This window comes from Mauremys mutica, chromosome 1 (assembly GCF_020497125.1).
Source record: "Mauremys mutica isolate MM-2020 ecotype Southern chromosome 1, ASM2049712v1, whole genome shotgun sequence".
NCBI classification, from domain to species: Eukaryota; Metazoa; Chordata; order Testudines; family Geoemydidae; genus Mauremys; species Mauremys mutica.
The window spans coordinates 149,014,314-149,085,763 of record NC_059072.1 but is presented as its reverse complement, the minus strand read 5'-3'; the positions used below and the strand labels follow the sequence as shown (position 1 = coordinate 149,085,763).

At 50.1% G+C, this 71,450-nt stretch overlaps 1 protein-coding gene and 2 gene segments (V, D, J or C); 1 reads left to right on the top strand and 2 right to left on the bottom strand.

The window, feature by feature from the left end:
* The first annotated feature begins 1,148 nt into the window (after nt 1-1,148).
* Nucleotides 1,149-2,081, top strand: LOC123349636 (taste receptor type 2 member 7-like). The gene has a single exon (XM_044987880.1). It carries the CDS (start codon nt 1,149-1,151, stop codon nt 2,079-2,081), a length of 933 nt encoding a protein of 310 aa, XP_044843815.1.
* A 40,717-nt stretch (nt 2,082-42,798) lies between these two features.
* LOC123356331 lies at nt 42,799-43,533 on the bottom strand. The segment is given in 2 exon segments: nt 42,799-43,157; nt 43,481-43,533. Coding segments are annotated over 2 exon segments (390 nt in total).
* Nucleotides 43,534-52,100: 8,567 nt separating this feature from the next.
* On the bottom strand, nt 52,101-52,947 carry LOC123356326. The segment is given in 2 exon segments: nt 52,101-52,564; nt 52,888-52,947. Coding segments are annotated over 2 exon segments (405 nt in total).
* Nucleotides 52,948-71,450: the final 18,503 nt, after the last annotated feature.

Genomic DNA, 71,450 nt, shown 5'->3' with positions numbered 1-71,450 from the left:
TCAGAGGTGAAAGGTCGCCCAGGAGGCCAGTGGCACAGCTAGGACTAGAATCCACTGCACTATCCACTAGATCACAGTATATCAATTTATGTGCTATAAGAGCAGGCATAACAACATTTTTAAAAATGTTTTTCCTTTAAATTACTGGCAGTTTCTCAACCATAAATACATTTTAACAGGCTGTTTTGGAACAAGTATTTCTGCACTTGAGTTTTTGGGGCTAAATCCCTGAAGACCCTGGTGAGGGCATATATACAGCTTTGTTGGACTTTTGCTACCTCAGAAGATGTTCATTTTGATCTTGGCATCTTGGACAGAGAGCTGATCCATAGGCGGCCTCAAGCCATTGAAGACCCACCAAGAAATTCTGGCAACCTGTAGGGGATGCCAAGCACAGGAAAGTCCTGCTGTACCGCACAGAACAGAATGAGATGCTCAAGAGGTTAGTGGGCCCTGTCACAGTTAGAATTGTCATACACTGCCACCACGACATCAGTGCCACTTCAGTCCGTCCGATTCTCATGCTACCAACTCTCACTGCCTTCCATAGGAGTTACTCTTACCACGGTGGGAAGAAGCAGCAGGGTCTGTGGGTTGCATTACATTTTTCAAGCATAGTTCCTAATAGAACTTATCTGGAGTGCAGTGCATTGAGGCCCCTAAGCAGGAATACACACACACACACAAAATACTAAAACAGGCAAGTTCTTATCATAAAAAGTGAAAGGGGGATGCTTGAGCTGCTTGTGGCCCTAAGCAGTTGCTTTGTCTTACTTATGCCTAGCCCCAGCTCTGCCAGTGAGATAATCTAGAAGTCAAACAATTAAAATAAACAAGTGGGAGAGAGGGAGAGGGAAGAGAAAGAAATTAAAGGAATGAAGAAGGAAATTAAGATTTTCACAGAAAAGGCACAGCACGCTGGAAAGAAATGGATACATATGGACATTAGATGAGGTCATCAGTAACAGAATCCTTTTGGAGATTTGCATCCCTATGAATGCAGTTCCTACCCTTAGAAAAAGCTTAAACCAACAGTGTCATTACCAGATGCATCCCAGCAGACCAGCACAAGAGTCACAATTTCCCTTTTTGCAGTTTCTCCAAGAACAGAAGAATCAGCGCAGGCTTGGAAAACAACAGTTAGAAAGATGCTTACTCCAGTTGTTCTCATTTCTATGATACTTTTGGGAGTTGAGTCCCTTGTTGCAAGCCTGGGAAATGGATTTATTATAGTTGTGATTTTCATTGATTGGATCAAAAGCAGAAAGGTGGCCTCCTGTGAGCTCATTCTGACCTCCCTGAGTATCTCCAGGTTTCTCCTACAATGGATTGTAATGCTGAGCAACTTCATCTATATCGTTTTTCCAAGGACTTCTGCACTAGGATGCAAACATAAAACATTCGGAATCCTGTGGAATTATCTAAACATGGTCAGTCTCTGGTGTGCCACCTGGCTTAGCGTCTTCTACTCTGTAAAGATTGCCAACTTCACCCAACCCTTCTTTCTGTGGTTGAAGATAAGAATTGCTTGGCTGGTGCCAAGGCTGCTCCTGGGGTCCCTGATGGTTTCCTTGGTCAATACCATCCCATTAGTCTGGAGTGATGTTGGGTTTGATCTATGCAACTCAAGTAAAAGCCCAGAAGGAAACACAACCTTGAATGATGCTAAGAATATCCCATATCTCTTCTTTATGCCTATGGAAATCATTGTATCCGCCATCCCTTTCATCATATTCTTGTTTTCATCCATCCTATTGCTCATCTCTCAATGGAAACACATCAAGAAAATGAAAAACAATGTTATTGGTTTGAAAGATCTCAGTGTGACGGCCCATACTAATGCCATGAAATCTCTGCTCTCCTTCTTTATCTTTTTCATTATATATTTTGTGACTATAATAATCATCATAACAGACACAATCAAATTTCAAAACCCTGCACGTTTACCTTCTGAAGTTCTACTTTCTGCATATCCTTCTGGACACCCCATTGTTTTGGTTCTGTCCAATCCAAAACTGAAACAGTTGTCAGTGAAGATTCTGCATCAAATCAAATGCCAAATAAGAGAAGGGATTTACTAAAGCCTATTACAACACCCCAAAAGAGGGCCCTTCCACTCTCATCCAGCATAGGAAGGGAATCAAATCCATATTCTGCATTTCGCATTAGATTTTTTTCTCCATGCTATTCCTCAGATCGATTATTTGCTGAACTGCAGCTTCACTCCCAGCCCTGCATGGAAAAGGCTCCCACCTTTGATAGGGTCTCCATCTCTCCTCCCACAGATCCTTACTTAATAACCACTCATTCCATGAACTATTCCTATGTTACCCTACTGCAGCCCCCTTATCTGAATTCTTGTCCTGTATTTCAGTTTGGAAGTGTTCAATTATGATCTCTGTGTCTTATTCTTTCTTTGGCACAAACCAAATATATATAGGCAATGCTATTTAAATTGCTACTAATAAGAGTCATAATTAATACTTTTCTATTAGGATCTTACTTATGGATGCCCTCATTAAACATTTGTGAAATGCTGATGACTGAAATCAAGTGCAATTGCTTGTGTAAGTATAAAATTGAATCATAGACCCTAGATCGGGGATACAGCGGCATTGTAGGGGTTTGGTCACCTGCTCCTGCTCTGAGGGGGTTAAGACAGCCCTGGGAGAGGGCTGTTGCAGGAGAAAATAGCTACAAGGCTGATTGGGGATGCAGCCGCAGCTGGACCATGCCCCAATCAAGCCTCAGCTGGCCCTATATAAAAGGCTAGGGAAGCCAGGAGCTGACACAGTCTCTCTCTGGCTGCAGCAGAAGGGGGACCTGAGCAGAGTATCTGAGTGGAGCAGGGCTGGGGAAAGGCAGAGGAGCTGGGGAGCTCCAACCTAGAAAGGTTCCAACATCATCATCTGGTCTGACCTCTGGCACATTGCAGGCCACAGAATGTCACCCACCCACTCCTGTAATTGATCCATAATCTCTGTCTGAGTTATTGAAATGCTTAAATCATGATTTAAAGACTTCAGGTTACAGAGAATCTATTATTTACTCAGGGCCATCCTTAGCCATAGGCAGAACAGGCAGCTGCCTAGGGCACCACTAGGTCTGGGGGCCCGAACAGACAGGAAGCAGTGGAGCATGTAAGAGCAGAGCTGCTGGGTCCTAGAGAGAGCCGAATGCAGCACAGTCTGAGGAGGGGATTGGCTGCGGGGATCTCTGGGAAGGGGTGGGGGAAGGAACAAACCTGTGAGTGTGACTTTCCCCTGGAGTGAGGTGAGGCAGGCTCGGTGGCTTTGGCACCAGTATTCTTTGTTGTCCCCCATAATGTCCATTCTTCTCCCCACCGCCCCCTTTCTCCCTCCCCCCCACGGAGCACCCCTTGTTCCCCCCTCCTCTCCATCAGATCTGGGTTGGGTGAGGTGCTGGTGGGTGGGGGTGGGGAAGCTGGCTGGCTGCCTGCTGAGAAATGAAAGTGAAAGTGTTGGTGTCACTGGGCGTAGCTACCAGGTAACTCGGGGGGGGGTGGAAGGCCACGAGTGTCGATGAAGCCCCCCTGCTCTGGGTCTAAGTGAGCCACAGTAACTCCATCTTGTGAACTTTAACCAACCTGCATGCTAACAGCCTAAAAGCAAAATCTGTGAGAGTCAGCTTTTTAGCAGACAGCTGCAGCCCCGCTTAAACTAGCAAAATTAGTGAGGAGGCGGGGGAGGAAAGGGGGAGAAGGCTTCATGTGCCTAAGGCCTGGTCTACACTAGGACTTTAATTCAAATTTAGCAGCGTTAATTCGAAATAACCGCTCAACCGTCCACACCAGGAAGCCATTTAATTCGAACTAGAGGGCTCTTTAGTTCGAATTTGGTACTCCACCCCGGCAGGTGGAGTAACGCTAAATTCGACATGGCTAGCTCGAATTAGGCTAGGTGTGGATGCAAATCGAACTTAGTAGCTCCGGGAGCTATCCCACAGTGCACCACTCTGTTGACGCTCTGGACAGCAGTCCGAGCTTGGATTCTCTGACCAGCCACACAGGAAATGACCCGGGAAAATTTGAATTCCTTTTCCTGTCTGGGCACTTTGAATCTGACGTCCTGGCTGGACATCGGGGCGAGCTCCGCAGCACCTGCAACGATGCAGAGCTCTCCAGCAGAGGAGTCCGGCCAATCCAAGAATAGAAAGAGGTCCCCAGCATGGACAGACCGGGAAGTCCTGGATCTGATCACTGTGTGGGGCGAGGAGTCTGTGCTCTCGGAGCTGCGCTCCAACAAGCGGAATGCAAAGCCCTTCGAGAAGGTCTCTAAAGCAATGATAGAGAAAGGATACAGCCGGGATGCGATGCAGTGCCGCGTGAAAGTCAAGGACCTGAGGCAAGGTTACCAAAAAGTCAGAGCGGCAAACAGACGCTCCGGAGCACAGCCCCAGACATGCCGCTTCTACGAGGCACTGCATGCCATTCTCGGTGGGTCTGCCACCACTGCCCCACCAGTGACCGTGGACTCTGAGGATGGCATAGTGTACCTGGACAGTTCCTCGGCGATGTTCGCCGATGGGGAAGATGAGGAAGGGTTTGTGGAGGACGGCGCAGGCGACAGCGAACACAATACCGCTTGCCCTGACAGCCAGGATCTCTTCATCACCCTCACAGAGATCCCCTACCAACCCTCCCCGCCCGTTAACCCGGACTCAGAATCAGGGGAAGGATCAGGCGGTAAGTGCTATAAACATGGAAACTTTTATTTTTTAAAAAACGGGTATAGAAAAAATAGAAATACTATATACAAAATTTTACATGTCAAACTATATAAATAGTAGGTCCACACATATAGGGATTGAACAATAAACCTCTTGGGACAGTTCAACAAACCTCTCAGAGAGCAGCTCGAAAAGCCTCCGCAGGAGGTTCCTGGGGAGAGGTGCCTTATTCGGTGCTCCATGGACGCACACTCTTCCGCGCCAGGAGATCCTAATGTAGAGAGGAATCATCGCCTCCACCAGCATTGCTGCATATGGTCCTGGTCTGTGCAGGGCTTCCAGTAGCATCCGCTCTCTCTGACTGCGAGTGACCTGCCTCAGGGTGATGTCGGTCTGGACAGGCTGCATCTAAGTCGGGCAATTAGTGTATTGTTACTATTGTTAACGGTTTACAATTAGGTTGCATAACAACGACCCTCGCTTAACAGCCACGTGCTGGAGGCCACAGAGAACAAGCAGACATTGATCTTTCCCGTGCACTGGCGGGAGGGGCTGGAAAAGGCTCAGCCTTTCTGCTTTCCAGATTGCCTTTAGCAGGAGAGCACAGCTATCCACTACCTGATAAGCATGATCTACTTTAAGGCTTACCAGGACTGTCTGCAAGACGGATTATGCTGTATCTCCCCGCTTGTCCGCTCTCCTGTGCAATGGCGCCGCCAATGAGAGCGTATTCCAAAATCTCGAACTTTTCCTGAGATCTCGTGAGACTTGGTGCCCTGTATGGTCTTGTTCAGAGAAACTGACTAGACTGTGTTCACTGTTCGCAAACATGTATCTGTTCAAGGAACTCATTTACTGTTTCCCATCACACAGCTTCTGCTCTTTCCCGGACTGCCCCGGCATCCCCCTCGCAGAGGCTGGCTCAGATTAGGCGGCGAAAGAAAAAGACTCGGGAAGAGATGTTCGCGGAACTGATGGCCTGCTCCAGAGCCGAGGCGGCAGAGCAGAGACAGTGGAGGGAGAGCCTATGTCAACAGCATCGCACACACATCGAACGGGAGGATAGGTGGCGGCAGGAAGACCATCAGGCGACTCAAACGCTGCTTGGGCTAATGAGGGAGCAAACGGACACGCTCCGGCGCCTTGTTGATGTGCTGCAGGACCGCAGGCAGGAGGACAGAGCCCCCCTGCACTGTATCTGCAACCACCCTCCAACGTCAAGAAGTCCTGTCCCCCACTCACCGAAAATTACAAGACGGAGGGGCGGTAGGGGCCGTGAGAACTGTCACTGCACCACAGCTGAGCGCTAATGTTCCACACACCGCTGACGCTATAACTGTTTAGAAGCGCTTCCCTTATAGGATCACCCAGTCCCAAATCCAAGTTTCATCACCCCACTATGTAGTAGATTAATAAAATCTGTTTGCTGTTGTTCACTCTTTCCGTCATGTCTTTCGTGTCAGAAGACTGTGTATGTAGGGGGGTGGGGGCAGGGGATTTATAATTGCACGGGTTAGCCTACATTAGCAGGGTACAGACTATCGGGGGCAGGATCAACTGCAGGTCACGCACAGACTGCATTCAGTAGTCACCAGGGTCCCTCTGTGTGGTGTATGCTGCCCCGGGTCATTCTGTGATGTGTACGCTTGTCCACGGTCCTAGCGCCTGCCACCCCCTAATGTTAAGGCATGCTGCCCTTACCATGCACTTCCACCGTAGGCGCGATCCTCTCCGCTGCCCTGAGCCCCAACAAGAGCCCTCATCCACGGACAGATACTCACCCTTCCCCCACACCCCTCACCCCTTCCTACGCCCAAACCCACAGCCCAGAGCCTGCATCCAAATCCCTATGCAAAGACGGCACCACTCGCCCCTTCCTGCAAACCCACCCCTACATGCACAACCACTTGAAACCGTCCCCCACCCCAGAGACCTATGTAGGAGCAGGAGGCTGTCCGTCCTGTATTGTACAAGCGGTCTGTACATCAGTGCACACCGTACCCAGCACAGTATGCGTCCATGTTTTAAACCCTGAACAGAAATGCAAAGTAAAGGAAAGATTCATTAAAAATAAGTGTTCCATTTAATTTGTTTAAAAACGTGTTTTGGAAGTGGGGGAAACTTGGAGAACGGGGTATGTAACCGCAGATCTCACTCAACACATAGAGACACAGGCCCAGGATCAGCTTCTCTTAAAATCAAGTGTAGAATCATCGGTTACCCTGCTCTCCGAGGAAACTTGCTTTCAAAGCCTCCCGGATACACAGCGCTTCCCGCTGGGATAGTTTTTCGGCACGGGTGTCTGGCTGAGCGTAAACAGCAGCCAGGTCTTTTGCCTCAACCTCCCATCCGGCCAAAAAGGTCTCGCCCTTGCTCTCACAGACATTGTGGAACACACAGCAAGCAGCAATAACTACGGGGATATTCTTTTCGCTGATGTCCGAGCGAGTCAGTAAGCTCCGCCATCTCCCCTTGAGACGTCCGAAAGCACACTCCACCACCATTCTGCACTTGCTCAGCCGGTAGTTGAAGAGTTCCTTCTCACTGTCCAAGGCGCCTGTATAGGGCTTCATGAGCCAGGGCATTAGCGGGTAGGCTGGGTCCCCGAGGATCACTGTAGGCATCTGCACATCCCCAACCGTTATTTTGTGGTCCGGGAAGAAAGTTCGTGCCTGGAGGTGTCTAAACAGACCAGAGTTCCTGAACACATGCGCGTCATGAACCTTGCCCGCCCACCCGACGAAGATGTTGGTAAAACGTCCCCTATGGTCCACCAGTGCTTGCAGCACCATTGAAAAGTAGCCCTTTCGGTTAATGTACTCGCTGGCCTGGTGGGCTGGTGCCAGGATAGGGATGTGAGTCCCATCTATAGCCCCACCGCAGTTTGGGAATCCCATCGCGGCGAAGCCATCTATGATGTCCTGGACGTTTCCGAGAGTCACTACCTTTGAGAGCAGTTGCTCAACGATTGCGTGGGCTACTTGCATCACAGCAACCCCCACGGTAGATTTGCCCACGCCAAAGTGGTTCGCTACTGACCGGTAGCTGTCTGGCGTTGCAAGTTTCCAGAGGGCTATGGCCACTCGCTTCTGCACACTCAGGGCTGCTCGCATCCGTGTGTCCTGGCGCTTCAGGGCAGGGGCCAGCAAGTCACAGAGTTCAAGGAAAGTGCCCTTACGCATCCTGAAGTTTCGCAGCCACTGTGATTCATCCCAGACCTGCAGCACTATGCGGTCCCACCAGTCCGTGCTGGTTTCCCGGGCCCAGAATCGCCGTTCCACACCATGAACTTGACGCATTGCCACCATGATCTCCACGGCGCGGCGTACCCTGCTTTGTGAGAGGTCTGCGCCACTCTGTGAATTCCTGTCCTCACCGCGCTGCCGGAGCCTCCTCGCCCGATTTCTCAGCAGCTGACTGTGGAAGAGGTGGACGATAAGGTGCGAGGAGTTGACAACGGCCATAAGTGCAGCGATGATCGCAGCGGGCTCCATGCTCGCAGTGCTGTGGCGTACGCGCTGTAACTGACAAGAGAAGGGCATGAACAGATTTCCCGCCGGCGCTTTCAGGGAGAGAGGGCGGGAGTGACGGTTCAATAATGACAGTTACCCAAAACCACCCTCGGCACATTTTTCCCCCCAGCAGGCATTGGGGGCTCTACCCAGCATTCCAATGGGCAGCGGGGAGTGCGGGAACTGTGGGATAGCTTCCCACAGTGCACCGCTTCCAAAGTCGACGCTGGCCCCGTGAATGTGGACTCAGAAATTCGAATTAGTGTATTTAGTATGGATACACAAATTCGACTTCATAAGGTCGAATCCACAAATTCGAACTAAGTTGATTCGAAATAGTCTTGTAGTGTAGACAAGGCCTAAGTTAACAAGGCCAACAGATAAAGATGCGAATGAGAACTTTTCTAACAAGCTATAATGTAATGCCTAATGTAGCTGCAGTTAACAAGGGAGGGGTAGAGGGGGATTGAAACAAAGGCTTTTACAAACAGCTTGACATATAAAAAGGGAAAACTGCTTGTTTTTGTTGCGCTGGATTTGAGATACTGTGTCTCCTAGTGCCTGCTTTGAGATCTCAAATAAACTTGGTTTTTGCTTCTCCACCCTGGTGTGTCAATCAGTGCTACGCACACCGGGCAACAAACCCCTGCTGCCACCTCGGGCCCTTTGGGCCGGCAACAGTTTTGGCGTCCCTGGGTGGGCTCGAGGCAAAATTTAGCCTTGCCCGGATCCCTCCTGGAGGCCGACGGATTGCGACAACGACCGACGCCCAGCGCGCACCGGTGACTTCATCGGGGGCCTCGGCGGAGACGTGGTTTGGTCGACCCCGGAGGGCACAACGGTGCAACGCACAGATAGTGGAGAAGCAGCTGCGGGCGACGGTGAGGAACCGGTCCTGTGGATAAGGTAGGAACGGTCCAGTGGTGTGGACTTTTTGCCTGTTAGGACCTGGGGACGCCCAGTGTCTTCATATTCTTAGAGTATGGGACAGGGACAGAGTACAGCCGGCAGAACACAGTGTACACCCCTAGAATGCATTCTAGCCCATTGGGATGTGTTTTCATCAGATTCAATGCTTAGAAGTAAACTAAAAAGGTTCTGTACAGTTGACTGGCCTCAATATCAGCTAGAGGACCAGGAAAGGTGGCCACCAGAAGGATCACTTAATTACAACACGATCCTTCAATTACTTTTGTTTTGTCAGCGAACTGGTAAATGGAATGAACATCTCTATGCATATATGTTTATGATGTTAAGAAATAGGACTGACATTTTACATAAGTGCCATTTGACTTTGACAGACTCGGTAGTGACTACTGCTAATCCCCAGAACCCTCCCACGGCTGTAATGGCAGAATCGGTGTCCCCTTCGGCTCCAACACCCCCACAGGTTCCAGGGAATGCCCCCTCGGTGGGATTGTATCCGTTGATTACTGAGAATGTGGTAGCCCGTCCTGGAACACAGGAGCGTGCAGCTCAGATTGTGCCAGTGTACTCTCATGTTCCTTTTAAACCTGTACACCTAGCTGCCTTTAAGGCAGAAGCAGGGGAATTCTCAACGAATCCAGGTCGGTTCATTTCAATCTTTGAAGGGTGTCTAGCTAGCCACAAGCCTGACTGGGATGATTGCAACATACTTATGAGAACTTTATTGTCTGAAGTGGAACGGAGTCAAGTTATAGCTGAAGCTAGAGAGGAGGCACAAAGAAGGTATAATGAGGATAGAGAAGGAAAACCCTTGCCAGAAGCTGCTGTCCCCACAGTGGACCCCGGGTGGAATCCGAATGAGGAGGGGGGTTTGAAGATGCTTAACTCCTATAAGGAATTGCTTATGTATGGCCTCAGGCACTCGGCTGTCCGACATAACAACTGGGCAAAGCCGTATGAGCTAATCCAGGAATCAAAAGAGAGTCCGGTGGCTTTTCTACAGCGCATTCGGGACTCCATCCGGCAAAGTACTAGCGCAGACCCAGACGATCAGACAACTGAGGCAATCATAAAAGGTATTTTTACTAGCCGTGCGGCCCCTGATATTAAAAGGAAATTGCAGAAAAAGGAGGATTTAATGGGAATGTCTATGGCTCAGATTTTGGAGACTGCCAACAGGGCTTATGCCCTTAGAGAGGGAGAGAAGGAAAAAAGGCAAGTGAAGATGATGTTAGCGGTGGTGCAGGCCGGCGGCAGAGGAAAGTCACAGAAAGGTGAAAGGGGCTGGGGAATGAGAGGCCGTGGACGTGGGCGCCCCGGTCCCCAGGAAAGGCGTTTGGGTCGCAACCAGTGTGCCATATGCCGGAAGGAGGGACATTGGAAAAATGAGTGCCCTGAAAGGGAAGATACCCCCATGATGGCAGCAGAGGATCAAGATTAGGGGTGTCAGGGGAGACGGACCATCCTGCCCCCGGAACCCCGAGTAAAAATGAGGGTGGGAAATTCAGAAATAGACTTTTTAGTAGACTCTGGAGCAGCACGAACTGCCGTAAATCAACCCCTTCAGCTGCCAGTAGCAGACTCCCTTACAGTGATTGGTGCCATGGGGAAGGGAACCAGGTGCCCAGTATATGCCCCAGCGGAATGTGCCTTGGGAAACACAACTGTATCTCACAAGCTGGTTTACCTCCCTGACTGTCCAACACCCCTATTAGGACGGGACCTGCTTTGTCGTTTGGGTGCCACTCTGCATTTCACTCAAGATGACATAACTCTTACCTTACCCCCTGAGAATGCCTGGATAATGGCCCTTGCAGTTGAACCCTCAGCCATGCAAGCCCCAGAGTGGAGCCAGTGGGAGGACCAGGTGTATCCCCTTGCTTGGGCATCAGGGGTCCCCAGAAAGGCAACCCATCACACCCCTGTTAAGGTTCAACTCCTCCCAGGAAAAAGCCCTGTGCGGATCAAACAGTATCCAATTAAAAGGGAGGCCAGAGAGGGACTGCAAAAGACTATAGATCGATTCCTAGAGCATGGGGTACTACGAGAATGCCAATCAGCTTGGAACACCCCCATCCTGCCCGTGCAAAAGCCCGATGGGACGTATCGGCTGGTACAGGACTTGAGGGCAGTCAATGAGCGGGTTAAGACTCTGCACCCCCTTGTTCCAAATCCGTATACACTGTTAGCTTCTATAGGGGGGCAGTATACCCATTTTTCAGTCCTAGATTTAAAGGATGCTTTCTTCACAATTCCGGTTGATGCCCAATCTCAGGAGATTTTCTCCTTCGAGTGGGAAGACATAAAAAGGGTTAAAAAGCAGCTCTGCTGGACTGTGTTGGCACAGGGATTTAAAAACTCCCCTACGCTTTTCGGCCAGGCGCTGGCCAAAGACCTGGAGGAGTGGAATACTCCGGATGGGATCCTCCTCCTGCAGTATGTTGACGACCTGTTAATAGCGGCGGTGGGAGTAACCCCTTGCCTCCAAGCCACTGTGAGCCTCCTGAACTTTGTTGGGCTCCGAGGATACCGGGTGGCTCGGAACAAGGCTCAAATTGCCCTCTCAGAAGTACAGTACTTAGGGTTTCACATAAGGCAAGGAGAACGGCAGCTCTCTAACGAAAGAAAGGAGGCTATTTGCCAGATTCCTATCCCAAGCAACCGGAAAAGGCTCAGGGCATTCCTGGGCATGGCAGGCTTTTGCAGAATGTGGATCCCAGAGTTTGGACTGTGGGCAAAACCTCTGTATGAATGTGTTAAGGGCGCGGATCATGACCCTTTTCACTGGTCCCCAGAAGCGGACAGGGCATTTAAAATCTTAAAGAGGAAGTTAATGGAGGCTCCAGCCCTGGGTTTACCAGATCTCTCTAAGCCGTTCCAACTGTATGTACATGAGAGAAAAGGGGTAGCCCTGGGAATGCTTACTCAGCTGTTAGGTGCTTGGAAACGTCCTGTAGCCTACTTTTCCAAACAACTGGATCAAGTTGCCAAGGGATGGCCGGCATGCTTGCGGGCGGTCGCAGCCACGGCCCTGGTACTTGGGGAAGCTGAAAAACTGACACTGGGAGGAGCTGTGCACGTGTACACTCCCCACATGGTCCAAACCCTGCTGGACACTAAGAGTGGTCTCTGGCTCACCCAGGCTCGGGTGGCTCGGTACCAGGCAAAATTGTTAGAGAACTCTGAAGTTACTTTGCAAACCTGTCCCACCCTTAACCCAGCTACCCTGCTACCAGAAACAGAAAAGCAGGAACATGACTGTCTGGATGTCATAGATTCCCAATACTCCAGCCGCCCAGATTTAAAAGATCAACCGCTCTCAAATGCAGACTGTGAGTGGTATACTGATGGGAGCAGTGCTGTCATAGATGGGCAAAGGAGGGCGGGCTATGCTGTTGTGACCCTCTACGATACAGTGGAAGCAGAGAGTTTACCTGCTGGAACATCTGCCCAGCTTGCTGAACTAGTGGCCTTAACCCGTGCACTTGAACTGGCAAAAGACAAACGGGTTAATATTTTTACTGACTCAAAATATGCTTTTGGGGTATTGCATGCTCACGCTGGTCTCTGGAAACAAAGGGGAATGTTAACTGCTCAGGGTTCTCCGGTCAAGCATGGGTCTCAAATTCTCCGGCTTTTAGAAGCAGTACAGCTCCCCTCAGCAGTAGCAGTGATACATTGCAAAGCTCACCAGAAGGAGGATCAGGATGTAACCAAGGGCAACGCTAGAGCAGACAGGGAAGCCAAGCGTGCTGCTACCCTGGAGTCACCGACAGGGGAGAATACCCAAATCCATGCCCTCATTCCATCAGTAGGTGAGCTTGCAGCCCCTAAGTACTCCTCTGAGGACAAAAACCTGGCTGACAGGCTTGGTCTCCAGGAAAAGGAGGGATGGTTTTACTCCACAGAGGGAAAAGTCCTCTTGCCCAAGGGCTTAATCCGACCAGTGCTGCAAAAACTGCATCAAACCACCCACGCAGGCAGAGATGCTCTTACTCAGCTCATGAGCAAGTATTTTCTAACCTCTGGACTTAGACCCCTAGCATCCCAGGTACAGGCTGAATGCATACTCTGCCAAAAGAACAACCCTCGACCAGGAGTGCCAGTGCTGCCAGCTACCTTGGAACCTACCCCAGGCCCAGGTTTGGTGTGGCAAATAGACTTTACTGAGTTTTCTAGAACTCAAGGGTACAGGTATCTCCTCGTCATGGTGGATCGATTCAGTGGATGGCCCGAAGCCTTCCCATGTCGTAACAACACTGCCAAAACAGTGGCTCTTAAGTTTGTCAAGGAGATCATTCCCCGCTTTGGGCTCCCCCAGTGGATGGAATCCGACAATGGAACACACTTCACATCTCAAATTATTCAAAGGATTTCAGATGTCTTGCAAATCTCCTGGAAGCTCCACACACCATGGCGACCACAGGCCAGTGTGGTAGTGGAACGTTCTAATCAGACACTTAAGCAACACCTTTCTAAAATTTGCCAGGAAGCCTGTCTTAAGTGGCCTGATGCTTTGCCCCTTGTGTTACTCCGCATTCGTGCTCTCCCCAAGGGCAGGTTAGGGCTTAGTCCCTTCGAGATTATGTTTGGAAGGGCATGGCCTCTGGATGGTACACCGGTTCTGTTAGGGGAGTGGGAGGTAGGCTGCGGGTTTTTGTCTCAGTACATGTGCTCTCTGTCTGCTGTTCTTTCTTCTCTTCACAGGTATACCAAAGATTCACAGCCTCCTCTACTGGATACCCCGGTCCACTCCTTGCAGCCAGGCGATTCTGTACTCGTTCGGACCTGGAAGGACGAGCCGCTCCAAGAGAAGTGGAAGGGACCCCACACTGTCCTGCTTGTTTCCCACACGGCGGCAAAGGTCGAAGGACACAAGAACTGGATTCATCACTCTCGACTGAAAGCAGTGCCTGCTCCTGAACAGTGGACTGTGCAGCCTGCTAAAGAAGCAGCTTCTAGCGACGATTTGGGACTTAAGCTGCTATTCAAAAGACAATAAGGGTCACTGGGAATGCCCTGTGATCTCTCTGACCAGCCACAGCGCACTTCCCACGAGCACCTTGAACATTGGTTTTATCCATTCACAGAAGGCCGACCTAATTTCTGGTCTTGGTCCTTTTATTTTCTGATTTGTTTGGTGGCTTTCATTCTTATCCATTGGGCATTTGGGTTGCTATAATTACCAATATGGGTTCAGGTTTAGGGTCTCTCACAACCTTCTTTTTTGTTACAGAGGTATTCCTTCTGTTCCCTTCTGTTACACCCACAGCACATGCAGAATGGGGACCTCTCCCTACAGATATGGCTACCAATACATATGAAGCCCTGAAAATTGCTTTTGCCCGTGAGTTTAATCTCTCCAACTGTTGGATATGTGCCCAGATTCCCCATCATTCAGCAGGACTGCCCTGGCGTGCCATTCCCCAAAATTGGTCTGATATTTGCCAGGAAATATTGGTAACTTCTTATAATATGCGGCAGCCATTTATGTCAGGCAGAATTGGAGGAAGCCTAAGCCATAATTGTTCTCAGGAGCACTTTTATAGTTTGACCAACTGCTCCTGGCAACCCTTTGGCAACCTCTTACAAAAACCTACCCCCATCAGACTTCGGGTTGTACCCCAAGGTCTGCTTTGTTTTAGGGAGCCTTCTTCACCTAAGGCCCTCTGGTTTGCAGGTAATAGTTCCTGTCACTATTACTTGTCTCCAACAGCTAATATTACAATCCCCTTTCTCAACAGCACTGGCCAGGATACTGGGGAAGGGCTCCAGTACTGGCCCCCTCATATTGCCATCTAGCGCCAGCAGGGGATTAATGGACTGGTTGCTAATGGACAGGCATTTTTTATATGTGGCCGTAATGCCTACAAGTGGCTCCCACATGGGTGGCATGGAAGTTGCTATAAAGGATTCCTTGGCCCTCCCCTCCGTGTTGTGGCCCACGCTCCCTCAGGTCGCCCCAGGTACTACCGGTCCCTGAGCGCTACCCTTGAACCCATCGGTGAGGGAGACAGGTTTGGAATGATATTCCTCCCTTCCTATGGGGTAGGACGAATGGCCCAACTGTATAAGAGACTTTCTATATTCCTCACTCAGTTTGCCAATGACAACTTGGCCATAGAAAAGGGCATAAGTTCTGAGCTCTACCAACTCCGGTTATTATCTCTGCAAAATCGCCAGGCCCTAGATTATATTTTAGCCTCACGGGGCGGGGTCTGTGCCCTTATTGGGGAAGAATGTTGTACCTATGTCCCAGAATCTTCTCAGGATATTAACAAGCACATCCTGTCAGCTGAACGGGCCTTTAACCTGTGGAAGGCCCAGGAAGCAGAACCTACTATTTTTGATTCCCTCTGGGGTTGGTTACCTAATCTAGGGGGACTAGGGGGAGGTATTGTTCGCCTCCTGCTCACAGGTGTTGTAATTTGTTTTGTTCTCTTTCTTTTGCTCGCTTGCTGTAAAGCACTCATACATAAGCTTTGTACCCCCCATTCCCCAGATGTTCCCTTATACCCCTTAACTGATGACCCTGACTGTATGGAACTTAATCGCTTTTTGTCTTCAGAGTATGAGAAAACTCTGCCAAAGGTTTGTTGAGTGTTCTCAAAGGAGGGAATTGTTGGTGTCACTGGGCATAGCTACCAGGTAACTCGGGGGGGTGGAAGGCCATGAGTGTCGATGAAGCCCCCCTGATCTGGGTCTAAGTGAGCCACAGTAACTCCATCTTGTGAACTTTAACCAACCTGCATGCTAACAGCCTAAAAGCAAAATCTGTGAGAGTCAGCTTTTTAGCAGACAGCTGCAGCCCCGCTTAAACTAGCAAAAGTAGTGAGGAGGCGGGGGAGGAAAGGGGGAGAAGGCTTCATGTGCCTAAGTTAACAAGGCCAACAGATAAAGATGCGAATGAGAACTTTTCTAACAAGCTATAATGTAATGCCTAATGTAGCTGCAGTTAACAAGGGAGGGGTAGAGGGGGATTGAAACAAAGGCTTTTACAAACAGCTTGACATGTAAAAAGGGAAAACTGCTTGTTTTTGTTGCGCTGGATTTGAGATACTGTGTCTCCTAGTGCCTGCTTTGAGATCTCAAATAAACTTGGTTTTTGCTTCTTCACCCTGGTGTGTCAATCAGTGCTACGCACACCGGGCAACGAACCCCTGCTGCCACCTCGGGCCCTTTGGGCCGGCAACAAAAGTAACTCACTTCCTCGGCAGCCAGCCAGGATTGGAATGTCACACAGGGCTGGGCTGGGGATAGCCAGATAGCATGTGTGAAAAATCAGGACGGGGGTTGGGATAGGGTGAGCAGATGTCCCACTTCTATAGGAACAGTCCCAATTTTTGGGTCTTTTTCTTATACAGGCTCCTATTCCTCCCCACCCCCCATCCTGATTTTTCACACTTGCTGTCTAGTCACCCTAGGTGGGGGTAATTGGTGCCTATATAAGACAAAGCCCCAAATATTGGGACTGGCCCTATAAAATCAGGACATCTGGATCTGATCACCCTACCTGGGGATCGTGTCTCTCCCCCGGGCTGGCAGTGATCCATCTCTTCTGGGGGGAGCTGCACAAGGCAGGATGAGCTGCTGTGGCTCCATGGGTGCCCCTGAGATCAGATGCTGTGCTAACTTCACCATGGTCTGTTGGGTTGGCGGTGGTGCCCATTGGCAAGTGATCGGACCTGAGGGTTTGCTGTTGCTGTTGCCACTCTGCACCCCAAGAGGTGGATTTTGGGTTCCTGCAGTTTTCCACTTATCTCTTCCTCTACTGCAGCTGTTGGACCAGCAGGCTGGGGGGTGAGCCAAGCATGAAAGCAGTACTGTGTTGCCATTTAGATTGTCATTTAACAAATTTGTTCACCAAAAATGCTTGCTAACAATCCTGAATTCAATCCTCTGGATGCTGCTGCTTGTCGTCATCCAGAGGCGTCGCCACCGAAATGCCGCCAAATTTCAGCGGCATTTCGGCGGATGCTCGTCCGCTGGCCAGTACACAGGAGCACTGAGAGGCCCCTGCGGGCGCCATGGCACCTACGGGCACCGCGTTGGGGACCCCTGACCTAGAGAGCCTCTTGAAGCACGGCGATCGTTTTGATTTAAATGGACTTGAACTGTATGAAGAATTGAGTACACTGTCATCAATGTTGCCACATGCAAAATCGATAATGGACAGTTTATTCATACCAGCAAACTTGTTGACATATATCCTAATGTGTACATTGCCACTCATATTCTACTGACAATTCCTGTAACAGTAGCATCAGGAGAAGGGAGTTTCTCAAAACTAAAGGTCATTAAAAACTATTTCCGCTCTACAAGGAGTCAGGAACACTTGACTGGTCTTGCTATTCTTGCAATCAAACAAGTTATCACTTTGTCTTTGTCATACGATGACATTATTACTGATTTTGCAGCCAAAAAAGGCAGGAAGATTGCTTTTAATTAAAAACAAATCCTTGTTTCAATACCTCTTCATATAAATTTCCAATAAAATGTTGACAAATTAAAAAATATATATTATTCATATCATTCTGTAAAATCAGAATTTTTTCTATAGTGCTACTTCTTTAGTGCTAGTGCATCAGCATTACAGTGTGCTTAATTAAGTAAACTGGTTTTAATAACATGCATGTGGCAAGTTTTCTAATAGTGTAAGCTTATGTTTGTGTTGCTAAGAGCAAGACAGGCACAGGGGCACCAGTTTAATAATCCCGCCAAGGGCACCATAAATCCTAAAGATGGCCCTGTATTTACTCTAGTTCAAAGCAGCAAGTGACCTGTTCCCCATGCTGCAGAAGAAGGCAAAACACCCCAGGGTCTTTGCCAATCTGACCTGGTGGGAAATTCCTTTCTGACCCCAAATATGGTGACCAGATTTACCCGCCAGACACCTGAGAAATTATTATCTGTAATAAATCTCCAGTGTCCCATATCTGGTTGTTGGAGATATTTGGCAATAGCAGTCATTCACTCTTGCCTTCCTGACACCTGCTTCGATACTGTGAAGTCACATTTTGAGCTTCCACCACTTAGCCCAGCTATCAGTGATCTCAGTGGGTAGTGGGGAACCTCAATGGTAGTGCAGGCTGTGCAGCCTCTTTCACGGCAACAGGGCCGGCTCTAGGAAGCAAGGCTCCAAGCATGTGCTTGGGGCGGCACTTTCCAAGAGGCAGCACTCCCCCACCCATTTTTTTTTCTTTGGGGAGCAAAAACCTGGGAGCCTGCTCTGAACCAAGAAGATGTTACCTCTCAGCTGAGGCTTTCAGGCTGAGCTTGAACTGACACTGCAGTTCAGGCTGCCCTGCCCTGGGGAGCCTGAGCATCATCCCCCAGAGCTGGGCCCGGGCTGCGGCAACGAGAGGGGCTCAGCTCCAGGGGATGATGCTCTGGCTCTCCAGCGGCAGGGCAGCCTGAACCGCAGTCCAGCCTGGGTGTGAGGAGCTGGGGAGGGAGGGAAGCGGGGCCTGGGATGCGGGGGGGGGAGGGGTCCTTCTGCCACCACCACTGCTACTCTGCTCCGAGTCTCCCCAGAGTGGTGCGGTGTTTCCCCGCGGGAGTGGGCTGTGCAGGGCACCGCCGGGCTGGGCAGGGGGCACAGCTCCCAGCTCCCTCGCTGACGGGGCGAGTGGCTGGTCAGCCCGAGCTGCCAGGGAACTGCCACCTCCTGCCCCTGGACCCAGCCCGCTGCGCACCTCCCCCCACCTCTGCCCCGTGCTGCCTGCCCTGGGTGGGGAGAGGCAGAGTCCGGCTCCGAGCGGGGCTGCGGGGGATACTGCCCTGCTGGGGGTCCCCCGCAGCTCGGGCACCTGAGGGGTAAGTCTCTATCCTCTCGGCTCTGCCTGCAGGGGGCTGGGGAAGCAGTTGTCAGCGCCTGCCCCTCTCAGCCCTTGCACACCCCATCCCGCTCGCAGCCCCTCCACTTGTACCTCCCGTCATCGCTCCTTCGCCGCACCCCTTCCCCTTGTATTCTCCCTTCACCCGCACCTCTCCCCTTGTACCCTCCCCCAGCCTTCTCCTCCCACACCTCCCCCTTCCCCTGCACCTCTTCTCCCGCAACCTTCCTGATACCCCCCTCCTCCTCCATGAGTACATCACACCCAGCTTCTCTGCCAGTGTAGAGCCCCCAAGCACCCCCACACCCGCTCCGCTGCCTGAACCCTCTTTACTAGAGCCCCATCCCTTTCTAGGTACAAGGTTTGAGGGTTAGTCCCTATGCCTTCCATGTGCATTTGGAGCACTAAAGATGGGGTTGTGAGGGACGGGGGCTGGGGTGAGATTTATACTAAAGTGAAATAAAATTAGGAGAAACAGTTTGATCCCCACTGCAAGTGTAAACGGGGATTGCTGTGGTGAATGAGGAGGTCACGTTTGTGGGGGGGATCCCAGAGCTGGGGTGGTAGGGGGGGAGGAAGAGAGAGCCCAGGCCTGGGGCGTCCGAGGGTGAGGGTGGGGGAGGGCACTGGTGATGTGGAGAGAGCCCAGGGCTGGGGTGTGGGGGCAGCCAAAATTCTTTTTGCTTGGGGCGGCAAAAAACCTAGAGCCAGCCCTGGCTGAGGGTAAGGGGCCGGGGCCGGGAGGGTTGGCTACGGGGCAGGAACAGAATTGGATTTTTGTGTCTTAAGAGATTTGTGCATATGTTGTTTAATTAGCTTGGTGGCAACAGCAGATTTCCTTTTTTCCCCCTTTCTCAGCTCTTCCCAGGCTTGAGGGTACCCCACAGGAAGGAATTCCCAAGTGCGCCTTCCTAGGCTCTCAAAGGGGTTCTGCACTTGGGTGGTGGCAACACATACCGATCCAAGGTCAGAGAAAAGCTGTAACCTTGGGAGTTTGATACAAGCCTGGAGTGACCGGTATTAATTTTTAGAATCCTTGCTGGCCCCCACCTTCTGCACTCAAAGTGCCAGAGTGGGGAATTAGCCTTGACAGCTGCATTCAGAAGGGTTTTTGCTGCTGGAAGTTATGTTTCACAAAGTCACCATTATGCCCTTCTGCAATTAACAGCGGTTGTCCAGTGCAACAAACAACACACACAAATTAATTGACACAAGTGTGCTGTGTCCTCTCTTTCATTAAAGCCCTCGTGAAAACTCCTAATATTGACTTCTTATCCCAAAGCTCACTTTCCTCTTTTATCTTCATGTGTCACTTGCTTTTGCCATTCTCCTTTATTCTGTCAGTGGAAGCAGTACTTGTAGTGCAATGCATCCTCTTCATTTCTGCCTTTACTTTTCTTGAAAAATTCTAAGCACTGATTTTTTGGTTGGTTACCAGACATAGATTTGTATGTTCGCCCCATATTTACCTTTTTACATTATCTTTATCTGTGGAGGATTGATTGTTAAATTCAACACCGCACTAAATGAAAGCAAAGAAATAGGCTGACAGAGTCTCTTTGTAGACCAATCGTATCACAATATTAACTTTGTTTGATTTTCCAACCTCCACCGTGTGTGTGTGTGTTCTGTGTTTTACACTGTGGAAATGCTTCAATCTCAAAGCTGCAGGACACAACAATTGCGCAAAGTGTTAGTGTTTAACAAAAATAAGTGCCTGTAACAATATTGAGACAACTGTAAATCAGTGAAAACTGAACTCCTTCAAGAAAAAAAACCTGGTAATTTATTGGTGAAAATCAGTAAAAACTGAAAATGTGGTACACTATGAAATCTCAGTTGAGTCCCATGTCTCTTATATGAATCAGTAAATGGTATGTTCTTTAAAGTCTGTTCATGAACTAGAACTGATTATTTTCACCATAGAAAGTTTTTGCAATTTTATGATCTGCTTTTTACCACAAAAACATTTTTAACACACACAAAAAATAAAATTAGTTTTTAATGTGACTTTAAGACTGAAGCATTAAAATAACCAGGGACAATTATGTCATTCTCAAAGAAAGCAATTAAATAATCAAAAACACTGTTCACTAGCACTACAGTTTCTCTCAGGCATGGGGTCATGTTTTGTTGGTCTCAGAAATTCTGCATCAAAATAGTGGCATTTGTTACTCTTCAGGAAGCACTCCTCTGGACTATCGTTGATTTACACTTGGCAAGGTATCAATGTGAATTTTTTTTCCTCCTCAGAAAATGTGTCTAATTTGGACAGCTGTGTCCCCTCAAAACTTGCTAACTGCCTTAGACAATTAAATAAGTATTTGAAGTCAGAAGATCTCAGTATTTGCAACATGCAAAGGATGCTCTGTAGTAAGTATAAGCTGTACAAGGAATACTGCAAACAGTTAACCATATTTCTGAAACTGGCAAGTCTTCAGGTTGTCCAGGTAGCTGTGCCAGTGGCTGGTCAGCTTTTTACTCATTTATGCCTGTAGTGATGCAGGACTCCCTGCTGCGGCGCCTCCTGCTGGTTGTCTCTGGGAATTAGCTCATCCAGCCTCCGGAGTGACCGCTGCAGGCCAGTGTCCCACTGCCATTTGGCCACCCGTGTCCCTCCCAGACCCGGTGCCCCGTTATCTGGGGTGCTGCCCCCTAGCAGTAACCCCTTTCTCTCAGGGTCTCCCCTCCGTGGGGAGCCCCCACCCACTAGCCCCACCTCACCTCACCTCAGTATAAGGCCAGTCATTGTCTAGCCCCCACGCCCTGGGGCAGACTGCACTATCAGCCAACTCATCACCTGCAAGGTTGGGTTTGGACCTGCTGCCTTGGCCTACCCCTGGGCTGCCCTGTCTATGAATCATTTTGTGCACTAGGCAGGCGTGCATACAGTTCAACAAGTAAATTATTCCAACCCAAAAGGTATCTCCTAAAGTCCAGTTCTATTTCCATGTTAAGAAAAAAAATGTTTAACAGATAATTGGTAGAGGGGAAATACTGTATTTAGAAATGAAAAATCTATTTAATATTTTATTACTATTTATTTTGTTATTGCTCCCTGGGCTTGTTTCCTCAAGCAAACAAACTAGGAAAATGATCAGAAGAAGAATATTCTGTAAAAGCTGTTGACAGCTGTAGACTGTAAATTATATAGTATGGTTTATTGTTATCATTATTCCTATGATCATTGATTGGTAGTAACCCTTTCTGCTTAAAAAAAATGGATTTGCGTTTCCTCTATAGAAATCTCCCTGTTATAACCTAGGTAAGATATAATATTTATCTTTTGTATTGTTTCTATTTTACCGAGATGGGGGTTTGTCTTCTCTCCTTTTAGCTGTCTGCCATTACATGATGTAATTGAATGGGACTCTTTTTTATTTTACTGTTTCTGATCAGATCCTGCCTGTATTTTATCATTTTCCATACTCTCCTCCTCACTAGGACATAGAGATTCTCTATTAATAGATCCTCCCCTAAGGGATATCCAAAGCATGTGCTCCTCCATACCTGTTGGCTTTCCCCCAGTTATTAGTTTAAAAACTGCTCTATGACCTTTTTAATGTTAAGTGCCAGCAATCTGGTTCCATTTTGGTTTAGGTGAAGGCCATCCTTCCTGTATAGGTTCCCCCTTCCCCAAAAGTTTCCCAAGTTCCTAAAAATCTAAACCCCTCCTCCCTACACCATCGTCTCATCCACACATTGAGACTCTGCTGTTCTGCCTGTCTAACTGGCCCTACGTGTGGAACTGGGAGCATCTCCGAGAATGCTACCATGGAGGTCCTGGACTTCAATCTCTTACCTAGCAGCCTAAATTTTGGCCTTCAGGATCTCTCCCTGTGTCATTGGTACCAACATGTACCGCGACCACCGACTTCTCCCCCACACTACACATAAATCTATCTAGATATCTTGAGAGATCTGCAACCGTCGCACCAAGCAGGCAAGTCACCATATGGTTCTCTCGGTCATTGCAAACCCAGCTATCTATGTTTCTAATGAGCAGATCACCAACTACTAATACCAGTCTCTTTCTAATAGCTGGAGTTCCCTCCCCTGGAGACGTATCCTCAATGTGAGAGGATACCACAACATCATCTGGAAGGAGGGTCCAAACTATGGAATTGTTTCCCTCTGCTCCAGTTAGATGCTCTCCTTCCCTGGGACTTTCATCCTTCTCAACAGCACAGAGGCTGTCAGACCGAGAGTGGGACTGTTCTACTGTGTCCTGGAAAGTCTCATCTATGTCCCTCTCTGTCTCCCTCAGCTCCTCCAGTTCAGCCACTCTGGTCTCCAAAGGCCATACACTGTTTCTGAGGGCCAGGAGCTCCTTGCACCGAATGCACATGTACGCCACCTGCCTTTGGGCAGGTAATCATACATGCTGCATTGGGTGCAATAAACTGGGTGGCCCCCACTCTGTTGCCAGACTTCTGCCTGCATTGTCTTTTTACTCCTGCAGCTTGTTCCTTTGTTGTTGTTTTGTTTATATCAAGGGGGATGTTTTTGGCTTTTAAGTTTATAGAATGTTGAGTTCTAGCCCCTGCTCACACTCCCCCTGTAAATTCCCTTGCAAAACTCCCCTGTTAGCCACTCCTGTTCGCTAGCTTCTCTGGTCACTTAGGAGTGGGCTTTTTAATACCTTGGTCTCCCTGAGCAGTAGCCCCAAGCCCTGGTTAAGGGTTGATGGGTGCTAAAAGGCTTAGGGATCACAGCCTCATTAAGAAGCTCTCAGCCTTGCCTAGCAGGGATATGATTGGAGGTGAGGAATCACCAGGACAAAGTGCTTTGTAGAGTTCCTCTCAGTTGTGTAGTTATCTGGGGTTCACATGTGTTTGACTGCAAATCTGAGTTAATATCAGCATGATACCCACTGCCTGACATTCACAGTAGATGAAATAATATGCTGTGTTCTTCAGGAGGCAGGGGTTGTCCGGAATACCCCGGAGATGAGAGGGAGTGAGTATGGGATCAGATAAGATGCAATGGGAGAGGCACTCAGCTCCAGAGACTGCAGCCACCCCCCTACAGCACACCAGAGCATTGGCGCAGCCACTGCAGCCAAGAGAGGAGGTCAAACAGGGCGACCGTTTATCTCCACCCCACTCTGCCTCTCTGGGTTTTTGGTGGTTGTGTCAGGGCTCTGTGTCACTGTGCAGTGCTGCAGGCACAGTAATACACAGCAGAGTCAGACTGTGAAAGGCTTTTCCATTTAAGGTCCCATTTAATGTTGCTTCTCAAGGCTGTCATAGGTTTGGCTGTGAAAGTGGTTCCTGGTCCATCTTCTAGAGAATAGAAGAGCCCTCCAGCTCCCTTCCTACCTGCTGCCGGTACCAGTACATGTAGTTGCAGCTGGTTTGTTTCAAGTTACACTACAGAGTTGAGGATTCTCCTTAGCCCCCCACAAGGAAGGGCAGCTGCTCCACGTAGGCCGAGTTCACACCTGGAAAAATGTGAATTTTGTTTTTTTACAAAAACACAAGGGAACAAGTGGGGGGGGCGGAAGAAGAGAGAGAGGGAAAAGTTGTGGTTCAGTAAAAGACACAAAATGGACAAGACAGTCACTTTACCTGTGCAAATAAACAGGGGCCTTTGTTTGTTATTTTTGGCTGAGATTTCCCTACCTTGTGGAGCGAATTGACAGGATATGTACTAGGAGTCTCCAACCTGGAATTCACTCTGCAATGGGACAGTCTCAGGTGGGGGTATTATTACCCACAAGTCCCTGCTCCTTGGTGATTATCTTGGTTCTCCCCAGGGTCTTGAAGCAGATCAGACAGTGTCTAGAGATCCCCTAGTACCTCAATCTCAGTCGTAAGAATGTGTCCCCTCAACTTGGGACTCTGGCCCTCCCTGCCCCACCTCATCCTCATGGTTACTCAGATGGTAGCTGGGACCCAAAGAAGCAGTGCTGAGAGCAGATGTCTCCACATGATGGAAACTTCTCCTGCTCTGTCTCCTCCACACTGTAAGTTTCCTCCTCTCTGTGCCTCAAGGGGAGTGAGAGGGGAAGGGTAACCACACCTCAATGGGAGGAGAAACACTGTGGTGTCACTTCAGAGGAGAGACTTACCTCTGCCTACGTCTTCCTCTTCTCTGCCTCAGTTTCATGAACACTTTGGAGATTGTTTTCTAGTTCCCTTCCTCTCACTAACATGGGAATAAGAATTTATCCTGAGGAATAGTAATGGGCAAGACAGCAGCTGAGGAGAGGACATACATGCCATGTTGCAGGGACAAGATTCTAAGTACGGACAGCGGCTCCTGACACTCAACTAGAGGCACCCTGGCCTAGGGTTCAGGGTCTATGGTATTACTGACACTGGATTATTTACAGAATGGCTGAATATGGGTTACATGTATTGCTTAATACAGTATTCTCGTATTCAGAAGGACAGTGTTATGCTATCTCTTTGTGAATGTATACTAATGCCAGAGTTTGTCTGTCTGCCTGTTTTTTGGGGAAGTAGAATATAGAAAGCAGCAGAAACATCATCTCTAGGGATTTGTCTGAAGTTATTTCACAATAAAGTAGGGTCTGAATTTGAAGCACAATACCAGTTCCAGAATAAGAGTGTTTACATCGCAAGCTATTGAAGAATAATTATTCTGGTTAATTTCTGTGTATCCCTAAATAAAAACTTAGCTGGTTCAAGGTTATTGCTCTGAACAAATTATCCATTAAGTGATGAGGATACTAAGAAGTCTGGGGTATACCAGTGTAACACTCTGGTTAGTGCATGTGATCATGGCTCCAGGGCCGGTGCAAGGATGTTTCGCGCCCTAGGCAAAACTTCCACCTTGCGCCCCCGGTGCCCCTGCCCTGAGGAGCCCCCCCCCGTGGCAGCTCCCGCCCTCTGCCCTGAGGTGCCCCCCTTGTGGCAGCTCCCCACCCTCCACCCTGAGGCACGCCCCCCCGCCCCAGCTCACCCCTGCTCCGCGCACGAGCACGAGCACCCCGAGCACACCGTGGCTGCTTCACTTCTCCTGCCTCCCAGGCTTGCAGAGCCTAAGCTGATTGGTGCTGCAAACTTGGGAGGAGGGAGAAGTGAAGCAGCTCACCCCTGCCCCGCCTCCTCCCCGAGCACACCGTGGCTGCTTCACTTCTCCTGCCTCCCAGGCTTGCGGCGCCTAAGCTGATTGGCTCTGCAAGCCTGGGAGGTGGGAGAAGTGAAGCAGTCACGGCGTGCTCGGGGAGGAGGCGGGGCAGGGGTGAGCTGGGGCGGGGAGTTCCCCTTCGTGCCACCCCCCTCCCCTTACTTGCTGCAGGCGGCCCTCCCCGCGCTCCTCTGCCCCAGCTCCCTCAGCCTAAATGCCAGCCACCGCGGTCGCAGCCGAAGAAAATGGCGCCCCCCAAATCCTAGCACCCTAGGCGACTGCCTAGGCCGCCTGAATGGTTGCACCAGCCCTGCATGGCTCCCTCTAGCGACTGGCTGGCAAGGCTGATGAGAGGGTGAGGGAGATAGGGGAAAGCACACCTGGCTAGTGTCCTGTGTGTGCCTGTGAGGGAGCTGATCACAGCAACATTCCAAGCTCTGTATTGCTAAATGAAGGTTACTTTCTATGAACTTTCCAACCACAACCCACTCTTTGCCATACCACTGCTGAGCCACACCTGTGTCCTAAGCTCTCTCTGCATGAGAATAATTTGCAGTGGTGTTGCTACACTGATACAGTGACACACACCCCTAATACAAAAGTGCTGCACTGATGCAAATCAGGGCTTATAATGATGAATCTTATTCTGGTATGTTCAATGTGGCTACTCCAGTGTTTAGTTCCTTAATGTAGGCAGGGCCTGAGATGTGAAATGCTGCAAGTCATCAAAGTGTCTCAATCTCATGCTCTATCTCTGGGGGTTTTCAGGCTGTCTCAGGGCTCTGTGTCACGGTGCAGTACTGCAGACGTAGCAATACATAGCTGAGTCAAACTGTGAAAGGTTTTTCCAGTTTAGGTCCCATTTTTTGTTCCTCCTCAGGGCTGTCATGGGCTCGGCTGTGAAGTTCACCAAACAGTCTTCATCTCCCTGCCTTCCTATTGCCTATACCAGTATATCTTGTCACAGTTGGATTGTTTCGGTGTATATTGCAGGGTTGGGTAGTTTCCTGAGTACCCTGGGAGGAAAGGGGGCTGCTCCACAAAGGCTGAGCTCACACCTGGAAGGAAATGGGAAACAACATGAGAAAAATGAGAGGCCAGAGGTAGAGTTCTAGGGAGTGAGAAAAGAAGGAAACACAAAGTCAGAAGCAAATAAAATGTGAAAGGAAAGGAAAAAAGTTGCCTTCTCACAGCGAACCATTTAATTTCTCCTGAGTGAGTCCTGTCTGTGAGTTGAGTTGAGTCTGCCATGCACTAAACTAGTGGGAGTTGCGCTAAGCATGTCCTGTCTGGGAATCACTCTCCACAGGTCTCACAGTCTAGGGAGAGATGAATTTGTTCCCAAATTATCCTGTTCTCTGATGATTGTCTCCCAAGATTTCAAAGCAGATGAGACATGAGTTCCAGACCTCCCCTTCTTCTCAGTCTCAGAGATGAGTGTGTTTCCTGGACAAGGGACTCTGCACCTACTTTTCCCATCCCCAGTCCTTGCATCACTCAGCTGGAACCTGGGACCCAGATGATCAGCACAGGGAGGTGGAGATGTCTCCCCATCCCAGAAGTAGTTTCCACCAGTTCTGTTTCCTCCATGCTGTGAGTTGCCATCTGTCTGTGCTTTAGGGGGAGTGCAGGAGATGGGCTTATACATTCCACAAGGAAAGGGGCTGCAAAGCCTGGAGCCCCACCCACTTGCATTTCCAGTTGTGAGTTTCTGTCTGCATGTTTCTGGTTTTCTCTCTTTACGGGACTCTGTGTCTCTGCTGTAAATCAGGAGTTCCACAGTGTACAGCCAGTGCAAATGAAAGCAGAGCCATGTGCAATGTGTCTCTGTTTCTAGATCTGTATGTGTCCATCCCCTGGTGTGCATCAGAAAAAAACATTTAAGAGAGTGATTCATTATAGTGTACTCAGAAAACCACACAGGGATACATATAACCAAAGCCCCATGTGGCCTCCAGAGTGAAAAGATTGGCAACTGTGGAATGCAGGAGAATAAATTAGAAGAAAGGGAAGAAAGGGAGGGAGGCAGACTATGGGTGGTGCAGGACATGATGATTAGGGGGCTGGAGCACATGATTAATGAGGAGAGGCTGAGGGAACTGGGATTATTTAGTCTGCAGAAGAGAAGAATGAGAGGGGATGACTGAGTTGGGGATTGGTCCTGCTTTGAGCAGGGGGTTGGACTAGATGGCCTCCTGAGGTCCCTTCCAATCCTGATAGTCTATGATTCTATAATTCTCTGTATCTATAGTGCAGATGTTGCCTGGGACAGGCTGGAAAAGGAAGAAAAGAGCAGCTTGTTCAGAGGACAGGGCAATGGGGTGAGTAGCACGTGAGGTGGCTGCTACTGACATTTATGAGCATGTCTTGTTTATTATAGTAGAAATATCAAGTCTTTCCCCAGATTTTACATCAGGCCCTTTTCCTTTCACAGGTAGCTGTTTTTTGGGAAGCTAATTATTTTGCCTCGGCTGAGACTGCCCAGTGGTTAATTTGCAATGAAAGAGGTGCCAGAGATCAATTAGGTGGTGGGGCTCAAGCAATTTTTTTACTTTCATAACTGATATAGCAAGCCCAGAGGTGCCAGAGCTATCAACTGCCAGGACTAGAGGTGCGGGGGCTCAGCCCTGGCAAGCCCCCGCACAAATTAAGCACTGAGGCTGCCAGTCTGTTGGTAAGAGCAGTGCTGAACCAGGAGAAATGGCAGTGGGTGGGAAGGGAGGGTTAGTTGCTATATCCACTCTGCTCTCTCACTATGCCCTGTGCTGCAGGTGCAGTAGATGGTCTGGAACTGAATCACATTCTTCATCTCCAACCTGAGCTCTGTGCTGCAGACCTGCTCATTCCTGTAGGATGTTCCCACCCAAAGTATTATGTGATGCACATACTTGCATCAATCTAGCATGGGTGTAAATAGCAGTGTAGCTGTGGTAGCACAGGTAGCCAGAGTTCTAGCAGTACAAACCCACCTGAGCCTCATGCTTACATACTCAGCACAGCTAGCTAAGCTATGCCTCCACTCCCACTATCCTTGCTACTGCAGCTACACGGCTATTTATACTCACTATAGTACAATCGGAATGAGTGTGAGTATGAGCAGTCAAACAGGAGAATCACACTAGCTCATAGTGTAGATATAGCCTTAGGGTATGTCTACACTACCCACCAGATCGGCGGGTAGTGACCAATCCCCGATCACTCTGCCATCGACTCCTGTACTCCACCACGGCGAGAGGCAGAAGCGGCGTTGACGGGGGAGCAGCGGCAGTCAACCCCGCGCCGTGAGGATGCGAGGTAAGTCAACCTAAGATACGTCGACTTCAGCTCAGCTATTCTCATAGTTGAAGTTGCGTATCTTAGGTCAATCCTCCCCCCACACCCAGTTTAGACCAGCCCTAAATCTCTCTTTTAAGGCAGGTTTTCCAGACCCTGAATTGTTTTTGTAGCCCTTTTCTGGATCTTTTGTTATATTCTAAAACTTTTTTTGAAATGTAGACACCAGAACTGGACTCAGTATTCCAGTAATGGTTTATCCAATGCCATTTACAGAGATAATACCATCTCCTGGCTCCTACCCCACATTCCCCTACTTAGACATCGATGGCTCAGCAATCATGTGACTAAGGCCATTAGAGTCAGATCAAGAGAGTCCGAGAAACACAGTCAGACCAAACTACAGGGGAGCGAGGGCTGGGTCACTGATTGGAGTTGTGTGGTTTTAACGTTGGCTTGCTAAACCCAGGGATATGAGTTCAATCCTTGAGGGGGCCATTTGGGGATTTAGTTGGGGTTTGGTCCTGCTTTGAGCAGGGAGTTAGACTAGATGCCTCCTGAGGTCCCTTCCAACCCTGATATTCTATGATTCTAAACAATCAGAGGAAAATGAGGGAGATGGGGAAAAAGGAAATAGAAAGAGAGAGTATGAAAGGAACAGAAGGAAGTGGGGAAGCAAGAAAGAAAAGTATGAGTGGTAGAAAGATGTGTCCAATTTTGAGAGACCAACAGTGAAATCCTAGCCCCATTGGAATCAATGTCCTAACTCCCATTGTTATTTATAGACCCAGAGTCACTCCGTAAGTGTCCTTCTGACTCCTAAGCACACACAGCTCCCTCCATCTCCTCACCTGTCTTTGTCCCTGGGTTTTTGCTGGCTGTCTCAGGGCTCTGTGTCATTGTGCAGTGCTACAGGCGCAGTAATACACAGCTGAGTCCGACCGTGAAAGGCTTTTCCATGTTTACTGCCAATTGTTGTTCCTCTTCAGCATGAGCTTGTTCCCATGTCCCTCCACTCCAGCGTAGAAGAGCCCCTCCAGGTCCCTGCCTCCCCGCTCCCAGTACCAGTACACTGGGGAGTCTCCTGGAAACCTTGTTGGTATGTATTTGGTTGTCATGGTTTTTGTTCCTATGGCAATTGAGTTAGATTATTAGGGGATAGCCCAGCCAGCTTTGGCCGGTTGAGTGAGCTCTGTGTCTGTAAATAAAATGGTAGTTTTGTTAGCTATCTGCTCTCTGGCCTCAAATGATTTCTTCCTAAACCGGCTGCCCCCAAGGATATAACAAGTAGCGACGATGGATGGGATTCCGGTGCTGCTCCAGTAACAGAAGGAAGTAGAAGTCAAGGTAAAGGGCAAACAAACAAAAATACTGCTTGTTTGCACTGACTGTGAAAGTGAAACTAAAAATCATGGCTACTCTGACCAGGCCACTGGAACCTTTTGATGAGAATATAGAGCAGTGGTATGTGTATACTGAGCGTTTTGAGCTTTTTGTTATTTCAAATGACATTACAGAAGCGAAGAAGGTGCCAATATTCTTAAGTGTTGTAGGGGCTAAAACCTACTCCCTGCTACGCAGCTTATTACACCCTGTTAAGCCCGAGACTAAACCTTACAGTGACATTGTGGAAATCCTGGGGTCCCATTTTTCCCCCAAACCACTGGTAATTGCTGAAAGATATAGGTTCCACAAAAGAGACCAAAAGGAAGATGAAACAGTTGTACAATTTGTAGCAATTTAAAAAAAGCTAGCAGAACACTGTGAATTTAAAGAGATGTTAAATGATGCCCTGCGTGACAGATTAGTGTGTGGCCTCTACAGTGAAGCTATACGGAAGCGCCTACTGACAGAGGCTCAGCTTACATTACAGAAGGCTGTTGATATTGCTGACTCCATGGAACTGGCTACAAGGGAGGCGCAATACATCGGTGCATCCCCTAGAGTGCAAAAATTGTCACAAGAACCGACCCACAAAACTGTGCAGAGTCAAGAATGTTACCGCTGTGGTAAGCCGGGTCACCAGGCATCAGAATGCTGGTGTAAGGACCTGGTGTGTCGACACTGTGGCAAAAAGGGACACATTGAGTGTGCCTGTAAACAAAAGAAAAAGAGGCCTGTGGTCTGGCCGACAAAATAGGAACCCTGCATACCCTAGAGCAGACCCAGGATGATCAAGGTGATACCTCATCGCAAGAGGAAGTGCCACTGCATGTTTTATCTTTGGCAGTGGGCTCACATGAATACTGGGTAACCCCGTTGTTGGATGGCAAACCTATACGCATGGAACTGGACACCGGTGCAGCCGTCTCGCTGGTCTCCGAGACTGTGTATAAAGAAAAGCTACAGCATCTTCCACTTAAGACAACAAAAACTGTTCTGAAGACGTATATGGGAGAAGCTGTGCCCATGTTGGGCACTATTGATGTTAAGGTGGAGCTCAATGGACAGGCTGCTAAATTGCCACTGTTTGTGGTGAGAGGTAACTACCCAGCCTTAATGGGTAGGTCTTGGCTTGGGAAGATTCAACTGAACTGGGCAGAAGAGCACCGGATGACTAAAGAAGAAACCAGTCTAACCCCTATACTAAGGAAACATGCTGCTGTTTTTGGAGATGATTTGGGAAGTATGAAGGGAATCACTGTGACATTGAACATTAAACCTGACAGTCCACCAAAATATCTGAAAGCCTGAACTGTGCCATATGCCATCAGGCCAAAAGTTGAAGCAGACCGGGAGCGCCTGGTCACCAATGGAGTCCTAATACCAGTTACCCATAGCTCATGGGCCACTCCTATCGTTCCAATAGTGAAGAAAGATGGGTCTCTCCGGATTTGCGGTGATTTTAAAGTCACTGTCAACCCAGTGTTGTGTGCAGAGCAATACCCGCTTCCCCGCATCGATGACCTCTTCGCAGGCCTAGCTGGGGGACAAAAGTTCAGTAAGATTGATCTGAGTCAAGCATATTTACAGATGCAAGTCGATGAAAAGTCCCAAGAGCTGTTGACTATTGTGACTCATAAAGGGCTTTATCGATACTGTCGCCTACCCTTCAGAATAATGTCTTCTCCTGCCCTGTTCCAGAGGGCTATGGACCAGATCTTGTGTGGCTTGTCAGGAGTTCAGTGCTATCTGGATGATATCCTGGTCACTGGGAGGAATGAAGAGGATCACTTAACGAATTTAGAGGCTACCCTACAAAGACTGGAAAGTATGGCCTACGAGTTCGCAAAGACAAGTGTGAATTCTTCAAGCCCTCTGTTGAATATTTGGGACACATCATTGATTCTGCAGGTCTTCATAAGGCCCCTGCAAAAGTTAAAGCTATTGTGGAGGCTCCCCCACCTCGAAATGTAAGCCAGCTGCGCTCGTTTCTAGGACTACTGAACTATTATGGAAAGTTCATCTCACAGTTAGCCACACTGCTAAGACCACTTCATGAGCTCCTTGGGCAGAACAAGGCCTGGAAGTGGACTGAAGCCTGTGATGTTGCATTTAACAAAGCTAAGGATGCACTGCTAAATTCTGAAGTTCTAACGCACTTTGATCCATCCTTACTCCTACAATTGGCCTGCGATGCCTCCCCTTATGGAGTGGGAGCAGTCGTGTCACACATTATGCCTTCGGGAGAAGAAAGACCTATTGCTTTTGCTTCACGCACTCTAAGCAAAGCAGAAACTAACTATGCCCAAATCGAACGTGAGGCATTAGGAATTGGTTTTGGAATTCGGAAGTTTCATCAGTACCTGTTTGGGCGAAAGTTTACTCTTCTCACAGACCATTGACCTCTGATGTCAATTTTTGGACCCTACACAGGCATTCCCCCATTAGCTGCTAGTCATATGCAACGTTGGACATTGTTACTTTCAGCACACACATATGAAATCAAATATCGGAAATCCACTCTGCATGGCAATGCTGATGGCCTCTCAAGGTTGCCTTTGCTGGTCAAACATCAAGATAGTGCCCAAAGGAAATCTTCTATTTTGAACAGGTAGAGAATACACCCATCACTGCTACTCAGATAAAGAAGGCAACTCGCGTTGACCCAGTATTGTCCCAAGTTACGGACCTGGTGATGCATGAAAAATCTCGACAAACCTCTCCGGTCTCACCTGACCTTGTTACCTACATGTCCAGGAGGACAGAGTTATCGGTCCAATCTGGTTGTTTGTTGTGGGGGAGACGTGTCATTATTCCACCACCACTGAGATCACAGATGTTAGAACAGCTACATTCCGGTCACTGTGGAATAGTGCACATGAAGGAAATTGCATGAAGTTATTTTTGGTGGCCTGGATTGGACAGTGCTATTGAAGAGAAGACAAAAGCTTGTATGTCATGTCAGGGTGTGAGGAATGCACCCCAGTGGGCACCCTTACACCCATGGGACTGGCCTGAAAACCCGTGGCAACGTATTCACATTGACTTCGCTGGCCCCCTTGAAGGAAGCATGTTCTTGGTGGCAGTAGATGCCCATTCTAAATGGCCAGAAGTCTCTATAATGCAGTCCACTACAAAATTTTATGAAGGCAAAAGGGATACACCACATCACGTCAGCACCATATCATCCATCCACCAATGGATTAGCTGAAAGATTTGTGCAGACAATGAAACACGCTTTGAAATCAGCAAGGGGACAACACTCCATTCAAAAGCGTCTGGATACCTTCTTACTTTCCTACAGAAACACACCTAATGCTACGACCCAGGCATCCCCGGCCTTTCTAATGATGGGACGACAGCTGTGCACTTGCTTTGATCTGCTGAAACCTTCTGACAAATTGTGCAACATCAGCAGCAATATCAAGTCATCAGATGGGCACCCAGAGCAAAAGACCGAACCTTTAGCCAGGGATAGCCAGTTTTGGTTCCGAATTATACTTCCAGAGCTAAATGGGTCCCTGCCACAATCATCACTCAAACAGGACCTGTTTCCTACACAGTCCGGACTGCAGAGAATCTTACCTGGCGGCGACATGTAGATCAGCTGTTGCCAGGTCATGCCTGTCCTCAGGACACATCTGCAGCTGAGGGGTCTGACTTCACCTCTTCTGGTGAGACACCGAATCACGAATCACCTGTTCCTGACTGTTCTCCTCCATTACTGCCGGCGGCTGAGATACCCCTTTGCCCAGCACGAGCTGATACCACCTCCTCACCTGTTCGTGCTGCGGACCCTGAGCCCATGGTACTTTCGGGTGCAACAACACCAGAAGTTTGCCGTAATCCACCTAGAGACAGAAGGCCTCCTCATCGGCTGGATCTTTATCTAGGGCGAACCCACGGTTATGGGGCAAAATAATCCCCAGGATTTAGCCGGGAATGGAGGCAGTCTACCCTCCTTCTCTAGTCTAGTGTGTGTTTTATTTAGGGGATGTTCTTATTAGGGGGGGAGGAATATGTTGTGTATTTGGTTGTCATGGTTTTTGTTCCTAGGGCAACTGAGTAAGATTATTAGGGGATAGCCCAGCCAGCTTCGGCCGGTTGAGTGAGCTCTGTGTCTGTAAATAAAATGGTAGTTTTGTTAGCTGTCTGCTCTCTGGCCTCAAGTGATTTCTTCCTAAACCGTCTGCCCCCAAGGATATAACACTTGTGAAGAAGGGTGGCTGCTCTATGTAGGTGGAACCCACACCAGAAAGGAAATAAGAAATAGCATGGCTACATCTACACAGCAAATAAATAAATAAGAGCCCTATGAGCCCAAGTTAGTTGCTCTGGCTCTGAGACTCACTGCCATGAGGTTTTGTTTGGGATTTTATGCAGTGTAGACATACCCCAGGAAAGAACCAGGTGGTGCCAAGTCAGGGCACTAATTAAGATGAAAGAGAGAGAGAGAGAGCAACAGAAAGGAAGGAAGAAAAATGAAGGAAAGGATGAAGGAGACAAAGTGGGAATGAAAAATTGAGAAGTGGAGGTAAAGAGAGAAAAAAGAAAACAGGACAGTGGCCTTCCCTCTGCAAAACACTGGAGTCATCGTATGATATTCTAGGCTGAGATCTCTTCTTCCTTATTAACGGAACTGACACGACATGCACTGAAGGTCTTACGTTTGGGAATTACTCAGTTGTTCAAGATCCAACAATCTCAGATGGAGACATTTTTACCCACAAGTCCTTGCTCTTCACTGGTTCTCTCTGTCCATCTCAGAGACTCAAAGCAGATGAGACGTGGTCTCCAGAGATCCCCTTACACCTCAGTCTTGGTGAGGAGTGTGTGCTTTCTCAGCTTGGGATTCTGGGCCTGCCTGCCCCACTCCATCCCCATGGTCACTCAGACAGTACCTGGGGCCCAGAGGAGCAGTGCTGAGAGCAGGAGATGTCTCCATCTTGTGGCAGCTTTCTCCTGCTCTGGCTCCTCTATGCTCTATGTTTTCTTCTCTCTCTGCCTCAAGGGGAGTGAGAGGGAAGAGCGAATACACTTCTCAGCAGGAGGGGAAACTCTATGGTGTTATTTCACAGGAGAGACTTACCCGTTTCCCACATCAACCCACACTGTACTTTCTTACTGGCCATTTTCATGAATGTCCATGACACTGGTGTCTGTGCCCCCTTCTCCTGGATGACCCCTTCCTGACATTAACACAGGAATGAGAGTGCCTCCTGAGGAATGATGATGGGGAAGACAGCATCAGAGGAGAGGACACTTGTAGTTACATAGCACACTAAAGATCTTAGGGATGAACAGGGTGAATACTTTATCTGTTATTTAAACTACATTTCCCTACTGCAGTTCACTGTTGTGATATTATCTCTCTCTGTGTATGCATCTGTGTGAGTGCAGGTGTATGCCTGGCTCTTTCCTGAACAAGAAAAAGAAACCAGAAAAAACGCAGTTTCTAAATTAAAACTGTAGCTGGTATAAGGCTACAGCTCTGAGCATGTTACCCCTCATGTGCAGAGAGCACTGAGCAATCTAGGGAGTGTCAGTGTAACACACCTGTTTGTGCACGTTATAGAATCATAGAATACTATGGTTGGAAGAGACCTTAGGGGGTCTCGTCCAACCCCCTGCTCAAAGCAGGACCAGTACAAACTAAATCATCCCTGCCAGGGCTTTGTCAAGCCTGACCTTAAAAACCCCTAAGGATGGAGATTCCATCACCTCCCTAGGCAACCCATTCCAGTGTTTATCCTGACTCCCTCTAGTGACCGACTGGCAGAACTGATGAAAGTGTGTGGGAAACAGAAGAGAGCATACATAACCAGAGTGCAGGTGTGTTCCATGTGTGGGGAACCATAGGTACTGGAACTGGGGGTGTTGCTGCACCTCCTAGACTGAAGTGGTTTCCATCATATCCAGGGTTTAAAGTTTGGTTCAGCGGCTCTCAGCACCCCCACTGAACAAATTGTTCTAGCACCCCTGAGGGGACCTAAAGAAGAAGGTTAGCAGCATGTTGCTGTTGATGTAAAGGATAACAGTGCCCCTGAAACTGAGACAGGGTCTCCCTTGAAGAGTCTCTGCACAGTTGGTGTTATTCCATCTCCTTTCTGTTGGATAACTGATCAGTTCCCCTACAGCCTCTTAGTTTCAGACTCTGGGTGCTTTGCTCTGATTCCCCCATCTAGGGGAGGTTTTTGTCACCATCTCCACTCTAATCTCTCACTGTGCTCTTACTGCAGGTGCAGTAGATGGTCTGGGACTGAGTCACATTCTGCATCTCCAAACTGAGCTCTGTGCTACTGACCCGCTCAGACCGATAGGATGTTCCCTCCTGGATTATTTTCTCCTGGTCACCCTTAGTTCCTGATTGGACCAGGAAGTGCAGATGGCCTTGGGCATCTTGCCAGTACCAGCTCATCCAAGGGTAGGCTGTGTTCTTCAAGGTGCAGGTCACTGACTGTGACACTTCTGGCCTCACCATGAAATAGAGGGGTGACTGCTCCACTAATCTGCCCATTGCACCTGGAAGACAAAGGGGTCACAACCAATAGGTGAGAATCCTCCCCAGGGAATCGGATCCTACAAGTGGCTACTGCAGGGAGCAATGGCCTCACCTGAGAGGGCAGTGGTCAACAGCCCTATTAGCAGAGAGAGGAGCTGCAGCAGCTCCATGTCCCGTCAGCATCTGCACTGGGAGGTGTCTAGGAGGAAGGGGGATTGCAGAGCCTGGGGGAGGAGAGGGGAGGAGTGCAGTAGTAAATAGGCGTGGCCAAAGGTAACACTATTGATAAATGTGCTAGCTCAGCGTGCCTGCTGTTTGTGTGTGACACTCCCATACTGAGAGGAACCACTCTGCCCCCCCGGACAGTAGAGGGAATTGCTAAAGATTGAGGAACTCAGGCACATGCCATCTCCTAGAATACAGTGAGAATTTCATGTGAACACAGTACACAGATGCACCTTGTCCAGTCTATCCTGTCTTGCAGTACTGCACTGAAGAATCCACAATGACCCTGATAAATTGTTCCAGTGGTTAATTACTCACTGTTAAAATATTATGCCTTAATTCCAGTCAGAGTTTATGTAACTTCAACTTCCAGCCATTGGATCAGGTTATCAAAAGAGCCCATTATCAAATATTTCCCCACTATAGGTACTTATCGACTGTAATCAAGTCACCGCGTAACCTTCTTTTGTTAAGTTTGAGCTCCTTGGGCCTATTATTATAAAGCAGGTTTTCTAACTCTTTAATCATTTCATGGCCTTCTCTGAACCCTCACCAATTTATCATCATCCTTGTTCAATTGTGGGCACCAGACTAGGCAGGTAATTCCAGTAATGGTCTCATCTCTGTACACAGCATTGGTAATACCACCTCCCTGCTCCTACTCCATATTCCCCTGCTTAGACATCCATGACTCAGCACTCATGTGAATAAGGCATTACAGTCAGGTCAGAACAGTCCCCAGAGACACAGTGAGACCAAACCACAGGACGAGGGCTGGGGTCAGCAACTGGATGTGGGGGGTTAATTTAAAGAAATAGAAAAATGAAGAGAAAGAAATGGAAAGTGAGAGTGCTGGAATAAAGGGAATAGTGAGAGAGAATAGGAAAGAAATGGAAGAAAATGTCAAGGAAGAGAGAAAAGTGTTCGTAATAGTGATCAATGTCCAATTTCAAGAGACCAGCAGCGAAATCCTGGTCCCATTAGGGCAAAACTCCCATTGCTATGAATATAACCAATTACATCTCAAGTGTGCAACATGGTCACTGATCTGGTGTGGGGGTTCCTGATGATCCTTACACTCCTTCTGGAGACAATGTATGTTCCAGACACTTCACCTTGGAAGTACACCCCTGCATTGTCCTTCCAACGTCTAGGCACACACAGCTGCCTCTATTTCCTCCCCTCTCTCTGTCTCTATGGGATTTTGCTGGCTGTCTCAGGGCTCTGTGTCACTGTGCAGTGCTGCAGGCACAGTAATACACAGCTGAGTCTGACTGTGAAAGTTTGTTCCATTTTAGGTCCCAGTTTTTGTTGCTTCTCTGGGCTGTCAAGAGCTCAGCGGTGAAGTTCACCAGTTGGTCTCCATAAGAGTAGAAGAGCCCCTCCAGCTCCCTGCCTCCCCGCTGCCGGTACCAGAACATCCTGTCACAGTTGGACTGTTTGAGTGTACACTGCAGAGCCAGGGAGTGTCCTTGGCGCCCAGTAAGGAAGGGCAGCTGCTCCACATATGCTGAGCCCACACCTGGAAGGAAATGGGAAACTACATGACAGAACCCCGAGGGCAGAGAGTGAGAGGACAGAACGAGAGAGAGAGAGAAAAGAATGCAGGGAAACCCAGAGGGAGTAATGAGCAGAGAAAATGAAAAGGAAACAAAACCAGTGACTTCTGTGAGCAAACAAATGGATCTGCACTGAGCTGCTCCTGTCTGTGAGTTCAGGCTCTCATGCACTGAGTCTGTAGGGACTATGCTAAGGGTGTCCCAACTGGGAGGGGTATTTTTGCTTTAGTTCCCCCACTCCTTAGTAATGCTCTGTATTCCTCCCAGGGTCTCAGAGCAGATAAAATGTGAGGAACAGACATCCCCTCCACGCTAACCCCATTCCTTGTGTTTCTCAGCCTGTACCTGGGACCCAGATGAGCAGTACAGGGAGCAGATGTCTCCACATCCCTGCAGTAGTGTCTCCGAGTTCTGTTTCCTCATCTGTCTGTCCCTTAGGGGGAGCAAAGGGGATGGGCTAATACACACAAGTGATCTCCAGCTGCCAACAGGGCTACAAACCCTCCAGCCCCACCCACTTGGGTTTCCATTTGTGTCTCTCTCTCTCTCTGCATGTTTCTGGTTTTCTCTCTCTTAGGTCTTATTCTGTTCTCACTGTTCCTGATGTAAGTGAGGAGTAACCCCACTGAAGTCAAATCAATTCTACACAAGTACAGCCAGTCAAGTGAAAGCAGAGTGCATTGTGTGTCTCTGTTTCTAGGGCTCTTTGTGTCCATCACCAAGCCCGGATCAGAAATAACACAATTTTTTAGAGAGCAATTCATTGCACTGCACTCAGAAACCTACACATGGAATATGACCAAAGCCCTGAATAGCCCCCAGAGTCAGTAACTCCCAGCCTGGGTGAAATCAAACCTGTGATGTGGAGTGAAAGGCTGCATGTCCTATTCTTGGTCCTATAAACCCACCAGTGTCAGCAGAGAGTACAGGGAGGTTATTTTTACTACTGAACCCTGCAGAACCCATCTGGTCATGTCCTGGCTTGTGTGTCTATACACCACTGCCCCCTGCTGGGAGGAATACATCAGAGCTGCTAAGGCCTGTACTAGCTTCCTCTGCTGGCTGCTACTGGTGGAGTGGCACAATCCAACAGCCTAACAAGTTCGCTGTTAGAAAATTATCCTGCTTTCTAATCTGAAACACGTGTCTGCAGCTCAGTGTTGGCCATAATGAAGAGAGGCAGGATTGAAAGGAGAAGTCTCTGACCAAGCAGGCTGGCAGGCCGGGGTCATACTCTGGCCCTGTTGTCTCCTGCACTATGGCTCCCTGCGAGGCAGAAGTCATTGGTGCTGTCCCTGGGGCTAGAATTGTTGTACTCCAGGGAAAAACTGAATTTGGGGTTGTCAGGGTTCCCTCCCCACTTTGAACTCTGGGGTACAGATGCGGGGACCTGCATGAAAGACTCCACTAAATTTTATATTCCACCAGCTTAGATAACAATTTCCACAAGGCACAAATTTCTTTCCTTGTCCTTGGACAATATTGTTGCCATCACCAAGTGATTTAAACAAACATTCAGGGAGCGGCCACTTGGAGCCCATTCCCCACCACCACCAAAATATCACCCCAAACCCTTTCAGCCCTTTCCTGGAGAGGCTTGAGAATAATATGCCAACCAAATAGGTTAACAAGTTGAGCACAGACACTAAAAACTAAAAAACAATCCGGTTCTTAAAAGAAGAACTTTATATAAAAAAAAAAGTAAAATCAGGATGGAAGGTAATTTTACAGACTAATAAAAAGTCTTAAAACACTGAGGATTCCCCTCTAGGCTTAACTTTAAAGTTACAAAACAGGAATAAACCTCCCTCTTATCATAGGGGAAATTCACAAACTAAAACAAAAGATAATCTAACGCATTTCCTTGCTATTACTTTTAATTTCTGGAATTTTAGATGTATCATTTTAGTAGGAGCTGGATTACCTACTTGGTCTCTCTCTTTGTCTCAAGAGGGAATACACTCAGAGCACAAACAAAACCTCTGTCCCACCCCCTGCAGATTTGGAACTATCTTCTTTTCCCATTGGTCCTTCTGGTCAGGTGCCAACTAGGTTAATGGAACTGATTAACTCCTTGCAGGAAAGTCATTCTGTACCTCTGGCCAGGAGGGATTTGATGTTACTGCTCCCTTTATATTTATGACAGGGGTTCACAGATGTCACCAGGAAATAACCTTGAGACCAGGCCCTTAATTTGTAAAGGGGGAGAGACTATGGGGAATGAGAGAGGAGAGGTGTAGAAATAAGGAGGGGAAGGGAGGAATGGGATAAAGGAGGGGAAGAGAGGGGAGGGAACGGAGGGGAGAAAGCAGAAGAGCTCAGAAGGATGGAAAGGTCTCCTACGTCCAGCTGGAAATGGCTCTCATTGCCCAATTTCATTCCACTGAAGGGAGGAGAAAGAGAGGGAGGAGTGAATGAGGCGACAGGGAGAATGGGGAAGGGAAGGTGTGAGAGACGAGGAGAGAAAAGGGGGAAAGAGAAAGAAATGAAAAGTGAGTGTATGGGATAGAGACAAGAAGGAGAAAAGAACATCAGGAGGGTGAAGAGAGAGAAGAAGAAGAGAGGACCGGAAGAACAGAAGAAGATTTAGGGCACGGTGTCACGGAATCACAGGTTATTCACACTCTTGGCTCCATATGGTCCCTGGGGGGAAGCCCCTTCAGAGCGACAGCCCTTTTTGGGGGTCCACTCTCTCTTGGGGTTTAAGCCCCTCCGCCTCCTGGAACTGCACCTCTCTGAGCCTTAGTACGCTTTTCTCTTGCCATGGGCCCACTCAGGGAGTCCACTCACTCTGGATCCCCAGGGCCTCCATTCCCAGAGGGAATAATGCAACCCTGTGCTCTAGACCTGTGCAACTCTCAGCCAGCGAAAAACAGGAGGGTTTATTGGGTGTCTGAACACAGCATAAGAAACTCTCAGGGCCCTGGCCTCCCTCAGTACAGTACATCTAAGTCTCCCCTACACCCAGATGGGCTCTGCCTGCTCTCTCGCTCCAGACCAGGGATCCTGCGCTTTCCAGCTGGGCATCCGATATCACCAGCCCCAACAGCTCCTCCCCTGTCCTTTGTCTTCCATCCCAGGTAAACAGACCATTAGGGCTCTCTCTCTTCCGTCCTTTGTTCTCCTCTGGCTGGAACTGGCTGGTTAGGTCACTGGAGTCTGCTCTCCTCAGCGCATTGTCCTCCCACTGGCCAGAACCAGCTGACCGCCAAATTGTTAGGGTTCCCCATCTCCAGGCCTTTGTCCAGGGGCCTGGCTGCTCAGCTAGGTCACAGCTGGTCCTCTGCAACAACAAACCATCTCCCACCACCTTGTTAAACATACAGCACAGAGGGAAACTGAAGCACACACACACTACTCATGTAAAACACTACAAAAATCCCCAACTTTCTCACACACAGCTACACTAGAGAGTTTACAGTGGCGCAGCTGCACTGATGCCCCTGTGCCACTGTAAGATGTCTATTGTAGTCTCTCTAAGCCAACCAGGAGAGCACTTTCCCATCAGCTTAACTACTCTAATACCAGAGAGCGGTTGTCCACACCGGCACTCACGGCAGTGTACCTTATGTTGCTCAGGGAGGTGATTTACTCACATACATAAGCTATAGTGTAGACATGGCCTTAGTAGGAGAGAAGAAGGAAAAAGGAAAGGCTCAGAAAAAGAGGAGGAGAGAGGCAGAAGAGAAGTTGGGGAAGGGAGAGGAGGATACATAGGGAGAGGAGAGGGAGGTGTTAGAGCAAGATGGAGTGCATCTTATGCAGGAGACAGGGCTGTGCATGGGTGTGGGGGAAGGGAAGTTCTTTCACTTTGCTGGGAGGTTTATGCTAAGCACTTTCGGCAGCTGAGTTACTGTGTGATCTTGCTTAGCACAGTAATATGTGCCTGAGTCTTGCACCTGGGCACTCTCTGCAGACAGAGACAGGACATAGTTTTTTGTCCCATTGCTCTGGAAGTGACCTTCAAATGGCTTCTCAACATTTGCACCAAAGTCTTCTGTAGAAAACACGACCAGCTGCAGCCTTGCATCCTTTCCCACATCTTGTTTGTACCAGTACATATTGGTGTAACTGGTTGATATTTGGGAGCAGTTCAGTGTCAGTAGCTGTCCCTGACTGACCACCATGTCTGGGGGCTGACGGACGGCCCATCCTGTGAGGAAATAGAAATAAAATGAGATGAGGGTTTAATGGGATTATATTGGAGAAATGGGGGAATTTCTGGCTTGTGATCAGGAAACATTCCCAAAGGTGAGGGCGATCTCTGCATGGGAAGGAGTGGAAGCCTTATTGCCACCTTCATTTTATAATCTCATGTAGAAAGAGTAGGAGAATATAACACTGGAAACCACCCCGCAAGGGCTAGGAATGGGGCCAATGGGAAAGATGGTCTGTACCATCTCTTCTGTCTCTAAAAATGAACAGATCCATAGACTCCTTCATGTGCTTTTGCTTAATTTAAAAGCTTTCACTTACCCAAGGGGGACAGGCCAACAATAAAGAGCAAATGGGGAACCATTGGGTAGCTGATCATCTGGCTGGGGATCTGTCTGAGACAGCTGCATAAACCCACACAGCCTGAGCCTGAGCCAGAACTTCCAGCCACTGGCCAACCGGTGAGCAGAGACATGTGAGACAGGAAATGATATGATAGCGAGAGAGAAGAAAAGAAAAAAACCTGCCTAGAAAGAGGAAAAAAGAATGTGAGAGAATTTTGTACTGAGGGGAGCTAGGCAGAATGAGGATAATAAATGGCACAACAATTGAGCTGGAAGGGAATTATTGAACAGTGAGAGAATTGTAATTAGCAGGAGATATGGCCCTTGTGCAGCTGTGTGTGGGATAATGCTTTATCTCCAACCCAAGCTCTGTGTTACCGACTCACTCAGACCTGTAGGATGTTTCCATCAAGGATATTTCCTGAGGGCCACCCTTGGTGAAAGATAGGTGCATTTTATGTCTTTTTTTTTTTCAATTCATTGAGTGAACTGAAAGCTGGAGAAAAGAGACATCATGAGAACCAAACAGTGAGATACTTAGAGTCAGTTTTTTGTCTCCCCCTCAGGATAACAATCTCCTTTCAATACTCCCACTGTACACACAAACGTGTGTGGTCATCACTTAGTCGGCCACTTAGATCTGCACATTCATTTCACACAGGTACTGAATTGTCAGCAAATAGGAATAGCTTTACTCTCTCCTAGAGCTGGACTGTAACCTGTTGTGTTGTTCTCCACATGAACACAATTCAAACTTGTGCTAAACAAATATATTCCTTCATTTATAACTTTACATTCACCTGACAGAACAAACCAAGGCCTGCTCTTAGCTGTAGCAGACAGCTTTCTGATCACAGCAGTATTTCAAGCCTTGCATTGTTATATGAAAGTGACTCTTTGAATTCTCCAACCACATCCCTGACCCTGTCACAACTATAGCTGCTGCTCCACACACCTGTGGCCCAGAGTTTCAAGGTTTTTGATTATCTGTAACTGGTCATTGTATTTCCAGCACTATGTGCCCCAATGCAAAGACATCATTCCTGAGCTCACAAAGAGGTATTCCCATAGCAGAAATAAGACTGTATGGGCAGCTCTCTCAGACGTGGTACACAGCAGTGGTGTTTGTGTGCACTCATCCCCAAGTCACGTGAGCATGTCATAGAATCATAGAAGATTAGGGTTGGAAGAGACCTCAGGAACAGAGATGGGTTTACAGTAAAACACAGGGTTCCCTGGCACGGGCCCCGACAATGACAGGGGGCCCCAGGGCCGGGCCCAGGGAAGATGACCAAAGCCCTGAATAGCCCCCAGAGTCAGTAACTACCAACCTGGGTGAAATCAAACCTGTGACCTGGGGTGAAAGGCTGCATGTCCTATTCTTGTCAGCAGAGAGTACGGGGGTATTTTTATTATTGAACCCTGCAGAACCCATCTGGTCATGGCCTGGCTTGTGTGTCTATACACCACTGCCCCCTGCTGGGAGGAATATGTCAGAGCTGCTAAGGCCTGTACTAGCTTCCTCTGCTGGCTGCTAATGGTGGAGTGGCACAATCCCACAGCCTAACAAGCTCATTGTTAGACAATTATCCTGCTTTCTAATCTGAAATACGTGTCCCCAGCTCAGTATTGCCCATAATGAAGACAGGACTGAAAAGGCAATGGGTATTCCATTGACAAAGTAGGCTGACAGGCTGGGGGTCATACTGTGGCCCTGTTGTCTCCTACGCTATGCCTCCCTGCAAGGCAGAAGTCAGTGGTGCTGTCCCTGGGGCTGGAATTGTTGTGCTCCAGGGAAAAACTGACTTTGGGGTTCACAGATGTCACCAGGAAACAGCCTTGAGACCAGGCCCTTAATTTGTAAAGGGGGAGAGACTATGGGGAATGAGAGAGGAGAGGTGTAGAAATAAGGAGGGGAAGGGAGGAATGGGATAAAGGAGGGGAAGTGAGGGGAGGGAATGGAGGGGAGAAAGCAGAAGAGCTCAGAAGGACGGAAAGGTCCCCTACATCCACTTGAAATGGCTCTCATTGCCCAATTTCATTCCACTGAAGGGAGGAGAAAGAGAGGGAGGAGTGAATGAGGCGACAGGGAGAATGGGGAAGGGAAGGTGTGAGAGAAGAGGAGAGAAAAGGAGGAAAGAGAAAGAAATGAAAAGTGAGTGTATGGGATAGAGACAAGAAGGAGAAAAGAAAACCAGGAGGGTGAAGAGAGAGAAGAAGAAGAGAGGACCGGAAGAACAGAAGAAGATTTAGGGCATGGTGTCTGGGACTCACAGGTCGTGCCCATTCTTGGCTCCATATGGTCCCTGGGGGGAAGCCCCTTCAGTGTGACAGCCCTTCTTGGGGACCCACTCTCTCTTCGGGGTTAAGCCCCTCCACCTCCTGGCACCACACCTCTCTGAGCCTTAGTATGCCTGTCTCTCGCCATGGGCCCCCTCAGGGAGTCCACTTGCTCTGGATTCCCGGGGCCTCCATTCCCAGAGGGAACCATGCAACACTGTGCTCTAGACTGGTGCGACTCTCAGCCAGCATAAAACAGGGGGGTATATTGAGTGTCTGAACATAGCATAGGAAACTCTCAGGGCCCTCAGACCTGGCCTCCCTCAGCACCGTACATCTAAGTCACTCCTGAATCCAGGTGGGCTTTGCCTGCTCTCTCTCTCCAGGCCAAGGACCCTGCAGTTTCCACCTGGGCATCCAATATCACCAGTCCCTACAGCTCCTCCCCTGTCCTTTGTCTTCCATCCCAGGTAAACAGGTCACTGGGGCCCGCTCTCTTCCATCCTTTGATCCCCTCTGGTTGGAACTGGTTGGTCAGGTCACCGGGGTCCTCTGTCCTTAGCCTACTGTCCTCCCACTGGCAGAACCAGCGGACTGCCAAGCTGGGGTGGGCTTCTTAGTCACCAGGTTACCAGTAGTTAGTGTTCCTTATCTCCCGGCCATTGTCCGGGGATCCCAGTTGCTAGGCGAGGTCACAGCTGGTCCTCTGCAACTACAAACCCTCTCCCACCACCTTGTTAAACATGCAACAAACAGAGAAACTGAGACACTTGCTATTCATGTAAAAAAATACAAAAATCCCCAACTTCATCACACAGAGCTAAACTAGAGAGTTTACAGTGGCGCAGCTGCACTGATGCACCTGTGCCACGGCAAGCTCTCTAATGTAGCCTCTGTAAGCCAACCAGGAGAGAGTTCTCCCATCAGCTTAACTACTATAGTCCCAGAGAGCGGTTGTCCACACCAGCACTCGCAGCAGTGTAACTTATGTTGCTCAGGGCGGTGATTTACTCAGCCCCCCGAGAGACATAATATACACTGACATAAGCTATAGTGTAGACATAGCCCTAGTAGGAGAGAAGAAGGAACAAGGAAAGGTTCAGAAAAAGAGGAGGAGAGAGGAAGAATCGGGGCCAGCTTAGGCACCAGCGAAGGAAGCAGGTGCCTGGGGCGGCAAGTCAGCAGCAATTTGACGGTGGGTCCTTCAATCCCTTCCTTGCTCTTCAATGGCACTTGGGCGGCAATGCAATCTTTTTTTTTTTTTCCTTTCCTGCTTGGGGTGGCAAAAAAGCTGGTGCCAGCCCTGGGCAGAAGAGAAGCTAGGGAAGGGAGAGGAAGATACATAGGGAGAGGAGAGGGAGGTGTTAGAGCAAGATGGAGTGCATCTTATGCAGGAGATAAGGCTGTGCATGGGTGTGGAGGAAGGAAAGTCCTTTCACTTTTCTTGGAGGTTTATGCTAAGCACTTTCGGCAACTGAGTCACTGTGTGATCTTGCTTAGCACAGTAATATGTGCCTGAGTCTTGCACCTGGGCACTCTCTGTAGACAGAGACAGGACATGGTTTTTTGTCCTACTGCTCTGGAAGTGACCTTCAAATGGCTTCTCAATATTTTCACCAGAGCCTTCTATAGAAAACACGACCAGCTGCAGCCTTACGTCCTTTCCCACGGCCTGTTTGTACCAGTACATGTAGGTGAAACTGGTTGATATTTGGGAGCAGTTCAGTGTCAGTAGCTGTCCCTGACTGACCACCATGTCTGGGGGCTGACGGACGGCCCATCCTGTGAGGAAACAGAAATAAAATGAGATGAGGGTTTAATGGGATTAAATTGGAGAAATGGGGGAATTTCCGGCTTGTGTTCAGGAAACATTCCCAAAGGTGAGGGCGATCTCTGCATGGGAAGAGGAGGAAGCCTTATTGCCATCTTCATTTTATAATCTCACGGTAGAAAGTGTAGAAGAATATAACACTGGAAACCACCCCGCAGGGGCTAGGGATGGGGGCAATGGGAAAGATGGTCTCTACCATCTCTACTGTCTCTAAAAATGAACAGATCCATAGATTCCTTCATGTGCTTTTGCTTAATTTAAAAGCTTTCACTTACCCAAGGGGGACAGGCCAACAATAAAGAGCAAATGGGGAACCATTGGGTACCTGCTCATCTGGCTGGGGATCTGTCTGAGACAGCTGCATAAACCCACACAGCCTGAACCTGAGCCAGAACTTCCAGCAACTGGCCAATCAGGGAGCAGAGATGCTGACATAAGCGTGAGACAGGAAATGATATGAGAGAGAGAGAGAAGAAAAGGAAAAAAAACTGGATAGGAGGGCCAAAGAATGAGAGAGAATTTTGTACTGAGGGGGGCTAGGCAGAATGAGGATATTAAATGGCAGAATTGTAATTAGCAGGAGATATGACCCTTGTGCAGCTGTGCGTGGGATATTACTTCTAAGTGTGGGGTGTATTTCTGAAGGGTAGGTGCATTTTGTGTCTTTTTTTTTTCAATTCAGTGAGTGAACTGAAAGCTGGAGAAAAGAGGCACCATGAGAACCAGTGAGATATTTAGGTTCAGTTTTTTGTCTCTTCCTCAGGATAACACTCCTCTCGATACTCCCATTGTACACACAAACATGTGGGGTCATCACTGTTTTGTACCACTGAGATCGGCTCATTTCTTTCACACAGGTACTGAATCGTCAACAGATAGGAATGGCTTTACTCTCTCCCAGAGCTGGACTGGAACTTGTTTTGTTGTTCTCCACATGAATTCAAGAAAATCTTGTGCTAAACAAATATGTTCCTTCATTTATAACTTTATATTCACCTGACAGCACAGACCAGGGCCTGTTCTTAGCTGCAGCAGACATCTCTCTGATCACAGCAGTATTTCAAGCCCTGCATTGTTATATGAAGGTGACTCTTTGAATTCACCAACCACAGCTCACATTTTGTCACAACTATAGCTGCTGCTCCACACCTGTGGCCCAAAGTTGCAAGGTTTTTGATTGTCTGCAACTGGTCATTGTATTTCCAGCACCATGTGCCCCAATGGATGTACTGTTATAGCAGAAATAACACTGTATGGGCAGCTCTCTCAGACGTGGTACACAGCAGTGGTGTTTGTGTGCACTCATCCCCAAGTCACCTGAGCATTTTATAGAATCATAGAAGATTAGGGTTGGAAGAGACCTCAGGAACAGAGGCAGGTTTACAGTAAAACACAGGGTTCCCTGGCATGGGCCCCGTCAATGACAGGGGGCCCCAGGGCCGGGCCTAGGGAATATAACCAAAGCCCTGAATAGCCTCCAGAGTCAGTAACTCCCAACCTGGGTGAAATCAAACCTGTGACGTGGGGTGAAAGGCTGCATGTCCTATTCTTGTCAGCAGAGAGTACGGGGGGTATTTTTATTACTGAACCCTGCAGAACCCATCTGGTCATGGCCTGGCTTGTGTGTCTATACACCACTGCCCCCTGCTGGGAGGAATATGTCAGAGCTGCTAAGGCCTGTACTAGCTTCCTCTGCTGGCTGCTACTGGTGGAGTGACACAATCCAACAGCCTAACAAGCCCATTGTTAGACAATTATCCTGCTTTCTAATCTGAAATACGTGTCCCCAGCTCAGTGTTGGCCATAATGAAGAGAGACAGGATTGAAAGGAGGAGTTTCTGACGAAGCAGGCTGGCACGCCGGGGCTCATACTGTGGCCCTGTTGTCTCCTGCACTATGGCTCCCTGCAAGGCAGAAGTCAGTGGTGCTGTCCCTGGGGCTGGAATTGTTGTGCTCCAGGGAAAAACTGACTTTGGGGTTCACAGATGTCACCAGGAAACAGCCTTGAGACCAGGCCCTTAATTTGTAATGGGGGAGAGACTATGGGGAATGAGAGAGGAGAGGTGTAGAAATAAGGAGGGGAAGGGAGGAATGGGATAAAGGAGGGGAAGTGAGGGGAGGGAACAGAAGGGAGAAAGCAGAAGAGCTCAGAAGGACGGAAAGGTCTCCTACATCCAGCTGGAAATGGCTCCCATTGCCCAATTTCATTCCATTGAAGGGAGGAGAAAGAGAGGGAGGAGTGAATGAGGCGACAGGGAGAATGGGGAAGGGAAGGTGTGAGAGGCGAGGAGAGAAAAGAGGGAAAGAGAAAGAAATGAAAAGTGAGTGTATGGAATAGAGGCAAGAAGGAGAAAAGAACATCGGGAGGGTGAAGAGAGAGAAGAAGAAGAAGAGAGGACCGGAAGAACAGAAGAAGATTTAGGGCACGGTGTCTGGGACTCACAAGTCGTGCCCACTCTTGGCCCTGTACGGTCCCTAGGGGGAACCCCCTTCAGTGCAACAGCCATTTTTGGGGGTCCACTCTCTCTTGGGGTTTAAGCCCCTTCGCCTCCTGGCACTGCACCTCTCTGAGCCTTAGTATGCCTGTCTTTCGCCATGGGCCCCCTCAGGGAATCCACTCTCTCTGGATCCCCGGGGCCTCCATTCCCGGAGGGAACCATGCAACACTGTGCTCTAGACCAGTGCGACTCTCAGCCAGCATAAAACAGGGGTATATTGAGCATCTGAACAAAGCATACAAAACTCTCAAGGCTCTCAGGCCTGGCCTCCCTCAGCACAGTACATCTAAGTCAAACCTGCATCCAAGTGGGCTCTGCCTGCTCTCTCTCTACAGGCCAGGGACCCTGCGCTTTCCAGCTGGGCATCCAATATTACTGGCTCTGACAGCTCCTCCCCTGTCCTGTCTTCCATCCCAGGTAAATAGACCATTGGGCCCCCCCTCTCTTCCATCCTTTTTTCCCCTCTGGCTGGAACTGGTTGGTTAGGTCACGGGGGTCCTCTCTGCTTAGCCCATTGTCCTTCCACTGGCCAGAACCAGCTGACTGCCAAGCTGGGGTGGGCCTCTTCGTCACCAGGTCACCAGTTGTTATGGTTCTCCAACTCAAGGCCATTGTCTGGTGGTCCTGACTGCTAGGACAGGTCACAGCTGGTCCTCTGCAACAACAAACTCTCTCCCACCACATTGTTAAACATGCAGCACACAGGGAAACTGAGGCACATGCACGCTATCCATGTAAAACACTACCAAAATCCCCAATTCTGTCACACACGGCTACACTAGAGAGTTTACAGCAGCGCAGCTGCACTGATGCACCTGTGCCACTGTAAGCTCTCTAATGTAGGAGAGAGTTCTCCTGTCAGCTTAACTACTCTAGTCCCAGAGAGCGGTTGTCCATGCTGGCACTTACAGCAGTGTAACTCATGTTGCTCAGGGAGGTGATTTACCCAGACCACCAAGCGTCATAAGTTATGCTAACGTAAGCTATAGTGTAGACTGGGGGTTGGCAAACTTTCAGTAGTGGTATGCTGAGTCTTCATGTGTATACTCTAATTTGAGGCTTTGCATGCCAGTTATACAGTTGAATGTTTTTTAGAAGGTCTCTCTATAAGTCTGTAATATATAACCAAACTACTGTTATATGTAAAGTAAACAAGGTTTTCAAAATGTTTCAGAAGCTTTATTTAAAATTAAATTCAAATTCAGATCTTATTAATTTAGTGTGATCCTTGCCCTTGCTTTTCCTTGCTGAGTATTCCAATGTCTGGTGGCACCTATCTAGATACTTTAAGCTGCACACAGGCTTCTGAGTTATAACCAGCTGGCAGGAGGTCAGCGGCTGGAACCCCAGATCCGCAGCTGAGGTGAGTGGAGCTGGTGGCTGGTAGGGCTGAGCAGGGCCGGAAGCCTGGGGGGGCCTGCGCTGGAACTCCAACTGGAAGCAAGGTGAGTGGGGCTGCAGGGACCCCGGCTGGCAAGGGACCAGCAGCCAGAACCCCAGAACGGTGGCAGGCTGACAGCCAGAGCTCTGGGGTTTCCACCACCAGCTCCTGCCAGCTGGGGTCTCAGCCTGCTGCCAGCCTGGGGTTCCATCCCCCAGGCCAGCAGCTGGCACTGAGTGGGACCGGCGGCAGGACCCAGGCTGGCAGGAGCCAGCGGTGGAAACCCCAAAGCGCTCTGGGGTTTCAGCTGCTGGCTACTTGCCAGCTGGGGTCTCAGCCCGCCGCCAGCCTGGGGTTCCTTCCACCAGGCCAGCAGCGTGTGCTGAGTGGGACCGGGCGGGACCCTGGCTGGTAAGGGACCAGCAGCGGGAACCTCAGAGCAGCGGCGGGCTGAGCAGCTCAGCCTACCCCGCATGCCGTGAAAAATCGGCTCATGTGCCACCTTTGGCACACGTGTCGTAGGTTGCTGACCCCTGGTGTAAAGCTAGCCTTAGTAGGACAGAAGAAGGAAAAAGGAAAGGTTCAGAAAAAGAAGAGGAGAGAGGCAGAAGAGATGATAGGGAAGGGAGAGGAAGATACATAGGGACAAGGAGAGAGGTGTTAGAGCAAGATGGAGTGGACAGGAGACATGGCTGTGCATGGGTGTGGGGGAAGGGAAGTCCTTTCACTTTACTGGGTGGTTTATGCTAAGCACTTTCGGCAGTTGAGTCACTGTGTGATCTTGCTTAGCACAGTAATATGTCCCTGAATCTTGCACCTGGGCAATCTCGGCAGACAGAGACAGGACATGGTTTTTTGTCCTACTGCTCTGGAAGTGACCTTCAAATGGCTTCTCAATATTTTCACCGGAGCCTTCTATAGAAAACACGACCAGCTGCAGCCTTGCGTCGTTTCCCACGGCCTGTTTGTACCAGTACATATTGGTGTAACTGGTTGATATTTGGGAGCAGTTCAGTGTCAGTAGCTGTCCCTGACTGACCACCATGTCTGGGGGCTGACGGACGGCCCATCCTGTGAGGAAATAGAAATAAAATGAGATGAGGGTTTAATGGGATTAAATTGGAGAAATGGGGGAATTTCCGGCTTGTGTTCAGGAAACATTCCCAAAGGTGAGGGCGATCTCTGCATGGGAAGGAGTGGAAGCCTTATTGCCACCTTCATTTTATAATCTCACGGTAGAAAGTGTAGGAGAATATAACACTGGAAACCACCTCGCAGGGGCTAGGGATGGGGGCCATGGAAAGATGGTCTGTACCATCTCTGCTGTCTCTAAAATTGAACAGATCCATAGACTCCTTCATGTGCTTTCGCTTAATTTAAAAGCTTTCACTTACCCAAGGGGGACAGGCCAACAATAAAGAGCAAATGGGGAACCATTGGGTACCTGCTCATCTGGCTGGGGATCTGTCTGAGACAGCTGCATAGACACACACAGCCTGAGCCAGAACTTCCAGCCACTGGCCAACCAGGGAGCAGAGACATGTGAGACAGGAAATGATATGAGAGAGTGAGATAAATTAAAAAAAAAACCTGTCTAGAAGGAGGAAAAAAGAACGAGAGAGAATTTTGTACTGCGAGGGGGGGGCGGTGTTAGACAGTTGATCTGGAAGGGGGTTATTGAACAGTGAGAGAATTGAAATTAGCAGGAGATATGGCCTTTGTGCAGCTGTGTGTGGGATATTACTTTATCTCCAACCTGATTTCTCTGTTACTTATCCACTCAGACCTGTAGGATGTTTCCATCAAGGATATTTCCTGAGGGCCATCCTTGGTGAAAGGTTAAAGGTAGGTGCATTTTGTGTCTTTTTTGTTTGTTTGTCCAATTCAGTGAGTGAACTGAATACTGGAGAAAAGAGGCATCATGAGAACCAAACAGGGAGATACTTAGATTCAGTTTTTTGTCTCCCCCTTAGGGTAACGCTCTCCTCTCGATACTCCCACTGTACACAAAAACATGTGGGGTCATCACTTTTTGGGCCACTAAGTTCTGCCCATTCATTTCACACAGGTACTGAATCGTCAGCAGATAGGAATGGGTTTACACTGTCCCAGAGCTGGACCTGTTGTGTTGTTCTCCACAAGACCACAAGAAAATCTTGTATGCCTTCATATATAACTTTACATTCACCTGACAGCACAAACCAAGGCCTGCTCTTAGCTGCAGCAGACAGCTCTCTGATCACAGCAGTATTTCAAACCCTGCATTGTTATATGAGGGTGACTCTTTGAATTCTCAAACCCAGGGCCACCCAGAGGATTCAGGGGGCCTGGGGCAAACAATTTCGGGGGGGCCCTCCATAAAAAAAATTGAAATACTATACAATACTACATTCTCTTGGGGGCCCCTGTGAGGCCCGATGCAAATTGTCCCACTTGCTCCCCCCCTCATAGGCGGCCCTGGGAAAAATAAACCTTCTGCATCTCGGCACAAACCCAGTCTGGAGAAAACTTCTTTACAAGGTATCACTGGTTCTCAGCATCAGCTAGTGTTAAAAGGCACTAAAGCGCATTAAAAGAGTTGGACAAATATTTTTCGTCAACACTTTTTCTGGATCGAAAACTAGGGGTTTTAAAAAGCAGAATAAAAATCATGGACAATGTCTGCTTTCCTTCAAAATTTGTTGTGTTTTTTTTTAATTGAAAAGCTGTATTTGATTGTTTAAAGAAACAATAAAAACATTCTGCTTAAAAAAAATCCAAAACTTTTGAACCACCTCAGCTTGTGATCAAACACCTGAGCCCATCCAGTCAGAGATTTTTCCAGGTTTCTGATACCCTGCTGGCTTCCTTGACTCATATCTGTCTCCATAACTTTGGGTTCATTTTGGTTAGAACATAAGAACAGCCATACTGGGTCAAACCAAAGGTCCATCCAGCCCAGTATCCTGTCTACCGACAATGGCCAATGCCAAGTGTCCCAGAGGGAGTAAACCTAACACGTAATGATCAAATGATCTCTCTCCTGCCATCCATCTCCACCCTCTGACAAACAGAGGCTAGGGACACCATTCCTTACCCATCCTGGCTGATAGCCATCAATGGATTTAACCTCCATGCATTTATCTGTTTCCTAGAGACTGGTTCCATGGGGTCCCTCACAAACTGGAGACAGTTACTGTGGGTTTGGTCTTTAGTATAGATTATGTACATGTCACGGAGTGTGGGGGAGTCAGGGCCCTGCACTCCTGGCATCCTGCGATTCACCATGACTCTCAGCCAGCCAGTAAAGCAGAAGGTTTATTTAGATGACAGGAACACAGTCCAAGACAGGTCTTGCAGGCACAGACAACAGGATCCTCTCCAATTAGGTCCATCTTGGGGTCCCAGGAGCACCACAGCCCCATTGGGGGGTCCGAGCCCTGTCTCTGCTTCCCTCCATTCCCCAGCCTTCTCCTGAAAAAACTCTCACTCCCCAGCGTCTCCTCCCCTCAGTCTTTGTTCAGCTTCCTGGGCAGAGGTGTCACCTGGCCTCTCACCCCTTCCTGGGTTCTCACTTTACATGCTCAAGTATTTTCCCACAAGGCTAGTCTCCCATCTCCCAATGTAGACTGTCCTCCCAGGCCAACACCCCCGACTCAGCATTCACAGACCACTGTAAGAACAGTCCCAGTTCGTCAGAGTACATATTCCAGGAACTGAGCATTTGAGCTTGTTCCAGAATCTGGGATGAGCCTATGCTGTAAAAACTGAAATGCTCAAAATAGCACATGCATGTGAATGGACACAGGGCGCTAAAATTAAATTAACCCAGGGGTTCTCAAACTGGGAGTCAGGACCCCTCGGGGGTCACAAGGTTATTTCTGGGGGTCACGAGCTATCAGCCTCCACTTCAAACCCTGCTTTGCTATTTATAATAGTGTTAAATATATAAAAAAGTGTTTTTAATTTATGGGAGGGGAGTTTGCACTCAGAGGTTTGCTGTGTGAAAGGGGTCACCATTATAAAAGTTTGAGAACCACTGAATTAACCCCTCTGAAGCCTCAGGGAACGCAGGGGAGGGGGGCCTCCCTTGGTAGGGTTGGGAAGGATATTGGGAAGGATATTGCTCTTCTCATGTGATCCCTCCCTCAATGGCTAATATTAAATGAAGCTACCCTCCCCTGACATGAATCTCCCTATGGCGCTGAAATTAAATATAGACAATAATTTGGCATTTGAGAAGTGAAAGGGATGGTAGCCCTAATGGAAAAGCTAACAGCTTGGCTCTTCTGCAAGGCTCAAACTACTGAATGAGCTTTAGGGTAGGGAAGGCTGTGCCTCCCAAACAGCCTGGCCCTGCCCCCATCCGACCCCCACCCACTTCCTGCCCCCCGACTGCCCGCCCCCCTCAGAATCCCCAATCCATCCTGCTCCTTGTCCCCTCACCGTCTCTCGGAGACCCCATCCCCAACCACCACCCTGGGCCCCCACCCCTGCTCCCTGTCCCCTGACTGCCCTGACCCCTATCCAACCCCCGCTGAGTCCTGATAGACCCCGGAATGCCCATGATCCAACCCCTCCCCATTCCCTGTCCCCTGTCCGCCTCCCCAACCTCTGCCCCTTCCGTGTCCCTGGGACTTCCTGCCCCGTAGCCAAACCCCCGGCCCCGGCCCCTTCCCCTTGCCCCCAGCCAGGGCCGGCTCTAGGTTTTTTGCCGCCCCAAGCAAAAAGAATTTTGGCTGCCCACAACTCCAGCCCTGGGCTCTCCCCCCACCACCAGTGCCCTCCCACACCCACACCCCCTGCCACCCCAGCCCTGGGCTCTCTCTTCCCCCCCCTGCACCCATTACCACCCCAGCCCTGGGCTCTCCTCCCACAAACGTGACCTCCTCGTTCACCACAGCAATCCCCGTTTACACTTGCAGTGGGGATCAAACTGTTTCTCCTATTTTTATTTCACTTTAGTATAAATCTCACCCCAGCCCCCATCCCCCGCAATCCCATCTTTAGTGCTCCAAATGCACATGGAAGGCCTAGGGACTAACCCTCAAACCTTGTACCCAGAAAGGGATGGGGATCTAGTAAAGAGGGTTCAGGCAACGGAGCGGGTGTGGGGGTGCTTGGAGGCTCTACATTGGCAGAGAAGCTGGGTGTGATGTACTCACAGAGGAGGAGGAGGGGGGTATCAGGAGGGTTGCGGGAGAAGAGGTGCAGGGGAAGGGGGAGGTGTGGGAGGAGAAGGCTGGGGGAGGGTACAAGGGGAGAGGTGCGGGTGAAGGGAGAGTACAAGGGGAAGGGGTTCAGTGAAGGAGCGATGAGGGGAGGTACAAGTGGAGGGGCTGCGAGCGGGACGGGGGCGTGCAAGGACTGAGAGGGGCAGGCACTGACAGCTGCTTCCCCAGGCCCCTGCAGGCAGAGCCGAGAGGACAGACACTGACCCTCAGGTGCCCGAGCCGTGGGGGTCTCCTGGCAGGGCAGTATCCCCCACTGCCCCGCTCAGAGCCAGGCTCTGCCTCTCCCCGCCCAGGGGAGGCAGCGTGGGCCTGCGGTGGGGGAGGTGCGCAGTGGGCTGGGTCCAGGGGCAGGAGGTGGCAGTTCGGGCTGCCCAGCCACTCGCCTCGTCAGCGTGGGAGCTGGGAGCCGCGCTCCGTACCCAGCCTGGCGGCACCCTGCACAGCCCACTCCCGCGGGGAAATGCTGCGCCATCCTGGGGAGACTCGGAGCAGAGCAGCAGCGGTGGTGGCAGCAGGACCCCTCCCCCCTCTCTGCATCCTGGGCCCCGCTTCCCCCCTCCCCGGCTCCTCACACCCAGGCTGGACTGCAGTTCAGGCTGCCCTGCCGCTGGAGAGCCAGAGCATCATCCCCCGGAGCTGAGCCCCTCTCACCCGTGCAGCCCAGGCCCGGCTCCGGGGGATGATGCTCGGGCTCCCCAGGGCAGGGCAGCCTGAACTGCAGTCCAGCCTGTGCGACTCAGGCTGCCATAAGCACCATCTAGCGACTGCAGCCAGAACTGCAGTGTCAGTTCCAGCTCAGCCTGAAAGCCTCAGCTGAGAGGGAACATGTTGGTTCAGGGCCGGCTCCTGGCTTTTTGTTCTCCAAGGAAAAAAAAAGGGGGGGCGGGAGTGACACCCCTTGGAAAGTGCCACCCCAAGCACATGCTTGGAGCGCTGGTGCCTAGAGCCGGCCCTGCCCCCGGTACCCCCTCCCCCGGAGCCTCAGCGCATCCAGGAACTTCCCTGGACAGCTGCAGCGTGGCTCCAGCTGGGCCTGAGCCCCTCCCTGCTCAGAGCCGCGTGGTAAGGGGGTGGGGCTGCGAGCTCCAGGCCAAGCGGAGGAAGCTCAGGCCCTGCTGGAGCTCACAGCCCCACCCCCTGACCACGCAGCTCTGAGCGGGGCGGAACTCAGGCCCCACCAGAGCCACGCTGCAGCCAGAGGCGGCTCCAGACCCCAGCACGCCAAGCGCATGCTTGGGGCAGCATGCCACGGGGGGGACTCTGCCGCTCGCCGGGAGGGCGGCAGGCGGCTCCAGTGGACCTCCTGCAGGTGTGCCTGCGGAGGGTCCGCTCGTCCTGCGGGGCTTCGGTGGAGCATCTGCAGGGACGCCTGCGGGAGGTCCACCGGAGCCGCGGGACCGGCGACTGGCAGAGCACCCCCCTGCGGCGTGCCGCCCTGCTTGGGACAGCGAAATGTCTAGAGCCGCCCCTGGCTGCAGCTGGTCAGGGATGCTCCTGGATGTTCTGAGGGTCTGGGAGAGGGGCAGAGAGGGGGTTGGGTCGGGCTGGGGCCGGGGCTGCGGAGCCCAGGGCCTGGGGCAAATTGCCCCACTTGCCCTCCCCCTCTGGGCAGCCCTGCTCTCTGACCCTCAATGGGTGAGACAAGGGAAGGGCAGCTACACTTCTCAGTGGGAGGAGAAACACTGAGGTGTCATTTCAGAGAAGAAACCTATGTCTGCCCATGTCCTTCCCTCACTCCACCTCCTGGACAGACAGTTTCATGAAACTCCTGGTCACTGATGTCTGGTCCCATTCTCCTGGATGATATCTTCCTGCCACTAATGCAGGAATCAGCATTTCTCCTGAGGAATGATAGGGAAGACACCAACACAGGAGGGAATGCATGGCAGCACACAGATCCTAGTGATGGACAGCAGATCCTGACACTCAGTGGATATACTCGACTAGACTCACTCAGGAAGAGGACCTGAGTCTGTTATTTAATTTACATTTTCATATTTTAATTGATTGTTTTATGTTATTTCTCTCATTCTCTTTATCCATGAGTCCAATGGTCCTATGTCTGTTTTTTGGACAAGAAGATAAAGAAACCAGAAGAATCACTGTCTTTAAGAGTTTCATGGAAGTTATTCCAGAATGAGGGAAGGTGTGAATTGAAAAGGAATAGCTATTCTGGAATAAGAGTGCCCACCCATGAAGCTATTGTAGAATAGCTGTTCTGGTCGATTTCCCCATGTACAGAACCCCTCACTAAAAACATAGCTAACTGAATTATCTCTCATGTGCAGAGAGCACTGAGCAGCCTGAGGCATTGGGGATTGGTCCTGCTTTGAGCAGGAGGTTGGACTAGATGACCTCCTGATGTCCCTTCCAATATCCTATGAGTCTATGAACACATCGGTTAGTGTGTGTGATCATGGCTCCCTCTAGTGATGAGCTGGCAGAGCTGATGAGAATGAGTAGAAAAGGGAGAGAACACACATGACTGTGGCGCAGGTGTGTCCTATTTGTGGGGAGCCTGTGAGGGAGAGAATTAGCAGCGTGTACAGTGGGGAGAGATGTGTGATGGGGGCTGCTGATGATGGGAAGGATAACAGTGTCCCTGACTGACAAGGGGTGTCCCTTGAAGGGTCTCTGCACTATTGGTGTTAGCTCATCTCCCTCCAGCTAGATAACTGGTTTCAGACTCCTGGTGTTGGGGTTAGATTCCCACAGTGGGACAGATATCTCTGAATTAAGGAAGGTTTTTGTCACCATCTCTGCTCTATTCTCTCACTGTGCCCTTTGCTGCAGGTGCAATAGATGATCTGGGACTGAGTCACATTCTTCATCTCGAGCCTGAGCACTGTATCAGTGACCCGTTCAGTCTGATAGGATGTTCCCATCCTGGATGTGTTACCAGTATCACCTTTATATCTTAGAGATTCCAGGAAGTGCATCTGGCCTTGGGCATCCTGCAGGTACCAGCTCATCCAGGGGTAGGTTGTGTCCTTCAAGGTGCAGTTCATTGACTCTGATGCTCCCAACCACACCATTAAATATGGGGATGACTGCTCCACTAATCTGCCCTCTGCACCTGAAAGACAAAGGGGATACCCCATGGGGTGATGAACCTCTCCAGGGAGCCTGACCCCACCCAGATGGCTACTGCAGGGAGCCCCAGTCTCACCTGAGAGGGCAGTGGCCAGCATCCCCATTAGCAGAGAGAGGAGCTGCAGAATCCCCATGACCCTCTCAGTGTCTGCACAGGGAGGTGCCTGTGGGGTGTTTGCAGAGCCTGGGGGAGGGGGGGGCGGAGCGGAGATGAAACTTACACATCCCTTGTGTATGGTAAATAGGCATGGCCAGGGATATCAGAGTTGACAGGGCTGGCTCTAGGCACCAGCACGCCAAGCATGTGCTGGGGTGGCACTTTCAAAGGGGCGTCTCTCACCCCCCCCCCTTTTTTTTTCCTTGGAGAGCAAAAAGCCAGGAGCCGGCCCTGAACCAACATGTTCCCTCTCAGCTGAGGCTTTCAGGCTGAGCTGGAACTGACACTGCAGTTCTGGCTGCAGTCACTAGATGGCGCTCACAGCAGCATGAGTCGCACAGGCTGGACTGCAGTTCAGGCTGCCCTGCCGCTGGGGAAGCCTGAGCATCATCCCCCGGAGCCGGGCCCGGGCTACGGCGGCGAGAGGGGCTCAGCTCAGGGGGATGATGCTCAGGCTCTCCAGCGGCAGGGCAGCCTGAACCGCAGTCCAGCCTGGGTGTGCCCGCAGGAGCCTGGGGAACAGCTGTCAGCGCCTGCCCCTCTCACCCCTTGCACCCCCACCCCCTCCCGCTTGCAGCCCCTCCACTTGTACCTCCCTCCATTGCTTCTTTGCTGCACCCCTTCCCCTTGTACTCTCCCTTCACCTGCACCTCTCCCCTTGTACCCTCCCCCAGCCTTCTCCTCCCACACCTCCCCCTTCCCCTGCACCTCTTCTCCCGCAACCCTCCTGATACCCCCTCTCCTCCGCGAGTACATCACATCCAGCTTCTCTGCCAGTGTAGAGCCTCCACGCACCCCCACACCTGCTCTGCTACCTGAACCCTCTTTACTAGATCCCCATCCCTTTCGAGGTACAAGGTTTGAAGGTTAGTCCCTATGCCTTCCATGTGCATTTGGAGCACTAAAGATGGGATTGCGGGGGACGAGGGGGTGAGATTTATGCTAAAGTGAAATAAAAATAGGAGAAACAGTTTGATCCCCACTGCAAGTGTAAACGGGGATTGCTGTGGTGAATGAGGAGGTCACGTTTGCGGGGGGGAGCCCAGGACTGGGGTGGTAGGGGGCAAGGGCAGCAGCTTATATGGGCTCAAGGTGCTTAAGCACCAGGAATATTCAAGGCTGAGGGCTCTGCTCCACCAATATTTGGAGCTGGATTTCTCCCCTGGCCCCGCCTCGGAGCTTCCCTGCCTGAAAGAAAACAGCCAGTGCCTCTCTCCTTTGTTTCTGCTACTTCTGCCTAAGGTTATAGAGATCAGCGGCTGGCAGCCTCTTGGAGCACCGGGGGAGGGGAAGAGGAAGATTGGAGGAGGAAAGAGGCACACAAGTGCTTGGGAGCTCTCTCCCCTGCCCCTCCTCCCCACCCCCGGCACCCAGGGGCAGCAGCAGGGGTGGGGAGACCACACATGATGGCAATCCTCTCCCCCCGCCCGGTGTGACGAACTGGGAATGTTCTTAATGTTTTCTCTGAATACTGTGTTGGTGCCTCAGTGTCCCCTATGCAGTTCTTTAGTATCTAGGTGGTGGATCAGGGTGTGTGATTGCTGCAGAGGAAGGGGCCAGTACACCCAAATGCCTGGCACTCTGTCTCCTAGCAACTGATGGCCTGGGCCCCTCCCCTGCAAAGGTGCCAGCTGAAGGTGTTGGAGACAAAGAGATCAGGTGACCTCCTGGCCCAGGAAAGGAACTGAGCAGAGAGGAGGGGCTGGAGGGGGTTTGGAAGTCGAGCTGGCTGGGGACGAGGAGTGAAGTGCAGACGTGGGGGTCAGGCTCATTGCCCCCAGAATGGACCCGGCCAAGGGGTCCGGTTCACTGTACCTACAAGCTCTGTTTTAGACCCTGTTCCTGTCATCGAATAAACCTCTGTTTTACTGGCTGGCTGAGAGCCACATCTGACTGCAAAGTGGGGGTGCAGGACCCTGTGTCTTCCCCAGGACCCCGCTGGGGCGGGCTCGCTGTGGGAAATGCACGGAGGGGCAGAGGATGCTGAATGCTCCAAGGAGAGACCCAGGAGGTGAAGCCGTGTGAGCTTCTTGCCCTGGAGACAGTCTGCTCCAAGGGAAAGGAGGCTCCCTGAAGTCCTGACTGGCTTTGTGAGGAGCTGTTCCAGAGCATTGCCCAGGGATTCCGTGACACCCGGTACCCACCATAGGGGAGGCGAGTGGGCTTTCTGGACCTGAAAGAGTCCCTAGGAGCATCTGCAGTGACTGTGGTGCAGAGTGAGTGTACTGCGGGGTGGGGGGGAGAGGAGGGGTCCCCCCCCGGAGCTTGCTGCTGCCGGTAACAAGGTTGCGGGGGGAGTCCTCTCTGGTCCTAGCCCTGGGGCAGCCTGTCTTCATCCCAAGTTCCTTATCCCCAGTCCTGCCCCACCCCAGAGCCTGTGCCCCAGCACCCCAACACTGAGCACCCTCCTGCACTGTGAACCTCTCATCCCCAGCCCCACCTCAGAGCCCTCACTTGAGGGGAAAAACGTGCAACTTAAATTTGGTGGTCAGTTTGGTGGTCAGTTTGGAGTATCATTGTGTTTAGCACAATACTTGATTATTTTACACCCCTTTAAAGTATATAACTAGTCGTATACAGGTGTTACAAAGTGGGAATGTTCTTAATGTTTTCTCTGAATACTGTGTGAGTGCCTCAGTTTCCCCTATGCATTTCTCAAGGATCTAGATGGTGGGATAAGGGGGTGTGATTGTTGTAGAGCCCTGGAGTGCCAGTGTGATGCCGTCTGCACAGAGAATGGCCGAAACCCTGTCTCTGGGCAACTGATGGCCTGGGCCACTCTCCTGCAAGGTGCCAACTGAAGGTGTTGGAGAACAATAGGTGAGATCAAGTGGCCTCCTAATGTCTGGAAAACAGACAAAGGCCAGAGGAGGGAGTGTCAGTGCCTTTGCAGACTTCTGGGAAGCGCATGGTGTGGAAGGGGATGCTGGGATGCTTTGGAACTACTCCATACAAAGCCAGTCAGGACTCCGGGGGAGCCTCCTCTCTCTGAGCAGACTGTCTGAAGGGCAAGAAGCTTACACCTTCCTGGGTCTGACCTCGGAGCATTCAGCATGCCCTTCCACACCATGCGCTTTCTGCAGCGAGTGTGCCGAGGCAGGTCCTGGGGCAACCAGAGGTCCCTGCACCCCAACTCTGCAGTCAGAGATGACTCTCAGCCAGCCGGTAAAAACAGAAGGTTTATTAGATGACAGGATCACAGTCTAAAACAGAGCTTGTAGGTACAGAAAACAGGACCCCTCAGTCAGGTCCATCTTGGAGGGTGGGAAGCCTAGACCCAAGTTCTGGGCCTCGCTCTCCCCATTTCCCCAGCCAGCTCCAAACTGACACGCCCTCCTCTAGCCTTTGTGTCTCTTCTGGACAAGGAGGCCACCTGATCTCTTTGACCCCAACACCTTCAGTTGGCACCTTGCAGGGGAAACTGAGGCACCCACACAGTATTCAGAGAAAACATTAAGAACATTCCCACTTTGTCATAACAGGTGCAACAAAATTTAATACCGTATATTGAAGCAGGCAAGTCCTACATTTCTGATGTTTTTCCAAGATCTTTTCCTGAACAGCATGCAAGTCCCTCATTCTTAACATGGCTAAAACTGGGTTCCTTATTCTTCCTCTTAACTCCTCTCATCTTACCTTACTCTCCTTTGCTTTTGACAGCGTCACCCTCCCTCTCACCCAAACTTGAACCCTGGAATTGTCTTTGACTCCTCCCATCTCAGCTGTGTCCAAATCCTCCCGCTTCTTCCTCCACAACTTATCAGTTACCTGACCCTTCTCTCTGCTCAGACAACCAAAACATATTTTCAGGCCCTGAACATTCCACATATTGACAGCTGTTACCTTCTCCTCCTCTCTGGTCTCATTGATACCCATTCTGCAAACACTCTGCTGAATCCAAAATGCAGCTATAACATATTTGTGTGGGCCAGAAAAACAATTTTTCAACCACAGCCCAAATGTAACTAACAAGCTTTTATAAGTATGTCTTCACAAGATGGAGCACATACTGACGGCATCACATGATCCTCTGCTGGCATTTGGGAAGCAGAAGGATGATGTAAGGAGGTTGTGATGCTGGTAAACCGAGTGCCAGCTCTGGCCAATGCCATATGCATTAGCTAAGAATTGACAAACTCTCAGCTGGAAACCAAACCAACTCACCTGTATGCTAGTTTTCTTCAAAACCATGTGGCAAAGTACCTGCTTCTCCTCAGCTGGCTCAGTCACTTTTTGCCTTGGAGACACAGGCTTGGGCAAAGCAAATCCTTCCAGGTCGTGCAGGGTCTGGCTGATCCTTCCCTCAGTCAGTCCCTTGTGCTGGTTTTCTCCCCTTCTGGGGACAGAGTGCAGTCTTCCTTGCTGGAAGAGTTCAGAGTCCTGCTGAACCTACTTGCTGGCAGCTTCTCTGCTGCTCTCACTCTCCCCCCCTGCTTCCATGCCAGGGAGGGTTTAAAAAGGTCTCCAGCAATTGGGGCCAGCTGAACCTAATTAGTTCCCCTGGTAATCCCTGTTCCATGTGAACCTTATTTCTCCATGGCTATCTCTCCTCAATGGATAGGGAGAGGCCTTTTAACCCCTCTGGGACTAATTACTATCCCTCCCTTTGTAGCCATTTGTCCTGGGTTTGCCACATATCTCCCCCATTGCTCAACACTATGGGGTTGGCCTACTTGGGTCAGAAAGCAGTGCACCCTCGACAGGCCAGCCGCATTGCCATGTTGGGTTCCAGACCTATGTCGTACTGTGAAGTGGAAAGGTTGATGCAACAGAAACCATCTTGTTACTCTCGCATTTTTGTCCTTGTTTTGGTGCATCCACTGCAAAGGGGCATGGTCCGTCACCAGGGTAAACCTCCGTCCAAGTAGATAGTAGCGGAGTCTTTCTATGGCCCATTTTACTGCCAGGCATTCCTTCTCCACTATGGCGTATTTCCGTTCCCTAGGTAGGAGCTTCCTACTGAGGAAGAGGACGGGGTGTTCGTCATCTCCAATCATTTGTGAAAGCACTGCCCCCAGCCCTACTTCAGAGGTGTCCGTTTGTAGGATAAACTCCTTCCCCCAGTCTGGGGCTACTAGTACGGGGTCTGTGCAGAGGGCCGTCCTCAGATCTGCAAAAGCGGCTTCGGCTGCAGCAGACCATTTTACTATGTCTGGGCCCCGAGCTTTGGTTAGGTCCGTTAATGGGCATGTTCTGGTGGCAAAGTGGGGAATGAACCGTCTATAGTACCGCACTAGTCCCAGGAATGCTCTGACCTTTTTTTTTCCGGAGTGGTCGGGGCCACTTCTGTATAGCTTCTAACTTGTTGAGTTGGGGCTTCACCATGCCCCTCCCCACTATATACCCAAGGTACCTGGCCTCAGCTAACCCGATCGAACATTTGGAGGGATTTGCAGTCAGTCCTGCCTTCCTCAGGGTGTCCAGGACTCCTTCTACCTTCTCCATGTGCGTCTCCCAGTCGGGGCTATATATAGTGACATCGTCGAGATAGGCTGCCGCATAGGGTCGTAACAGTTTGTCCATTAGCCTTTGGAAAGTAGCGGGGGCCCCATGCAACCCAAAGGGGAGAACAGTGTACTGATATAGTCCTTCTGGAGTTGCAAAGGCCGTCTTCTCCTTGTCGGCCTTGGCCAGGAGGATCTGTCAATAGCCCATGATAAGGTCAAGGGTAGACATAAACTGTGCCTTTCCCAATCGGTCAATCAGCTCATCTATCCTGAGTATAGGGTATGCATCAAATTGGGACACCTCATTCAGCTTGCGGAAGTCATTGCAGAACCTCATACTGCCATCCGACTTAGGCACTAAAACCACGGGACTGGACCATTGACTATGAGATTCTTCGATGACTCCTAAGGTCAGCATCTTCCTGACCTCTCTCCTAATCTCTTCTCTCTTGGCCTCCAGGATCTGGTATGGCTTGATGTGCACCTTCACTCCAGGCTCTGTGAGGATGTGGTGGTGAACCTCAGTCGTCCTGCCTGGCTTTTCCGAGAACACATCCTGGTTGCGTTTGATCAGGCTGATCACTTCTGATCGTTGTTCTGGAGTCAACTCCAGGGACATTCCCACCAGGTCGGGCTGGTTGCTTGTAGGGGATGGTGCCCCCAGCGCAACCGCCAGAGCTTCTCTATCCTGCCAAGGTTTCAGCAGATTTATATGGTAGATCTGCTCCAGCTTACGGCGACCTGGCTATCGGACCTTATAGTCAACTTCTCCTATAGCTTCTACTACCTCATATGGCCCCTGCCACCTGGCCAGGAGCTTGCTCTCCGCTGTGGGTATGAGCACCATCACCCGGTCCCCTACCTGGAACTTCCGGGTCATTGCTTGATGATTGTAGTACGTCCGTTGTGCCCCTTGGACCTTCTCCATGTGTTCGCGCACAAGGGGAGCGACTCGGGCTATTCTGTCTTTCATCTGCAGCACCTGTTCCACAACGTTTCTCCCCGGGTTCGGCTGTTCTTCCCAGTCTTCTTTAGCCAGGTCCAGTATGCACCTGGGGTGGTGATCATTTAACAGCTCAAAGAGGGAGAATCCAGTGGAAGCCTGAGGAACCTCCCGTACGGCAAACAGTTCATAAGGCAGCAGGGCGTCCTAGTCTTTCCCATCATGACTAATCACTTTCCGTAACATGTTTTTCAATGTCCTATTAAAACGTTCGACAAGGCCATCGGTCTGGGGATGGTAGACCGATGTTCTAAGGGTCCGTATGTGGAGCATGGTACATAGGTCCTTTATCAGTTTAGACACAAAGGGGGTCCCTTGGTCCATCAGGATCTCCTTAGGTATTCCTACTCTGGAAAAAATTTGGACTAATTCTTTGGCTATGGTCTTGGACATGGTATTCCATAGGGGTATGGCCTCGGGGTACCGGGTGGCATAATCTAGTACTACCAGAATGTACTGATGGCCCCGGGCTGACTTCTCCAATGGCCCTACTATGTCCATAGCTATTTGCTCAAATGGAACCTCGATAATTGGCAGAGGTACCAGAGGGGCCCTTAAATATGGTTGAGGCCCATGTCAAGGGTAGACATAAACTGTGCCTTTCCCAATCGGTCAATCAGCTCATCTATCCTGAGTATAGGGTATGCATCAAATTGGGACACCTCATTCAGCTTGTGGAAGTCATTGCAGAACCTCATACTGCCATCCGACTTAGGCACTAAAACCACGGGACTGGACCATTGACTCCAGCTAGCCGGAGATGTTAGGAGTAATAAGAAGGGTTTCTTTAGGTATGTTAGCAACAGGAAGAAAGTCAAGGAAAGCGTGGGCCCCTTGCTGAATGAGGGAGGGAACCTAGTGACAGAGGATGTGGAGAAAGCTAGTGTACTCAATGCTTTTTTTGCCTCTGTCTTCACAGACAAGGTCAGCTCCCAGACAGCTGCACTCTGCAGCACGGTATGGGGAGGAGGTGACCAGCTCTCAGTGGAGAAAGAAGTAGTTCGGGGCTATTTAGGAAAGCTAGACGAGCACAAGTCCATGGGGCCGGATGCGCTGCATCCGAGGGTGCTAAAGGAGTTGGCCGATGAGATTGCAGAGCCATTGGCCATTATCTTTGAAAAATCATGGCGATCGGGGGAGGTCCCGGATGACTGGAAAAAAGCTAATGTAGTGCCCATCTTTAAAAAAGGGAAGAAGGAAGATCCAGGGAACTACAGGCCAGTCAGTCTCACCTCAGTCCCTGGAAAAATCATGGAACAGGTCCTCAAGGAATCAATCCTGAACCACTTAAAGGAGGGGAAAGTGATCAGGAACAGTCAGCATGGATTCACCAAGGGCAAGTCATGCCTGACTAACCTAATTGCCTTCTATGACGAGATAACCGGCTCTGTGGATGAGGGGAAAGCAGTGGATGTACTATTTCTGGATTTTAGCAAAGCTTTTGATACAGTCTTCCACAGTATTCTTGCCAGCAAGTTAAAGAAGTCTGGGCTGGATGAATGGATGGTAAGGTGGATAGAAAACTGGCTAGATGGTCGGGCTCAACGGGTAGTGATCAATGGTTCCATGTCTAGATGGCAGCCGGTATCAAGTGGAGTGCCCCAAGGGTCGGTGCTGGGGCCGGTTTTGTTCAATATCTTCATTAACGATCTGGAGGATGGTGTGGACTGCACCCTTAGCAAGTTTGCAGATGACACTAAACTGGGAGGAGTGGTTGATACGCTGGAGGGTAGGGATAGGATACAGAGGGACCTAGACAAATTAGAGGATTGGGCCAAAAGAAATATGATGAGGTTCAACAAGGACAAGTGCAGAGTCCTGCACTTAGGACGGAAGAATCCCATGCACTGCTACAGACTAGGGACCGAATGGCTGGGTAGCAGTTCTGCAGAAAAGGACCTAGGGGTTACGGTGGACGAAAAGCTGAATATGAGTCAACAGTGTGCCCTTGTTGCCAAGAAGGCTAATGGCATTTTGGGTTGTATAAGTAGGGGCATTTCCAGCAGATCAAGGGATGTGATCATCCCCCTCTACTCAGCACTGGTGAGGCCTCATTTGGAGTACTGTGTCCAGTTTTGGGCCCCACACTACAAGAAGGATGTGGATAAATTGGAGAGAGTCCAGCGGAGGGCAACAAAAATGATTAGGGGGCTGGAGCACATGACTTATGAGGAGAGGCTGAGGGAACTGGGATTGTTTAGTCTGCAGAAGAGAAGAATGAGGGGGGATTTGATAGCTGCTTTCAACTACCTGAAAGGGGGTTCCAAAGAGGATGGATCTAGACTGTTCTCAGTGGTAGAAGATGACAGAACAAGGAGTAATGGTCTCAAGTTGCACAGGGGGAGGTTTAGGTTGGATATTAGGAAAAACTTTTTCACTAGTAGGGTGGTGAAGAACTGGAATGGGTTACCTAGGGAGGTAGTGGAATCTCCTTCCTTAGAGGTTTTTAAGGTCAGTCTTGACAAAGCCCTGGCTGGGATGATTTAGTTGGGTTTGGTCCTGCTTTGAGCAGGGGGTTGGACTAGATGACCTCCTGAGGTCCCTTCCAACCCTGAGATTCTATGATTCTATGATTCTATTTGGCATTCCGGACAGGAGGTACAATATCACCGGACTCCCGCATAAATGCCAGGCCAAAAAAACCTCTGTAGAATCCGATCAAGGATCTTATCTACTCCTAGATGGGCCCTGAACAGATGACTGTGGGCCAGATCCATTACCGCCCTCTAATGCTTCCGGGGAACCAAGAGTTGTTCTATGACTTGCTCTTGGACCCGGACTACTCTATATAGCAGATCCTTCTTAACAGGGGCAGGTCTACACATTTCGCCCCCCCAAGCAGGGCGGCATGCCGCGGGAGGCGCTCTGCCGGTTACCGGTCCCGCAGCTCCGATGAACCTCCCGCAGGTGTGCCTGCGGAGGGTTCGCTGGTCCCACGGCACCACCAAAGCCGCGCGGGACCAGCGGACCCTCCACAGGCACGACTGCGGGAGGTCCACCGGAGCCGCGCGGGACCAGCGGACCCTCCACAGGCACGCCTGCGGGAGGTCCACCGGAGCCGCCTGCCGCCCTCCTGCTGACCAGCAGAGCGCCCCCCGCGGCATGCCGCCCCAAGCACGCGCTTGGCGTGCTGGGGCCTGGAGCCGCCCCTGCTTCTTAATCATATAATACGGCCCTGGGCCCTTAACTCTCCCCTCTACTGGGACCCCATTTACCTCGACTACTTACTTATGAATATTGTGGTATATGGGATCATTGGCCTGATCCTGACCAAAATTCCCACGTGCGGTCCCCATTTGTCCAAATTCTGGGGGGTCTACCTCCGTCTCCCCCTCGGGGAAAGCCCCTGGGGAACCAGGTCCAATGATAGGGTTGTTGATGGCCTACCCAGTCCTGCTGTCAGCTGAGCCCCTTCTTTCCCCTGCCAGCATAGACTTCTGGTACTGGGTCAGGATCCTCATCCCCCTCCTTTTATCCGCCCTCCGTTCCCTCCGAGTCTTCCTGGACTTCCCCGGCGGGGAGAACAAATTCTGGCTAAACTCATGGAAGGCTGGGGGAGGGTCATCTATCTGGGCCACACCTTGGGTCCCAGGGTCATTATTTTCTTCTACCTCGTCCCCGGGGAGTAGGCCATCAAACCCCGGGAAGTCTCGTTCTATAAGGACAGGGTAGGGGAGTTTCGGAACTACTCCCACCGTCAACTTAGGCCTGGTCTACACTGGGGGGACGGGGGTTTGAGCTAAGGTACGCAACTTCAGCTACGCGAATAGCGTAGCTGAAGTCGAAGTACCTTAGTTCGAAGTACTTACTTGTCCTCACGGCGCGGGATCGAAGTCCGTGGCTCCCCCATCGACTCCGCCACCGCCGTTCATGGTGGTGGAGTTCCGGAGTCGACGGAAGCACGTTCGGAGTTCGATATATCACGTCTAGATGAGACGCGATATATCGAACTCCGAGAAATAGATTGCTACCCGCCGATATGGTGGGTAGTGAAGACGTACCCTTAATGGGGTTTCCGAGAACTTCTATGCTTACGGGGATGGTTGGATAATAGTTGACATCCCCATGCACACAGGATATTCCCGAGCGTTTGGCCCGGGATAGTTAGTCCTGCCTGACCAACTTCCCTGAGACTAATGTGATTGCACTTCCCGAGTCAATTAATGCTGTGGTCTCTATACCATTCATCTTAACGGGCCTAGTGTATCTATGAGGGACCATCGCAACCCCGACTAGACTTATTAGATCACATGGTCTCCCTATATCTCCCAGTTCACATTGCATAGGCTCTCCTAGATTTGGGCATTGGGCAGCAATATGCCCCAGTTCGCCACAGGCATAGCATCGGTACCCCGCTCGGGGCAGCCCCCTATTTTTTGGGCTCCTGGGATTTATCCCTCGAGTCTTTCTCCCCCTGTCCTCCAGTCTCTCCAGGACTGCCGGCTGCTCTTCCGCCTCCTTCTTCCCCTCCATTGTCCAGCCTGGCGCTAGGGCAAACCGGGGCCTCGGTGCAGAGACTGGTCTCCGATTCTGGCACCTCCCTTCCCCGGTGGTCCGAGAAAGTTCTTGGGCTGCTAAGTGTCTCTCTACGAGAGCAACTAGTTCATCATAAGAGGAGGGATCATTTTGGCGGACCCACCCTCGTATGTCTGGCGGCAACCCCCTCATGTACCTGTCCAATACCAGGATTTCCACTACCTTCTCTGGCCCATGGGTCTCGGGGCGGAGTCACTTCCGGGTGAGGTGTATCAAGTCAAATAGCTGGGACCTTGATGCTTTGTCATCCCGGTACTTCCACTCATGGAAGCGCTGGGCCCTTATGGCTGGCGTCATGCCTGTCCTCACCAGGATTTCCGCCTTCAGCTGGGGGTAATCCATAGCTGCTTCTGTGGTCATGTCAAAGTAGGCCTTCTGGGCCTCCCCACACAGGAATGGAGCCAGGAGGCCTGCCCACTGGTCTCGGGGCCAGGCCTCTTGCAGTGCCGTCCTCTTGAATGCAAGGAGATATGCCTCTATATCATCGTCTGTTGTCATCTTCTGTAAA

Coding starts and splice junctions, on each gene's coding strand:
- LOC123349636 (XM_044987880.1), top strand. CDS start 1,149: ATGCTTACTCCAGTTGTTCTCATTTCTATGATACTTTTGGGAGTTGAG.